This window comes from Dendrobium catenatum, unplaced genomic scaffold (genome assembly GCF_001605985.2).
Source record: "Dendrobium catenatum unplaced genomic scaffold, ASM160598v2 fragScaff_scaffold_827, whole genome shotgun sequence".
NCBI classification, from domain to species: Eukaryota; Viridiplantae; Streptophyta; class Magnoliopsida; order Asparagales; family Orchidaceae; genus Dendrobium; species Dendrobium catenatum.
The window spans coordinates 457,375-509,268 of NW_021319289.1; the positions used below are offsets into that span (position 1 = coordinate 457,375).

General features: G+C 33.8%; 1 protein-coding gene across 8 annotated transcripts; it reads left to right on the forward strand.

The window, feature by feature from the left end:
- The first annotated feature begins 1,001 nt into the window (after positions 1–1,001).
- Positions 1,002–43,666, forward strand: LOC110095510 (uncharacterized protein YtfP). Of its 8 annotated transcripts, none has more exons than XM_020821086.2 (17): positions 1,002–1,455; positions 2,361–2,486; positions 11,505–11,564; positions 22,225–22,338; positions 22,425–22,512; positions 23,475–23,620; positions 23,695–23,796; positions 28,158–28,229; positions 28,305–28,404; positions 29,040–29,122; positions 37,768–37,845; positions 37,934–38,032; positions 38,167–38,217; positions 38,304–38,360; positions 38,454–38,495; positions 42,949–43,079; positions 43,368–43,666. In XM_020821086.2, the coding sequence occupies exons 1-17, from the start codon at positions 1,321–1,323 to the stop codon at positions 43,405–43,407; spliced, it is 1,524 nt and encodes a 507-aa protein (XP_020676745.1). In that variant the 5' UTR covers positions 1,002–1,320; the 3' UTR covers positions 43,408–43,666. The 8 variants fall into 8 exon arrangements, 6 of the variants coding, with proteins under 6 accessions (XP_020676745.1, XP_020676747.1, XP_028552554.1 ...); XM_028696721.1 differs by lacking the exon at positions 1,002–1,455 and adding an exon at positions 14,124–15,904 and having other exon boundaries at positions 2,405–2,486; XM_020821088.2 differs by lacking the exon at positions 42,949–43,079 and having other exon boundaries at positions 1,003–1,455.
- Positions 43,667–51,894: the final 8,228 nt, after the last annotated feature.

Below are 51,894 nucleotides of genomic sequence, written 5' to 3' on the forward strand. Positions count from 1 at the left end.
GAAAGAAAAATATCGAACATGGTAGCGAGAAGATTGAGAATTTGATGTTTGGGATTTGGAGCGACATTATATATGGTGGCTTGTTGGCTGAGACTAAGAGCGACACTACTGATGACGATTGTAAGTTAAAGAAGAGGTGAGATGGACGAATGCAGGCAGGTGTGAGCAGTTGTTTCTTGCATACTGTTCAAAGACCAACAATCACCAGTGGGAGCAGGTCTTCTTCCTTCAAATAGAAGACATAACTGTGAAAAATTGGACAAAGTAGTGTTGAGGGAAGGAAAATACGTAAAAAGCCTTTAGTATTAATTAATATATCATAATTTTGAGAGTTGGCAATTGCACACCCTGAGTTTGCGGTGGATTTGATAAAGGAAGAAAATCACAGCGATATCATCGATATGTGAAGAGAAGAGGGGGTAAAATAGAGTTTGCTTTTGAAGTGTATTATGAAGTAACCTCATCGAAGAAAAAAAAAAGAAAAAAAGAATTAGGCTTCGTTTGGCTACCCGATGCCTTTTGTAAAAGATGGTTTTAAAAATTTTGTTTGAGAGAATGGATATTTATAACGGAGAAGCTAATGCTAAAAAGTTTCGAAAACAATAGAAAAATGAGTTCTGTAAAAAAACAATTTTATGAAAGTGTTACATGCAAACAATAACCAAAAAATAACTCTGTCATTTCGGAATAGAAAAGACAAAATTAATCCATCTCAAATGAGGCCTTAGTGATGAGTTAATGATTTTTCAAATAAATATTTTAATATTTTTTCAATCAATCAAATATTCAAAATTCAAAATCACTATATTTAAAATATAATACTCAAAATTTTCCAACCAAACCCTTTCATTATTAAGCATTAATTTATTGAGAAAGAGTTCACTCTATCGTGATTTTTGATATTTGGAGAAATTAGTTTCCCAATATAAAAAAATTAAAAAAATCTCAGCCCTATTTTCTAAGGTTTATCCTTCATCAATCAAAAACAAAAACAGCATCATTTATGAAATTAATCGTCTCAATAACCGTAATTGTCTAATTGAGATGAGGCGGGAGCGGGAGCGCCGGACTCCGGAGCATCGTGGCCAACTATTCCCTCCGGCATAGGAAATTTGGGCGGCGACTTCACTACAATAGAGGCAAGGCGACAACATTGAGGAAGCAACCGGCTAGTCGCCAAACCGAGATTTTCTGTTAGGTCGCGGTGAAGTCAAGAACCGCCATTGCGTTCTGAGGTGCGAGGATTTGTTGTGCTCTTGAAGAGAATAGTGGTGCGTTCATTCCACTGCAAGCTCAGAATCTGTTCAACAAAATACGGCAATGAAGGGCGTCCGTCTGCCGTGTTCATCCCTTCTTGGAGTTTCACTAACCGTTCGTCTGGCCAGAACCAGTGGCAGACTGCCTTTCACTTGCTGCGAAAGAAAGTTTTGCTCAACTATTCGGTGTTTGGAAAACGTAAGACCCCTCGTTCTCTATTGCGCTCGGTACTCAGCCTTCCGGCCAATGCAACCTAGGTGTCGTGCTGTCAGTTTTTTTGGTTAGGGATTTTAGTCGATAGGTAGAAATGCTTGGAAATTTGAGATTTTTTTTGTTTTGTTTTGGTTGCACTGATGGCCATGGCTATTTTCACATCCGTAAAATATTTATTGAATAATTTGTTTGTTTACTGAATATGAAGTGCACAATTATTCATCGTTATTGTAAGAGCACTGGCTGTGTTGTTTTGCCTATCTTGGACAACTCATGACACTGCGTTTTTTTTTCCTTAATTTGGAAATAAAATCTACAAGGGAGCTGTGTGGCGATTTGGCAAAATGCTACAGTTTTAGGCTGAGTTTGTCATATTAATATTGAAGAATGAACTTCGACCTTTACTATGTTATGTGAAGAAGACGCTTAGAGAATTTCCCTTACAAGTCTACACAAAGTTGAGATTATAACTAAGATGGCAATAGACTTGCAGGATTACCTTTTTGATGCCTTGATTCATCTACATGAATGCTGAAAATTTTGTGTTTTTTCTTTATCTTTGGGAAAGTTTGTTTTATAAAATGATTTTGAATATCCAATCATCACTTAAAAAGGTCCATCACGCCTTTTTGGTTGTTTATTTTTAAAAAATTTCAAATCATTGTGCATGCAAGTCAGAAGAACAAGACAATTTGAAACTATGTAAATGTGTAAGCTATTTAGATGAAGGATTTCACCTTCAAGTCTTGCTGATAACATTTGCTTGTGGATGGCCAAACTTAATATATTTGTAAGCAAGTTTATTGTTTTGTATGTAACTGTTTCTCGTCATTTATTAGTGTGTTACAATTCTATAAAGCTGTTTGGTATGATTTTCTATATTCTTGTAGGGAAGTAAACCTTTATTGTTGGTGGTGGGTGGCGGTGCAGCTGGAATCTATGCTTCAGTAAGGGCAAAGGAAGTAGCTCCTCATTTAAATGTGTTAGTCATTGAGAAGGGGAAGCCTTTATCTAAGGTTAGTTGCTTTTGTGAAATGCCTTTTCTTATACCAATAAATATCTTTTGAGCGTATCTGCCATGGTTGATGGCTTGACGCTATGAGATATTCTTTAAGCGAAAGAAATGTTTGTTTTTGGTATGTGCTATGCTTGTCAATTATGTCTTAATATTGTACCAAATTAGAATTGAGGTTGCACTCTCTATCATGAAAGCAGAGTTTGTTGCACTCTCTATCATGAAAGCAACATTTAGGGCTTTAATGTTTTCTTATAATTATACATTTGTTCTTCTGGACTTGTCTGGTTGTTTAAATATTTTTGCCTTTAAATTTTCCTAGAATGGGAGAAGTGTAATCTGATGCCCACCAAATATGATGTTTTGGTTAGTCCTCACCCCTTGTTTCAGATTGATGAAATGCTAATAAATATAGCCAAGGTCACCCAAATCTATGTGATTGTGTTTGAATGCCAATAAAATGTAGAGCAAGATTAAAATTAGAAGACAAATGGAACGCACAAATCCACCTATGGCTTATCTCACATGTATTAGATTGAGCAAAAGGTACCCTAGTATGGGTATGCAAGTTTTACATTTTGACCTTAGTCCATACTTAATACAAAGGAGGTTTGTATGCATCAAGTCTAAAGTACAAACAGTGGCATGAGCTTTACATTTTGCATTTAAAAATTATAAATTAAGTAGGTGGGTTAGCATGAGCAAAGAAGATTAAGTTTAGAAGGAAATCTTAAATCATAAAGGTCACTTAGTTATCATGCCAACCAAAAGTAGAGATTAACATCTGATTTCTTATGCACTACATTACATTAGGTACACTCATAAGAACATCCTAAGTTAATTGGTACTAAACATTGTCAAGGATTGTAAAGAAGTTTCAACACATAATTCACATGATAAAGTCATAGGTGATGTTCTTATTCAAGATTCAAACTTTTCAAAATCATATGAATAAATTTATCAAGAAAATTTCTTTAGATCATATAATTTTAACAATTCATTTAAGTACAAAAGTTATTTGATCCAAGAAGCTCTGCTAGTATTAAAGAAGTAGATGTTATAAAGTCTATTAAGTCGTTGTGATTGTCCATTGTCCTTTGATGTCTATGTTGACAAATAAAGCATAGAAATATACCAAAGTTAGAAAGTGGCAGAGTAGATTTTGTTGTTATCAATTTTGTTACTAGAAATAAAAATTGTCAAATGATAAGAATGAAATAGATATGGTGAAGGTGGAGTGCTAAGGAAGTTGAAGGTGTTAAAATTATAGTTGATATAACATTGACTAGTCTTAGTAGAAATAGTTGTTGAATAATGCGGAAAAGCTCAAAATAGTTCCTTGAATATCGATAAATGTCTAATTTAGTGCCAGAGTTTCACATTGCTCCAATTCAATCTCTCCACTATTAAAAGTTTAGCCAATTTTATCCCAAAGCCGAAAATAAGAGTTAAAGTTAACTTTAAAGTTAAATATGAAGGATATTTTAGGTATTACAAGTGAATATAAGATTACATTGATTATATTGCTCAAATTTACCATTTAATAAATTATAATATATATTTAATCTACTACATAATAAGGGTGAATAAATAGTGAAAAAAATTTCAATTTCATATAATTTAAATATAATAAAAATTATCACAACTCAATTTCATATAAGTTAGTTCATTAACAAATCAAATTTAATATGTGTTTTAATTTTAATTTATATTAACAAATCCCAATAGTCGGGGGATTATTTCAAGCTTTTACTCTTGAATAACCAAAAAGTTTTCAATCACTGTAGGATTACGTAAATATCTACATTAAGTCTATATATTTTTTAGGCTATCCATGGAGATGCTTATAAAGGATGTTCAAATTGAGTTGCATTGGGCATATTTAATGTATATGACATGATTCTAATTGGAATAAGTTGAAAATGGGAACTATAAAGAAAGTGTTTAGCATTGTATTTCTGTCGTTAAGGCGGATAACTGAATCAAGAATTCTCTTTCTTCATCATCAATCGAATCACTGTTCGCGACCCAGAATTCTATCTTCTCATCAATCCAATCACCGTTCACGTTTTTTTCTTTTTCTTATCAATGAATAGATCTCTTTACTTGTATGACTTAGATGTCTCGTATTTCTCGAAAAAATGTTTCGATTGATGGGATTTGGTATGATACTTACAAGATCGATGAGATTGATCTTCCAATATTTATTCTTAGAACGTATTGATTTGACCCCATAAGCGGGACCACCACTCAATAGCATGTCGCCATTAGAAGCAGATCCCCGTATTTCTTCCAGATAATCTCCTAATTGTTCCAGAACAACTAGAAAGAGATTCTTTAACCAGAAAGGATCCAATTCAGATGTAGGATACCTATCCAGAAGTTTTCGAAAAATAATGATTGAGTTTTTTTATAAGTTTTATCAGTGTAGTATTAATATTTATTATTAATATTACTAATGTGATTCCTATGTATTATAGGGAATTGTGAGTATAGATGAGGAGATAATTTTCCCAATCAAGATTTTTGGTATTATGCGATAAGTGAATATCATGGTTAAGCCATGTATATGGGAGGAACTTTTCAGAAGGGCTTTCAGTTCTTTGCAACCAGCTTGGTGTGGCCCAAGGAGATATTGCTCTAATTTTTCTTGTGTGCGCGTGTCCAGGGCTAGTACTTGTGTTCAAACACAAGGTGGTTTGACCAAGTATTTTCCTATTTCCATTGGATTACATCAAGGATCAGCCTTAATTCCATATCTTTTTGCTTTAGTCATGGATGTTCTCACTAGACATTTGCAAGAGGATGTAACTTGGTGTATGCTTTTTATTGATGACATTCTTCTTGCTGATAAGACTGGAGAGGGAGTTGAAGGTAAACTTGAATTATGGAGGTCAATCTTAGAGTCTAAAGGTTTTCGCTTGAGTAGATCTAAAATTGAATATATTGAGTGTAATTTTAGTAGCAATAGACGTAGTGAGGGGATTGTGACTTTGGGTGATCAAGTCATTAATAAGAGTACACGTTTTAGATATCTTGGATCTATTGTTCAGAGTGATGGTGAAATAGATGGGGATATTATTAGTAGAATTCAAGTTGGATGGTTGAAGTGGATGAATGCATCGGTGATCGGGCTTGTTGTGCGATACAAGTCCCCCTCAAACTTAAGGGAAAATTCTATAAGATGGTGGTGAGACCTGCAATGTTTTATGGTGTCGAATGTTGACCATTAAAAGAGAAGCATAATACTAAGTTAAGTGTTGCCGAGATGAAGATGCTTTTGGTGGATGAGTGGCTTTACCCTTAGAGATAGGATACAAAATGAGCATATACGTCATAAGGTTGGAGTAGCTCCAGCGGAAGATAAAATTAGAGGGAGTCGCCTTAGATGGGTTGGTCACATTAAAAAGAGGCATTCCGATGACTCGATTAGAAAAGTTGAGGTATTATATTTGACTTATGTTAAAAAAGGTAGAGGTAGACATAAACCTAACACAGCTTTGGTCGTTACATGCCCTGTCTGCACAATGACATATTGATCATATCCATTATTATTTAAGGCGGGAAGATACTAACTCACCTTTAGCCAATACATCTCCTATTAGCACAACTGGAGGTCATACTTATACTAGTATTTGAGGTGTAAGGTAAAAATCATCAATACACAGGTACGTTAATGTCCCTAACTTGACCATAAGAGGGTGATTCTATCTTTCAACATGCACATTTAATCATTCATATATATATCATTTCATTTGCCTTCTTTTTAGCATACAATATCAATCTATAAGTAACTATTGTTTAATACAATATACATAGTTGTATCATAGTGGAGACTTGTACTTCATATATGTCAACGTGAAAAATCATTTTTGCATTGAGATAGATGAATTACTGTAAATTATTTTAAGTTATGATCTTGATAACAATATATTATTTAATGTATATAGATGAACAATAATCTTAACTGTATCAATTAAATGCAACATGTATGGATGAAAGAAAATATGTTTAGAAGAAAAGGAAACATTTGAATACTCTAATTAAGAAATGTAACCACCTTCCTTAATATGTGTAAGTACTATTCATCAACCTTATCCTCATCTTCTTGAGTTTCAATCTGTATAAATAATCTCAATTCCAAGTATTCTTTTATCCTATATATATTTTAATATTCCCTTTATTACTTCATATCTTATTTACTATTAACCTTACATCTATGCATATGCAATTATTTACAACCTATTTGATTCTTTTCTTCTATTGTAATACTAAAATTATTTTCTATACAAATAAATCATTATCTTGAATTGCTTCCATTGCTTTGATTATTTTTATAAATAATAATAAGTAAATAGTCTTTTTTAAGAAAGGTAAACTTTCTTTATTCAAGTTGTCATTAACATAGAATTTTTTTATATATAATTATTTCACGAGAATTTTTTATATATACAAATTATACCTATCCTTCACAAGAGCCATAACCTTTTGCTAATTTTAGATCTCATAATTATAAAACTTAATATTATTAATAATAACCCATTAATTATATCTTTAATTATTTAAAACCTAAACAACTAGTTATGAATCATTTAATAAGGCAATATATGATTTGAATAATTACTAACTATATACTTATTTTATAAGATGCTTTCACTCATTAATTTTATATCCTAACTCAATCTTACATTATGATTCTATTAAGTAACACCATTTTAATTTTTTAACAAGTAAATACTAATCCAAACCTCACAAAATGGAATCCCTAATAGATCCTTGTGAGTTAACATACATTGATCCAAGTGAAGGAATGCCTAAAGGTGAATGCCAACTTCTAGTCATTTCATATCAATCATAAGTTAGGGAAACTTAGGGTTGGGGTTTACCTCATCAAGAGCGAAGAAGAAGAAACTTCATCCTTTCGGTTCCAAGCCCTAGCAACGAGGACCAAGCTCTCTGCTATGGCTCATGCTCAGAGTATTTGTGCACGCAATTCATCCATCTTCGGCAACTTGCTTGCTTGGCCTCACACTTTATGTCTCGCTCCCCTTCTGTCGATGATGCTCTCCCTCTCTGTTTCTTAGTCTCTCCGTGCTCCGCTTGTCTTGCTCGCGCTTTTTCTATCTTGCTCAGTCTCTCATTCCTCTCATGCTCACTTCTCTCTATCTACCTCTTTAGACATGGGGTCGGCTATTGCCAATTCAGATGAACCAACAATGGCTGGTTCATATTTTTTCTTAAAATAAAAAGGGCTTTACATAGGGAGTATTGGCTGACAACGACAAACCAGTAACAATGAGAAGGGAGGTAATGTTGAATGGTGGCGGCATGAATTTGTGCAGAGAGGAACAACATTTTTGATTGCATTGCCACTGGCTGAGGCGGTGGAATTCTAAGTGAAGGCAACAGTTGAAGCTGTTAAGGAGGTGACTATGTAACAAATTAATGTTAAGTTTGGTGAAAATGACTGACATAGACATGCGATAATGGCATCATTAAGTGTTTTTTCTTTCTCTTGTTATGAAAGTCCTCTAACGGTTGTGGCAAACAATCAGAGCCAATGAATTAAGATTTGTTTGAAGCAAAACTTTATTTTATGCACCATGGCTAGAAGAGTAGAAAGTAATGGTTATATCTTGAAGTCACTCCAGGTGAAGATGGCAAACGGAGAAGATTATATGAATGAAAATTAAAGAAGGTAATGTATTGAATCAGCCCATGTGTTCCCTAGTTCCTTCAAGCGTCACATTTGTCAGAAGAGGGCTTTACATCCGTGGAGAAAATTTTCATTTTACTTATCATTCTCTCATTGGTACTTCTATGATGCCCTAGGATTTTAGGAAATAATTGTACTTAATCCTAATTGTCTCATCTTCAATTTATAACATATCAGAACCAACTAAATATCTAAAATGCCAGGGAAAAATAGAAACATCCGTTCACATTTCAATCTAAAAAAATCATATATAATAATTCAGTGCAGATCTTCTATTCATTGAAACATAAACGACTGGATTATCAAAAATACATTTATATTGAACTTTCCCCAGTTAGATTTTGACCTTATCGATCTCTAATCTATGCTGCCTATGCTTTACTTTTTCCTGAAATAGCGCATGAATATATTGATAAGCAACTAATTGCTTACTAGGCATTCCAGAACCTTACTAAAATTCAATATTCTTTATTTAAAATAAATAACATAAGTGCGAATAATAAGTTTTACAATATAATTAAGGCAACATAATAGTTATACAGGATTCCATTTATAATAAGGTTCGATTGCATCTTTGATTATTAACAAAGATAACATGTCAATATATCATATTCTTTAACTTATGAGTAGGAACACATGAACTTATAAGTGGTATTGACTTGATTTGCCATCGAACTTGCGTGTATTAGTTACATAAACTATCATTCAACTCATACTTTACTTTAATGGAACTTACATGTATCAATATTATGAACTTTCATTCAACTTGTACTTGACTTTAGGATGGAACACTGACTTGTGTGCAATTTATTCAAAACATGATTTATACACATTTCTTCATGTCTGCTTATAACTCCACTTTAATTAATAAATTCACTTGATCATTCTCACATATGTTCAAGTTAGATGGAGACTTGCTCTATTCTCTTTATATAGCTCCACATCTTCTTATATCTCCACTTGATTATCTTGCATTTGTTCAATACAAAGGAATGCATGAACATAAACATGTAATGGGGCCTTGTAACTTGACTTGTAATTGAACATCTCCCACATTCATGACATTTGTTATATGAACATGCATTACATCATATGTTGATGTGAAACAAATCCGGAGTTACTTAGGAAATTAAAGATAGCAAATTAACAAAGTGTTTCCACAATAAATTTATTACTTATAACAATGATTGACCCTTAGAATTCTTAGTTTTTAACTTGCTTAGGCAAAGAAGAGCGAAGTCGGTTAACCAAACAATTTAAGTAAATGCAAAGATCAATTGTAAAACTACGACAATAAACAAGAATCCGCGATTTAATAATGAGAACTTTCACCTTTGGAGCCCATACGCTCAACTAGTCTAGACTTTAGCGGAAGAAGAGTCTCCACATTAGAACCGAGGTCACTCCGAGGAAGAAGGAGCCTAAGATCGTCGTTCTTGGATAGGGGGCCGGAGTGGTGGAGGATGGCGGTCGTTCAAGGATGATCCAACGTCCCTTTGATCTTTGCTCGTCGATCACATCCACTAAGGTGTAATGGATACGATCGATGTAGTCTTCAATGATGTCGTCGAAATCAAAGCCCACATCAAAGAACGGTGATTGGAAGATGTCAACTTGATCTCGCTCGTCATGTACGAATCCAAAATTCCATTCGGGTTCCGCCATGCATCCTTGTCGGGCGGGAAGATGCACAAAAGAAGTGGGAAAAGAGAGGAAGAAGATGGCGGGTTGGTGGAGGAAGGTGGGATTGGCTTGGGCCCTTGAGAAGTTTGAGTGGAGAAAGGCTCCAAAGGAAAATAAAACTGAAAAATTTGAAGTAATTTCAGTTTTGGTAGTGGTGGGAGGGAATAAATTTGAGGAATTCAAGGGGCCGGCGGATGGGGGGTCCTGCGGCGGCCGGCGGGTGGCTGGGTGGGTGACTAGCCGGCGGGTAGAGCTATGCAGGCTGGCGGCCTGGATGGCTCCAAGGGGTCGGCGGCACTAGGGTGAGGGGAGGGGGAAGAAGTGAAAATCTGAGATTTTCGTTGCTTTGATTCCACTCACCTCGTATCTCTTCAATACTCTACCTCCACACAATAATTTTTGGACTAAATCTAGAACTCACGAAGAGATCTAGTTTTCCCGTTGAACTCACTAAGAGATCAAAGGGAAGTGCACTCACAAAGAGAACAAAGGAAAATATTTTTCATTCATAAAAAAACTGAAATTACAATGCATGAGGCCTCATATAAATAGGCCAAAATGAAATAACAAGAAATGACACAAGTGCCCTTCCAGGCTACATAAGCGACTCAATGCCCATAAGGGCAAAAGCGGAAAAACATCAAAATAAAATAAACTACTACATAAAATGACAAAATACAACTCATGCTCGTGGCCGTCGATCTCCGGCGTCTCATAAAGGTACATGTGTCGAAAATGCTGACGATGTCCTCATCATATGTACATGAAATTATGAAAATATTGACATATTTAATATTTATAAATGACATTTTACATAATGTATGAATCCATTAAAGTTACATATGTATGATAATTTTAGTAATATATGTGGGGTAGAGCTTGTACACATATTCAGTAAGTAACATTTCAAAAAATCATTCACATAGAACATTTATAACATCATTTTGATGCATTTATTGTTCTGTAGCATTTTCTATTAAAATTAGCAAAAGTAGTAAAACACATAAAAATTCATATATTTAAAATAAATAGGTGAAAATTTTGAGTTTTACTTGTTACTTGCCATTCCTCTAGAAAACTTGACTACATACTCATTTGGACTTGGTTAAATGTAGGTTAACTTAAAATTTCTTAAATATTTAACATATACAAGGGCAAGCACAAAATTCTTACTGGTTTTGATTCAGGTCATTTTAGGTGGACTCATTTCTATAGTAGTAGTTATTACAATTTATAAACCTATTATAAATCTGTAAGTCATGAAAACGCTGAGCATATAAATATATATTATTTATTAAAATTGAGTATAATTTAGTTTTGTGTAGATTGCTTGAATATTATTTTGCAAAATGCATATTGATTAGGTAGACCTTTACCACTAAGGCAATCCTGGTAGCATTTTCTTGTGATTTTCAGTTCAGATAGCATAGTTCTTTACCTGGCAATTCAAAATCACATGGGAACGTAAATTTGATTTGACACTTCTCATTTACATTGTCTTTGTTGAAAATGTAATTGACAAGATTCTTCTTATTAATGTACTATTTAACTACTAATTTCAATTCTTTTTCAGAATCTCTTGATTGACTGCTTAATTCATTAACATTTTATGATCTTAAGGTGAGGATTTCTGGCGGGGGTAGGTGCAATGTAACAAATGGAAATTTCCTTGAAAATAAGGTGAGACATTTGTAATTTCTAGACACGTTCAAATCATATAGAAGATTCCATCTTCCTTTTGCAGGATGATTTCAGAATTCATAGTTGCAAAACCCCTCTTATATTGTATCGTGATATTTCTTTTTGTTTGCCGAAGCTCTAAATGGAATCAATACAAAAAAAAAAGTTCTTTTTCTTAAAAGATTTTAAAATAACTTGAGTATGTTTTCCAATTTAAGTGTGATGCTAATGACTTTTTTTTTTTAAAAGAGAAAACATCTTTTTTTTAATATTTATGGCTTTGCCATTTCTTCTTAGTACTTAAAAAAACCGTGTTATGATATTCATTCAAGTTACTACCACCTAATTTTTGATGAGTTTCTTGAAGTTATTCAATGCAGCTTTTGTCCCCTTTTTCATTTGAAGCTTTTGGCATTCAACGAAGATATTATCTGTATATTTTTTTAATGTAAATATTTTAAGTTTTTCTTAAAATTCTCTACTAGAAGTTGTTTGAAATATGATTATTGATGTTGGAATCCTTATTTTCTATTTGTCCTTGCCAAGCATTGTATGAGTTGTTATACTTATATTGTATAAATTTTTTTTCACAACTATGACGATCTTTGATCCATCCCTTGTTCTTACTCATCCTTTGACAGTAAGTTTTTTGTACCTATTTTATTTATGTATATTTTGCCCTTTGTTGTACATGCTTAAACCAATTAAATTTATCTTTCACAATCTTAATTTTAATAGATGATACTCACGGCATCTTTCTAAGATAGCATTTTATTTATTTATTTTTTCTAATTTTGCTATACACCAACCATAATATTATCATTTTGCACCCTTAAATCGCCTTCACTGACTTCTTTACTATCAAACACATAGATCTGGACAATATAGTTTTCTTAGGGTCCGTTTGTGACAGTTGCAACTACTTATAAAGGCCGTTGGAGAATTATTTCTAGGAAAGTAAATATTTTGAGATATGTTATGAGTCTTATACATTTTTTTCTTTTGAAAAAGTAGAACATCAAAACTGTTTCTCACCACATAAACTCTTATGGATCAAATGACTCTTAATAAGCCTTCAAAAATTATGTCCTTGTTTGGTAAATAATGGCTTTGCATGTTTTATCTTTTCCAATCATTAGTCACTATTTTAAAATCCTCATAATTAGGATTTTAATTGGAAACATTTTATAAATTTGGTAGAGTTCCTAGTGTGGTTCTATGCATTCCCAAATTATTTTGGGATTTTTGAAATTAATTTGATGTATTTAAAAGGTGTGATCTTCACTTCTTTTTTGAATTATTAAATTGATTTAAATAACTAAAAAAATATCCTATTAGAATTTGGTGGTGTCTCTTAGTAGCATAGATATCTTTCTGAATTTTCTTATTATTTCATTTGATAATTTGCATGTCATTTGTATTTTTCAAATGAAAATAGCCTTTTGGGCAAAGTATCAATTTACCCTTGGGTGGGGCCCATAATAATGACAAGCTTTCCACAATCTTATATTACCATTTAAGATATCCTTGAATTTTCTTAGAATTATTTGAGTTATTTTTTTTAATTATGTTATGATTGAAATATCATTTATTTCAATTATTTAATATAAGAAATATCATAAATATTCATGAAAGAAATTGTGATTGCCTAAATATGTGTTTTAAACCTTTTGAGTACATCTTATATTTTGCTGAGATAGTTTGGTCCAAATGCACAATTTCAAATACAAAACTCTTATTTTTGAATTTTTAAAGAATAGGATACAACAACAACATCAAGACTTTGTCGGTTTGTCCCACTATGTGGAGTTGGCTACATTACATGATTCCTTTTTGTCTCTTGTGTCTTATTAAGAGTCCAAATTAAAAAAAATTAAATACATGCATTTTTGACTCAACTAATGCATGATAGCACGTATCAGCATTATTTGAAGCATTGAGAAAACTTTCCCAAGTTATAAGATTTTTTTTTTAATTATTTGATAATGTTACTAATTTTTGCAATTTAGTAACACAATGTTCTAGATAGAAATTTTAATGAGCAAAACCCAAATCAATTCTGCAATATTTTGAAATCAACATTTTTTTAAATTAAAATTATAAAAAATGGGAGGGAAAAATTGTAATTTGAAGTACACATAGTTGCCCTCTATGTGACGATTTTGTTTGCCATGTGGTGGAAATCGTTATCCAGTTGCGACTTGATTGCCACAGGGCTTTTTTTCTTTGAAACTTTGGAGTAGCTGTTGGCTATCGATTAGGGCTATTTAAGCCTCCATTCTCTCCTATTTGTTCCTTTCCTCTCATTATTCTCATTTTCCTTCAAAATTTTTTGCTTTTGTGATTTTAAATGATGAAATTACTATTTCTCTTGAGCCGTTAACGACGATCTTCTTCTCTGACGATGGAAATGTTGTTTCACCCTTGGCGTTAGCAATGATTTTCTTTTCTGGCTACAAAAATTGGTTATTTTTTTAAAATAAATTTAAATGGTAGTTTTATATTTTAGTTCAGCTAGTTTTATATTGAATTGGAATTTCTCTTTGGGTTTATCTAAAGCCTTGAAGATTATTGTGGAAGATTTCTGCAAGTGGACGGGCCAAAGGGTTAATATCAATAAGTCTCAGATTTTTTTTGGGAAGGCGGTTAGGTATCCTATGAAGAAGAGAATTGCTAGACTGTTTGGTTATAAAGTGGTTAAGGAGATAACCTATCTAGGGATTAAGATGTCTCTCAATAGACTAAAGATTGTTGATTTCCAAGATGTTTTGAGCAATGTCATGGATAGACTAAATGCTTGGGGAAAGAAGTCTCTCTCATTGGGTGGTAAGATCACTCTTATCACTAGTTCTTTGTTATCTATGCCAAACTTTCTTATTACACACTCTTTGGTTCCTAAAAAAGTGTTGTATGAGGTTGAAAAACTTTGTAGAGGTTTTATTTGGCACAAAACTGATGGTAATCGGAGTATGCATTATGTGGCTTGGGAAGAATTGTGTAAACCTAGAAGAATGGGGGGTATGGGTCTTCAGTCTCCATTGATGAGAATTGGTTCTTTGAGATCGAAGCTGGCATGGAATTTCATGCAAAAACCTGATACTCTTTTTCACAGGACTATCATAAGTAAATATGGGGAGGAAATTATGAAAGATACATGCAAGAGAGCAACTTCCAATACCTGGAAAATTTTATGCGAAGGAGGTAGACGGCTGCAAAACATAGTAAGATGGAGGATTGGTAAAGGGGATAAAATCAGTGTGTTGAATGAGATTTGGTTACTAGACAAATGTATCAAATGGTGGCCAACTTTTGTGGATAGTGCTTCTCTGGAAGGAATGAATGTGCATCAATTGTTGTTGAGGAATGGCCAATGGAATTATGGCCTGCTTCAGGAATTTTTTCATCAGGAATTGGTTGTGTTAATCAGCCAAATTCATACTGATGTCAGTAATGAAGACCGAGTTTAGCTGCTGTATAATTACTCGGGTAAGACTGTTTCAGCTATAGCCCATGAAAATTTTATGAGAATCAAGGTTAACATGGTTAACATTGATTATTATGAGTGGTTATATAAAATTAAGCTTAACAAGAAGGTTGAAGTTTTTTGGTGGAGACTTGGGAAAGGCGCCATCCCTACAAACCAATTCCTGAAGCACCGTAGGATTGCTGTGAATGACCACTGTGCTAGAGGCTGCAATGTTGTTGAAAGTTTTGAACACATCATGGTACAGTGCAAGTATATGATTGATGTCATTATCCAGATGCGTAGATGGGGTATTTCAATCCCTGTTTTTCAAACGCTAGAGGGGTGTTTACAGGGTTTAAAGAGTTTATCTTCTCGGGATAATGGAATTGTGAAGATCTACTGTACAATTGTGTACCTGTCATGGAAAAATCGGAATGATTTTAAACATGGAAATTCTGTTCTGCCTTGCTATATGATAGCTGTGAATGCTTTGTCTTTGGCTGCTACTAAGTTCTCTCTACATCTTTCCAACTGGGGTACTAGTCTCCTTAGGGAGTCTCGTGAATCTTGGTGCCCTCCACCGAAAGATTGGATGAAGATCAATGTTGATGCTTCATTGCTTAGGTCTAACTGCTCTGGAATCGGTGGCATTTTCAGAGATTACAAGGGAAGATTCATAATTGCTTTTGGGGAGAACAAAATTCATTGGGACATTGCTCAGCTTGAGTTGGAAGCTGTTTTCTCGGTAAGGGAGTATATTAAGAGTTGGATGCTTGAATACAAAGGGGTAATAATTGAGAGCGACAACCTCGATATTATTACTTTCATCCAAGATTCTTTGAAGAAGAATAATTGGCTCTTTGATAGGTGGCCGGTAAAGGATTTGCTTTTTCTTAATGATTTCCATAAGGTTGTTTTTCAACATGTCCATAGGTATTGTAATAAAGTAGCCAATTTGTGTGCTACTATGGCTCTAGATAGTAGTTTCTTTTTTGATAGCCGTTCTTTTAATAACATTCCTTCCTTGTTATTCAATTCAATCAAGGAGGAATGTGATTCCATTAGTAATTGTAATTAGCTTCTTTTGGTTTTTAATGCAATTTGGATGCATTTCTTCAAAAAAAAAAAAAGAATTGGAATTTCCTCGTACTTTAACAGAGCTTAACAAATTATTAATTCACAATGAACTCAAGCAATGATTTCATCATGCAAGAGGATAATCAAGTTCAAGCAATCAATCACAAGCTAATAGAAGGACCAATAGATAATCAAATAAATTAATATCATGCTCACGTGATGTTTTAGAAGCAATTCTTAAATTAACAAATAGATTAGTCACTACAAAGACCCATTCACACAACGCACTTGGTTGGGGTTTAAGAGGAGAAGCTTTCACAATAAAATGATGCCACGATTGATGAAGGATCAAAAGGTGCAAGGGAGGGGGCAGAGTTTACCCGCAAGGAAGAAGATACTAAGCCACAATGAAGTCATTTGGCTGCCTATGAGGGGAGAACAACAATACGAATCCCTCTCACACTTTTGGATAACATTCTAACATCTTCTGGAAATCTGGACAACAATCTAACATCTTCTGGAAATCTGGACAGCAATCTAGCATCTTCTGGAAATCTGGATAGCAACCATGTGGGGTTCAAATCCTAGAATAGCTGATATTAGGCTTGGAAAACTGGGCAGTTGGCTATGGAAGCATAGGGGCAACAGTTAGCCAAAATCTGAGAATACTATTCACATCCAGTTGGCTTGCTGAATTATATTAGTGGTCAATTAGGAGGGGCGGCGCCTGGAATTGAATTTGATGGGCTGGGGAATTAATTGGGGTGGACACATAAGGAAGGGCGGAGAGGGGAAGGGGCGACCAACACTAATTGATGGGAGCTGATTTAGGGCTTTAGTGGAGTTGCCAATTAAAGCATATTCGCTAAGGATTTAATTCAGATTTCCGATCAATGCTTAAATTTGCATATAGGGATATCCTCCCAAACATAGCCCAATAATTTAGGAACCGAATTCAAAACTTTTAGGAGAATTCAAATTTTAATTCAGATTTCCTAAAATTAAGCTAGGCTAATTTAGGAAGGAGACTTAATGAGGATTCTTCATTTAAATTCAGATTTATGGATGGGGATATCTTTCCAAAAAATAATCCAACAATTTAGGAAGGGAAGTCAAGATTCAAAGAGAATTCAAATTTGAATTCAGATTTCCTAAAATTAAGCTTAGGCTAATTCAGGAAGGAAATTTAATGAGGGTTCTTCATTTAAATTCATATTTATGGATGGGGATACCTTTCCAAAAATATTCCAACAATTTAGGAAAGGAATTTAAGGCTCAAGGAGAATTCAAATTTGAATTTAGATTTCCAAGATTAGCTTAGGAAATGTTGGAGGATCAATGTGGAGAAAGAAAGTGGGGAGAAGAGGTCACGAAAGTTTCAGCCATGAGCAGAGGGGAGGCGGCGTTTAGGAGGAAGAGAGGAATGGGTTGTGGTGGATCGGCCAAGGAGAGTTATGGGTGATGATGGCTTGACTAGGCTGGGATGTGCCGAGTTGATGGGGAATGGAGGCGCCGATTAACTGTGAGCTCAGATGCTTCCTGCAGCTGATGGGTCTTGCTTTGCCCTCACCTAGGGACTTCACATGCGCTCTCACAAAAACTCTCAAACGCACCAAAACATAAAGTGCATAAATTTTCATTCATCATCATCATCGTCCTGCCCAAGGGGGAGGGTGAGGACTATAAATAGACAAAATATAATAAAACATCAAATGACAAAAGTGCCCCTTGGGGTCACATAAACTTACTCCCTCAAGTGAAGGTAAAAAAGAAAAATTACACATAATAAATCAAATACAAATAACTGCTCAGAAATAGAGCAATCCGATCCTAGCCATAGATCTCCGGTCCTTCCTCTGACAAACTTTTCACGGCCGGATGTCCACATCATATGTATTTTAAATTAAGTGGAATAATCAATCTTAAGAATGGGATTAGGCTACGTGTGTCTTTGCCAAACAAAATCAAATGATATATGTTAGCCTAAAGGGCAAGAGTAGATCAACAAAATTGTCTAATCCGAAGAGCAGGATCAGACTGGGAAAGGACCTGACCGAGAGAGCTTGACCTATCTAGATAAAGTATAGTCTATTTTTAAGTGCAAGACTAGACCTGGAAGTCGTAGTCTAATTCCAATGGTGGGATTAGACAAAGTATGACTCAATTTAAGAGAGCATAACTGAGTCAATAAGATAGAAATGCAATTTAACTTTAAGGGCGGAACTAGAAAAAGAAATGAGCTGACCAAGCGGAGGCGTGACCAAGTTTGATAAAGGATAGTCTAATCTTAAGAGCAAGATTATACTTAGAAGACAACATAATTCTAATAGTTGGATCAAGCTAAGAATGACTTTGTTAGAAAGAAGTAATTAAGTTAAATAGAGTAATATAATCAAAGAATATGATTACACTAGGGATATTAATATGATCAAGAGGGTATGTTTATGTGGAGAGGATGACTTAGTTAAAAGAGTATGATTAAGACAAAGAGATAATTGAGTAAGAAAAAGCATTACTAGTCTAAGATTATTGCAGTCATAGGAGCTTAATCATACTAAAGAGGAGCAACTTAGCTAAAAGAGTAGCTAAGTCAGGAATAGTCTAGTCAAAAGAGTATAATCCAGCCTAGTGAATATATCATATTTCCAAATTATAGTAATATAACATAATTTTGAAACAATACGCATGCTTGCTTTTAAACATGAAATAAAATAATATTATTTGATAGTAATTCTATTTAAAGATGATTTTGTAAGTGGCTTTGAATTATATATAATGTGTAAGTAATATCATGTCTTATTTTTTCCTATAAAAAAATACGAGTCAGATGAGTGACTATCTAAATAATACCAATTAAGATATTTCCTTTTCCAATCATTTTTTTTTTCAATGTTTTTTCCAATTTATACATGTAGGTGCATTGCGTCCCCATCCTTTACTATAAGAGGATGAACTCTATTAGTCAAATATGTACATGCAAGCATTCCTATATAAGTCATTTCATTTATATTTTTCTTAACATTAATATTTTCCTATAACTAACATTGTTTGACATTAAATAAAACTACCTTGATCATAAAAAAATTTATAATTTATTTTAATATGATCAATCTTTTCTACAGTAGAGTTGAATCATAAATAAATGTGCAAAAACAGTTGTATAGATAAATATAAATAGCATTATTATGCAATTGGTTTAAGAAAAGCAGTAATATTGTAATAATTTAAAAATATGAATACTCTTCTTAGTTCAGAAAAATTAGATTTCCAACTTCTAACTTAGTCCTTAATCTGTCTTTGTTACTTTGACACCTATAATAATATTAAATATTTATATTAGTTAATTATATATATCATGTTAAGTAATCTTAATTAGTCATTAGTTATTCTTTTAAAGTATATAATCATAATTAATATTCTATGTTGCACCGATACGGATACTGCGACACGGATACGACACGATACAGATATGGGACACGTCAATTCTTAAAAATACATGATACGGGTATGGCGCGGATACGACATTATAATTTATAAATCATACCTAAAAATTAAGAAAACAATCAAAGCATAATATTTGAAATTACAAAAACAATAAAAGTAACATCATTTGTAGCCTTGTAGCTTATAATATCAAAATAAAAGTAAGCATTAAATGTCTAGTACAACAACAAAAGCATAAACATAAATTGTCTAGCACATGAAGTTTCAACTATTCAATAGAAGGAATGATTTGAGTAGCTTCTTTAGTTGTTTGTCTTTGAACTTCTATATCATCTTCAATAAATATCATAGCTTCTAATTCAGACTCATTAAGTGAAAGATTAGCAATTTCTAATATTCTCATATCATCAAGAGACTCAAATCCATCTCGGAAATGAGAGAACCTCGCTCGCAGCCACAAAAGTAAATATGATGGATATTTTTTTTTCATATTTTTTTGTTTTTCAAGGGACGAGTATATTCGATACGCGTGTCCTTTTGAAATTAAATTGTATTTTAATTGGATATGGCAAAGCCGTATCCGACATGTATCGGTGCAGTATCGGAGGTGTATCCGTGTATCGGTGTATCAGATATAACACGCCTTCATAAATAGGTGTATCGGTGCAACATAGTTAATATTCATGAATAATTAGCGTATCATTTTAGTTAGCTTATTATATGCATGCAACTTTGATAATAATCATAATAAATTCTCTTTTTTAAAATACAAATCATCACTAATGCGTAAATTTTATATTTTCTTAATTTAATTATTTCTTTTAAATATATTTTATTTAGTCCCGTAATAATAAATTTATTTGCTAATTATATAATTAAAATATCCTATAATTAGAAAATTTGCTCTCTCTCTCTTTCTCTATTTATAATTAAACTTATTAACCATCATTATCTATATATATATATATATATATATATATATATATATTTTCGGATATTACTTCAACTAATCACTCTGCGATGTCAACCATTTTTAGGCCAAAAGTCCTAAGGGTATCCTAAAGTTTAGAATATTCTCTTTGCTAATTGCTACAATTAGCGGATGATATTGACCTTCAACTTCAAGAGAAGATTTTTTCTTTATCGGAATTCATGCTTTGGGAGTTCGGCTTCTCCTAGTAAACGGTAAACCTTGCTTCTATTTCTTGCATGATGTTGATCTAATCGGTGAGCTGTCATTGGTTTAAGAGAAGGATAAGAAGTTACAGTTTTCCCTTCAAGAGAAAATTGAGAGAATGAAGAAAAATTTCCTTCAACCAAGAAAAATTAAGATTTTTTTTTTCAACGGAAAATTGAGAGAGCTTAGGAAAAGAATAAACTTCATAATTTTTTTTTGCTGCTTCTCCCTTCTTTTTCTTTTCTTATCTGGATATGAATTTATTGCCGAATCATATTTAAGCAGATGACCAAGCTAGAAATGTCAAGGGGTTAAGGTGGTATATAAGGACAAGAATGAGGGAATTAGGTGGCATGTGAAGATACGCGAAGAGCAGTTAGATATGGTAAAGTTTAATAGTTGTAGAATTTGGTTAGAATAATGATAAAGTTATAAACTAAATTATTATTTTTTTCTTAATTAATGTGAATTTAAGTGCATCAATTCAAATTTTGAAGTAACTCGTAAGTTCATGCAGAATTAGTGATTTGTAGAGATGAAATTAGCCATAATGGATAGCATGAGATCCGCAGAGAATTTTTTTACCTTTCAAAGAAGGCTAAGATCATAAAGTTTCGATAAGAAGCAAGTGAGTTCTCATCCAAATATTGACAAATGGTTGGGATTCCAAATATGGCTTTTACTCTATTATTATCGCAAGAACTGCGAGTTATCTTCTCAAAATTAGGCAAAATGAATAATATTGAAGTTTTATAGAGTTTTAATAGCTTTCTAATAATGCTGAAATCCCCCAAGAAGAAACTAGCAAGTTCTCAAAATAGCAACAAGAGGTAGGGATTCCAAATTTGAGATTTACCCCATGATTATTGCAAGAGTTGCAATTTATCTTATTAAAATTAACCCCCCCCCCAAAAAAAAATAGAGTTCTAGAAAATTTTGTTGGTTTTTCGACGAGGTTAAAATCATAAAATTCTGACTAAAAATGAGAAAGCTATGCCCAAAATAATGAGATGTGTCAATTTAAAATAATATGGCACTCTAGGTCTCATTAAGCTATCGATTAAATAGTTAATGTCCATAACTATCTAAATTGTAGTATGATGAATATACGAAGCACGTCTAGATAAAGTTTGGTTTGTCAAGAATCCCTTTTAATGTAAGTTCATGAAGTTTAATATATTTAAGATTTACTTGAAATAGGCAAACTTATACACTTATAAATTGCACAGTAGAATATCACAGTGTCATTCAAAAAACTTCTAATAATTGAAACTTTCTTTCTTTTGGAACTATTTATGCAGCGCATTGGTGAAACTATTCTTAGTCATATATGCTTCTTGAAACAAGTTTATCCCATTCCATCCTCCAGCCCTTATGATGTGTACTCATCATTCCAATAAATTTTGATCTGTCATTTGAAATAATTAACATCTATATTTTTATTTACATTTTAAATTAATATTAGAGTTCTGATTTTTTTTTCACCCTCAATGCAGGGTTTAGCGGGAAATTATCCTAGAGGTAATAAAGAACTTAAAGGAGCTTATTTCAGTACTCATGGGCCACAAGATACCATGAGCTGGTTCTCCAGTCATGGTGTTGATCTTAAGGTCGTTATGAAAGAAAAATGTAATTCTGTTTTTTGTCTCCTTTGATTCTTAGGAAACCTCTGTAAAAGAACCTAGCTTTCCCCCAGATAGAAGAAGATGGAAGAGTTTTTCCAGTCAGCAACACTTCAGCCTCTATTGTGGATTGCCTTCTAGGTGAAGCAAAAGAGAGAGGAGGTATAGTTTCAGTTTTTGTGACATAATCTGAGAGCCGCTAGGCTCAGAAATCACCCCCTGAACTTGGATGATGCTCTGTCATGCTTTTAAAAGTTAATTTAATAAGCTTCTCGTGGTGTTTTGGCTTTGAACTAGTTGTAATAGGTGCTAAAGCAATTCTAATTGATTATTCTTCCTTTCTATTCGCTGTGTTGTCTTTTTCCCTCTTCTCTCTTTGGTGCAGAAAATTCTAATGGAAAGTTTTACCCAGCCATTTTCATAATTTCAACTGTTGTAATTAATGAGTTGATGGGATCTAAGAAATTTTGGTGGTATGTTCAAACATTTGATGGCTGGGGATGTTCTTGAATTTGCCATTTTTTTCCTATTTGGGTGCAACAATGGGCATAGAATAGCATGATGATAAGGAGTAATTAGATACTGCTACTCGCAAGGTGCTTTGTTCTGCATCAGATCTGTTAAAAAAGAATATCTAAATACTGAATGCTTCTTTTAGCTTGGTTTTGGGTTTTAATTTAGTAACATAAAAGATAACGTACTTCCAACTAAATGAGGTTCATTCCTTTTTCATGCCCGTATATTGACTTCACGTGATAAGTGGCAAATTAATGCGTCTATATTTAGTTTTATGTAGCACTAAAAACATTGCTTCCCATTGCTGTCGCCAGTCCTCTCTAACCCAAAGAGCTTTCTCCTTTCTGCTCTATCCACTATATTTTTTATTAGTAACGGTAAAAAAATTTTGGTGTTCTAATCTCATATCCTACTCCCCTCTCTTATTGTTTCTGCTGCTTCTATCTTTTCTCTTCAGTTCAGTTACATGCGCAAGAACAAAGCATCATGTTCTCTTTTAAAGTATTTTTTTGTGTTTTAAGATTCCCTTCTGACATGTCATTTCACCTCAGTCAAAGTTGATATACAAATTATTGCTCTACTCACTGGAACACAATATTTTGTTGTAGTTCAACTGCATACAGGCAAAGTTATTTCAAGTGCATCTATCACCTGTAAAGGAAAATTCAATCTGAAAATGGAGAAACGAACCATTGATTATGTGGAGGATATTGAGGTTGACTTCTTGTTGATTGCCACTGGGAACAACCAGCAGGTTGGAAGGACTTTCTTTGTGTTTCTGGAATCAACACTCTTGATTTAAAATGACCATTATACTTTTGGTCTCAGGGTTACCAGCTAGCTGTCCAACTTGGACATTCTATTGTACAACCAATGCCCAGCATTTTTACATTCAAGATAGAGGACACCAAACTGCAGTCTTTGTCTGGGGTAATGCTTCCTGAATTTTATGTTGTATCTCTACATTTTCAGCAGAATCTTGAAGAACTCCATAGTGCTGAATTGGCCTTGTTTCTGTTCTATGATAGTGAATTCATATAATTTGTTTTTAATTGTTTAAGGCCTATTTGTGGTACAGAAGATTAGTTTTGTGGTAGGATTTGGTAGATTTTGTAAGATTGTATATTGTTTAAGGCCATCTTGATCTAGTTGTACCCGGACGAACCATCCATAATGGAGAAGATCTTATGGGAGGAAGCTATGTCTACCATGAGTTCTGGTACAGGCAACGGAAATTCATCCTTAGGGCATGCTTTGCATATGCGGATTTTACCGTTCTTCTTTTTGACATGAACCATTCTGGCTAACCAAGAAGGATATTTCTATTCTCGGATGAATCCGGCTTCAATCAGCTACACTTGTGGCAATTTGACTCATTGACGGGATAAGGATTATTGGCTAGCCTACTTTGGAGATTAAATTTATCTAATTACCTATTTTTCAGACGTGGATATTTGCTGGCATGTATTGTGAACATGCATAATTGGACACTTGCAAATGCATGTGTATATGTATGTATGCTGTATATGCACATGCTAATGTGTGTAGATATGTACATGTGCATGTAGATCTAGTTTTACTTTATACGGCCTGTATTGACTTGTGCCAGTTTACGGCTGGCAGATTCCATTGCTATTCTATATTGTATCTCCACATGATGAGCAATACTTTTTTGTCTAGTGAAATTTTTTGTCTTTTCTATTCTTAAATATGTTTTAATGCTTTTGTGTATTTATGCTATGTTTGGTATATTAATGGTGAAAGAGACCAAAAAAAAAAAACGGTGAAAGAGACAGAGAAGGTTGAATTGTAGAACTTGGATTTCTTGGTTTTCTTTTTATGATAGGAGATCTAATGTGTTATTCCTTTATAAGTTATATAGAAAGATTTAGAAACTTTGTACATACCGAGAACTATACTTTAGCCTTCAGACAGCTTGTGTGCTTAAGTTAATCTATTTATTGAAGGCTGCTGGTTAGCTAAGAAATGAGAGGCATGCACGTAGAACAATATTCATGGTTCTGTAATATTGCACATCAATGCCTACTTATTTTAATTGTAGTGAAATATAGGCTTATATCCTGTTTCAACCATAAGAAGTAACCTAAGGTAAGTTCCAAATGAATGGGTCTGTCCGGTTGAACTGGGTTCTTATCGGGTAAGTTTACAGATAATTAGTTAACAGATATGGAGGTCAGTTGTGAGTAGTGGGTGACTTTCTCTCCTCTACTCTGTCATTTCCCATTTAATCATAAGCAATTAGGACAATATTTAACTAAAATAGCCGTGTAACTAGTTCTTGTTTGATATTTGGTTTTAGGATAAATTACAACTAGGTCTCTAAGATTAAGAGGTCGCTTCATGTTGTTTAATGTCTTAAAAAATTCTATAATTGGTCTGTGAATTTTATTATATGCTTTAATGGGTCCTTCTATGACCGATTCATTTGAATTTCTAAAATGCCCTTCACTTATAAGACAAGCTGAAGAACCTAGTTTAGATGAGCTATCAGAGATCATTATTAGAACTCCACTTTTGCACTTCGTAACTCATTGTCTTCAACAAAGACGTGAGCAGTTCTAGCCCCTTGTTGTAGGGAAAAATGAAGGGGAAAGTTTATGACAAAGGACAGGCCGATAGATGTTGATGCATTTTTATTGTGAAGTCGGTTTTTTTTTTGGCTCTCATATCTTTTTTATTGACAATTCTTTGGTGTGTATCATAATCTACCTTTCTACTCAATTTTTTCTTATTAAACATTGAATTTAAGGTTTTTCACATATGTTTTTCTTTTTAAATTTTTTTAGGAACAATTCCATGATCTAGATGCATTGTACCTAATTTTTCCCTCTATTTTCCCCAAATTTATTGATTTTTCTAGAGCTTACGTTTGTGCGAAATGCTTGTCTTACTGAACATAATCTATATTAGTTTATGATTATGTTGCAAATTTATGTATGGTTGTGTCTGGAATCATGAGTATGCGTCATTTCACTTTCATTCTTAGGGGGTCGTAGAAAAAAATAGAGGATGTAGACGTGGATAGCTACTCTATCGTAGATTTTGAAGATGAAATTTTATTGGTGGCTAAGAAATTGAATAACAATTTCAAGGCCGACATCAATATTGTTGTGCGATGCTTATATCCCAATGGGTTAGTGGAATTGCTTGATGATACTAATATATTGAATTTTCTTACTGAACATAGTACATTGGGATGGAATGATCTATATTTGTACATTGAGGATAGAGATGCCTGTTGGGATGGAATGATATCAATTTGAACGTGTAGAGCTCGAAGGGCATAATGTATTTGAACAAAGAGTGCAAGAGGGTCTGTGGAAAGTTTGCAGAGTCCTAGTAAGCCTCCATTATTACGTGTTTATAGGAACACGCCATTTGTTCTTGGTAGTAATTTGTGGATAAGGATGTGTCTATGGAATCATATGTGGAGTTTGAAGGGAATGTCAGTGGATTAAAAGCCAATTAGTGGCTTAGATGGTGGTGGTAGGCTCTGAAAATGAAGACACCACTCCATACTCGGATGAGTATATCAATTAAGAGATAGGTAGGTTTGGGGATGATAGTTTTTAGATTTTGGACTAGATATGGGTTGATAATAGGAGAAGTAAGGTAAAAGTTGGTAGATAGCTTTGAATGGGGTTTCCTTTTAGAACATTGATGATAACACGGTTTTGTCTATGGTTGGTCAATTCGTTGAAGATGGGCATCATATAAGAGATGCCTTAGGAATATATTTTATGCAGAAGGGAATTGAACTGCATAAGATACAATACAAAGATTGACTCTAAAATATGTCTCGCAAGAATCTGGCTGGAGGATCCATGCATTCATTTTGAAGGATGGCATTAATCTCAAAAGTAAGAAGCTACATGAGACACATTGTTGCATAAGGTCCTAAACTAATATGGTTACCACATACAAATAATTTCTTGAGACATAAATTTTAAAATATATAATTATTTAATTCAATGACATAATTATAATGGGGATAAAATAGAGTTGAAGAAGACTGAGTGGGATTATAAGGATTCATTAATTTATTGTCAAAATATCTAAAGTTCTTCTTAGAATTCGCACCAAGGATTTAGGTACTAGTTGCACATGATGCCGGCCGCCCGAATGAAATAATGAAAATTTAGTTTTTTTTTTTTTTAAACTTTTTCATCGGGAGGATTTTTGATAGGATGTTGGCTATTGTTGTTTATTGACGGATGCCATTTAAAGTGGCAGCATGGAGAATGGTTACTTATTGCAATTAAAATTACAATTATAAAGCTTCCTATAATGCATGTGATGTGGAAAAAATATGATTTGGTATTGTAAATAAAAAAAAAAAGGACCGAATTGGTCCCCGAACTTTCTTTTTAATGTCCAAAATAATCTTCAATTATATAAAAATATTAATTTGATCTCTTAATTCTTTAAATATGGACTAATTTAGAGGTCCCTATTTAAAAAGTTAAGGGACTAAAGTGAGACTGGCAGATAGTTGTGGATCATTTTAGTCCTTCGTAAAGAATCAGGTGACAAATTTGATCTTTATCTATAAATTTTCTTGCATCAGTACTTCATTCATTCACAACATGTTCAAGTCTGAAGTTATATCTTCTATGGTTTTTCCTCAAATGCTCATCTATAATTTCAGTTTTCCTAGATTATTGGCACTTATGTGTTATTTGACGTGTTCTTTGCAAGTAGAGATTGTATTGGGAACATCAGAAGTTAAGTTGACGCCACACCACTGGAAGAATACATAGACATTGCTAGCACATGTAAAATAAAACTCATCTTCTATTTGCACAACATTCTTTGGTTGCACTTGCAAAACTTACCCTAAAGCTAAAGGAGAGGAGATGCTTCATGTGCTACTTTGGCCCTATTTGTGTTAATAATGGATTTATGGAATTAGTGAAATATTAAAGGTTTTCCTGTTGGAATGAATGATCAACCGGAAGAAGCATCAATTTTGTAGATCAAGAGAGCATTTTTTCAGAACTAGACATATGAGACCTTCAGTTTAAGGTCACATGACCCTACTTAATTGATTTATGATGGTACTGTTAATACTGCTTCAATCATTCAATCAAATTTATTGTTATATGAACTTTCTGCTATGTGAAAGGGAGCTAGTTCAAGATTGCATGGGCTATATCATGAACTCGGTGATACTTGAATTCCATCTACTGTGGGTTCCATTGGCGTGGAACTTCTACTTGAGTTTTAAATTCATTTAGTTGAACACTGCTTCTTTTCTTCATGATGAACAGATCACATTACCAAAAGTTAAAGCCAGACTAAAGCTAGAAAATATTTACAAGAATCAACCTGAATATACACAGGTATGCATTAAAATGCTATACTAGGTTTTTTTTGTTAACAAACTTTCTTTACAATGCAAAATATTTTTTTCGTAGGTTGGCCCTATGCTAGTTACCCATTGGGGCCTTAGTGGTCCTGTGATTCTTCGGTTGTCTGCGTGGGGAGCACGTGATCTATTCCTTACTGAATACAAAGGTAGGTAGATTCTTAATTAACTCTTCTTTGAGGAATTACTTCAATTTCATTCTCTTTAGATTGTTCCTGTGGTTTCTCGTGACGTGCTAAATCAACATCAATTTAAGAGTATGCTAGACTGATTTACAGGAAATGAAGGATGCTGTCAATCATGAACGGTTTCTGTTGCTCCAGGGAGAAATTTTTGTTGTTGTTTGCACACAGATATACGAGAAATTATTCTGTGCGGTCACCAGACCGTTTGGAGACAAATCTGAGGGCACCACGCCACCCAGTACATAGTGGTACACAACAGCGCAAAAAGTGACGTGACACGCTCTGATTTGCCTCCGTACGTCGTTAGGTGACTGCATAGAATAATTTTTCTAGATATACACCCTTAGAAGAGGGGTATCTTCCTCTGCGTGGAGAGAATTGATCCTTGTGTCTTATTATTTAATTTATTTTCCTATAACGTCTAAATGTGCGATCAAGGGCACCCATCCTGTTTTAATCTTGAAATGGTGGAATTTATAGTTCCCGTGTTTCTTGATAATTGAAATGCATTGTCGAGCATCTTTTTCCTCTTGCATTTAACATCATGTTATACTAATTTATCACCTATTTAACCTTTAATTTTCTGAACATTTATGCAGGATTTCTTTACATAGATTTTATACCTGATATACACGTAGAAGATTTAAAAGTCATTCTTTCTCAACATAGAGATCATATGGCAGTGAGTTTCCTTCATCTGAACACTTTTCAGTAATTATAGAGCTGCATCATTAAAAAAAATAAATAAAATAAGAGCTGCATCATTCTTGATGAATTATATATTGTGAGATGCCTCAATACCGTAACAGCATGGAGTGCTCTAAATGAGGTTTTGTCCTTGGTTGTAATTAGGATTGGTTTGAATATGATATCAAGGTAGAATATAGGTTTAGTATTCATTGAAGTTATTAAGATGCGTGCAAGCAGCTAAACAAATGTGAATTTAATTTTATTTAAGCAGAATCATAGATAAAAAATCACAAATTTAGAATGATATGAGCCTAGTTAATTAGTTGTAGTATACTTTTTCATAAGTAAAATTAGTGTTGATTATAATTTGTAATTGTTCGAATCTGCAAACCGAGAAGCAAAATGCTTGATCAGCCAGCTAAGCATGGTGCAAACTTTGAGGTATGGAAATATTAAATGTCGAAAGGCGGAAGAGATTTAAATATTAACCAAAAATACAATTTAGTTTGATTTGTTTAATTTAAAGTTTTTAAATAATAAAATTGAAGAGTTGAACTGATCTCTCTCTCTCTCTCTCTCAAAACTTCAATAATCCTTTTGATCCGAGGCCACGGACATGCCCTGTGCATTCAAATTAATTGCATGATCTAACAACCTTGTAAGTTTTGCTACATGCTAACTTATGGTGTCTTCTCATAAATTATGTGGCTGGTCTTACCCTTTTGTTATGCAGTTAGAATCGAGCTAAATCTTCTAAAAGATAATAGAGGTGCTTTGAGTTTAGATATTCAATGTAATCTTACCTCGTAGCTTATTGCAACAATCCTGAACCTTTTGGAGTGACTAGTGGGCTGTTGTTAGGATGTATGGAGTTTAATTTTCTCAACCAGGATCACTGTAAATTTGTTAACGGTCTGTTTGGGATCACCTTTATTTTTTTATTTTAAAATATGTTTGTTTAGTGTATTTTAATTATTTTCATTTTTTTATTTTTAAAGATAAATCACTTTGTTTTTTTAAGAACACTCAAAACAACTTTGAGGTGGTTTGAGAGTTTTAAAAAGAAACATGTTAGCCCCAGCCATCAGTGACCATTGCCTCGCTGGCTGCAGTTGCTGCTTGTCGGAGACCTCCAATGCTTGCTGGCAATGTTGGAGCCACGATGGGTGCACTGGGGGCATGTGCTCTCCTCTGGCCTGATATATGTATTTTTAGATCTGATAGATTTTACTGGAATAAAAAAATCTAACACATCGATTCAGTTATCTTGCCCGAGTCCTGTGATAGGAAGTGGATGCAATTTCCTCCAAATTAGTGAACGACTATAAAAAATTAGAAAGAAAAACACACCAAAACTATTTTTGTTACAAGATATATGAAAGAAAATAATAAGATATAGTTGGATCAATTGGAGAGGAAGATCCAGCTCTCCCAAATCCCTAGCTGTCGGCTAGAGTCCAAATAACCTACGAATAAATTAAATTTAGCAAACTCCCAAAACATAATCTAAAATCACCCTATTGTTAGCCTTAAATAGGCTCTCATAATTCCCCCCAAATCAACCCCCTTTCCCCAAATAATTCCCTTTTAGATTTGAATTCAAATTAGATTTATTTCCCTAATTAATTCCCTCCCAATTGTAATTAAAAGTTTTCTAAACAATCCTCCCTTAATTCCTCCTCTTTTTCCCTAAATAATTCCCTCTTAAATTTTAAATTCAAATTAGATCTCTTGCTTAAATAATTCCATCCCAATTGTAATTTAAACATTCCTAAATAATTTCTCTTTGATTAAGAACCTTCCTAAACAGCTCACTCTTGATTAGAAAACTTCCTGATTCTCTTTCAATCAAATCGGTCAGTTCATCATCCTGTGCTCTTCGGACTCCTTACCTTCTTGAGGATTGATCGGATCTCACTCGTCGACGGTGAGTCCTCAATCATCGGGAGGCGTATAATACCCAAAATTTTCACCTATGTAAGCATGCATTTTTCCTCAAAATTTACTCCATTTTATCATACCTTCATAAAACATAAAAATTATTTTCATTAAATTTTATTTTTTAATTTAGAGCATTTTAATATCTACAAGTGAATATAAATTACAAGCCTATAATATAATTAAGTGGTTTAATAAATCAGAGCATTAGAAAAATTAATGTCTTTAATTAGCCCTAATCTATTGTAACAGATTATTAATTAAATGTAATTATTGTAGCAGTTTCCACTATAGTCGTTCCACTTATTTCACTTAAAATGCATGCAGCGGCTGATATTTTATCCCACGGCTGACATTAGGGGAATGTTTTAGTTGATGTGTTAATAATATTATATTATATATATAGATGAGCACTATAGCATTTCTCCAATCCTTCCAACAGCCCGATCCTCTGAAGTCTGAAGCAGCTTTCTGCGAGGAGACCACGAGTTGGGAGATGTCAGGGCTATGGGCTGCTGCTTGCTGGGGAAAAGTCAGGAAATCAATAAGGTAAGAAGAGGGGAATAGTTGGGAGAGGGAAAGAAAATGATTGATGCTGTTCTTTGCTGAAAATAACAGCTGAGATGCTGCTGTTTGCCGGAAATAACAGCTGAAATCAGAAATATGTATTGGAAATCTATAAGGAACTTCAATTGTTGAATTGCTGAATTCAGGGGCTGTTTGGCAACAAGTGGGATTTAATAAATCCTGTAAATCCGGATTTAGTAAATCCGAAATGTGTTAAATTTTGAAAACTGTTTGGTATATCAAATATTAAATCCTGAGAAACTGTTTGGTAACATATATCAGGATTTATGGCGGTTAGGATTTTAAATTTAAAGGAGATATTTATGAAGTCAAATTCATTGCATAAAACATAATAAAAACAATTTTAGTTCATATAAATTGAGCGAAAATTCAATAAAAAGCAAATTACAAACTAACATTAACCAAAGTGACAGATGAAGTATTAAATAAGCTAATTATATTAATATTTAATTACTAATTATATCATTAATTAGTCAATTAAGTTAAGTTAAATAATTAATTTATGCACTAATTATAATATTAATTAATTAATTTAATTATTAATTGTTTAAATTATATTAATTAAGTTAAGCAATAATAACTTTGAGGCGTCTAGGGTTGGTTTGCCTTCATCTTTCCTTTTCATCGTTGCTGTTCGGCTACGTTGCTTCGCAAGAGGTGTAGAGTTTGCGCGTGTTGCTACTTCGGCTCCTTCGTGGTTGTTCGACTTTGCTCCTTCGACGACTTTCCCTTCCTGTCGGGTCGGAAGTTATGACATTTTGATCGGAAGCAACAAGGGGAGCTTGCTGGCTTTGAAGGTTCTCCCTTTCGCACGCTTCTTCGGCGACTATTGAGCTTCGGCGACACGGGCGCCGCGGGTAAGTCTTCCGTCACTCTTTAAATCTCGTTAAATCCACTGAACCGAGGGATTTAGTAAATCCGGGATTGATTGAATCCCGTGATTTAACGCCCGCTGTAAAACCGTTTGGCTGGATTTAGCGTAAATCCGACTTAAATCCTACGATAAATCCAATACCAAACAACCCCTTAGGTTGCAGAAATCTGGTGTTGTTTTTTAAATCAATAAGTAAAGTAGGAGGAAAAGCTGAATGCAGGTAAGGGTATTGTTGTTTGCTGAAAGTAGGTAATAGTTGTTGTTGCGATTTCCTAAAATAAAGGGGTTGCTGAAATCGATTTGGTATATAAGTTGGCGTTCTTAGCTAAAATGGAGGTTTTAAGTCAAGATGTACATGCATTATAGAATGTTTCAGTTATATTAGAATTTTCAAATATATTTTCTAAAGAATACATGGGTTACCACCTGAAAGGGAAGTTGAATTTGATATATAATTGCAACCAGGGACATTAGTTATATATAAATCTCCTTATAGGATGGATCCAAAGGAATTTCAAGATGATAGCGTGCTTGTGGTCCTGGGTTGTTGGTAATCCTCTAGGCTGCTGAAAAATCTTAGGAAACTACTATAGAAGCTGATGTACACCCTCCAAGACCTTATCTACCTTTGACTCTCGAATCCTTTCCAAACTCTGCGGCTCTACCAAGTAGCCCAGCATTGCTCCTTGTATCGCCTTGACCATGATTTCGAGTGACATCATAGTTCTGCATAGGCCGACATCCCCTTGCAGCACCACCTTCTTCTCCTCCACCTGAATCTCCATGGTCTTGGACTTCCAATCCCATTGGTCTCCTCGATCATCTGTAACCATTTCATCCCTAGGATCACATAAGTGCTTCCCAAATCTATGGAAAGAAAATCATCCACTATCTGTATGTCCTGGAGTGCCAACACCAACCTCATGCAAATCCCCCTACTCTTCTCTACCTTTCCCGTTCCCATCATGACTCCAAAGCTCCCTGTATCCACCAACTTCAATCCTAACTGGTCCATGACCCGGTTGGAGATGAAGTTTTGAGTAGCCCCACTATCCACAAAAACCACTATTGGCTACTCCCTGATTTGCCCCCTCACTTTTAGGGTATGATTTGGAGTAAATCCTATTGCAGAATTTATGGACACTTCGATGTAGGTGCTCTCTCCCTTCTCTTTCCTCCACTAGGCCCTCACTATCAGTATCTTCCTTCTCACAAACCAGAAGGACCTGGAGTGTGCGGTCCTTGCACCGATTTCCTGGTTCATACTTCTCATCACTGCGAAAGCTCAGATCTTTCGCTTTCTTGTCATGTACCTTTGCCTCTGTGAGGTGCTTGAAGTTGGCCCTCGGGTGAACTCCCCCACTCTTCTTCCTTGGTGCTCCCCATTGAGATGATACCATTTGGGTCCTCGGTGCCAATGAAATTGAGGTACTTATGTAAGAGCCTCCCGCAACTCCGCTCTTACTGCTTCTCTCCATGTGCCTCCGATCGTCCACTATCTGTGGTAGCTCCATCGTCTCCTTCAACCCCTCGAGTCTTAGCAATCAAAGGTCCGCTCGTATGTCGAGCTTGAGGCCTTTCATTAAATTTCTCTCCAGGATCGCCTCTGAAATTGCCCTTAGTCATCCCGACAATAACTTGAATTTCTCCTTGTATTCCATGATAGTCCCCTCCTGAGTTAAGGCCAGGAATTGCTCATGTAGGTCTCCTTCTCGAATGGTTTGAAAATTCTCTAACAAGAAATCCTTAAACTCCTCCTACGAGTGGATCAGGTATCTAAACTCTCTCCACTAGAACCACACAAGAGCTTTCCTCTCTAGACATACCCTTGTGGCGGTCAGTTTCTCCTCCTTTCTCAATTCGTTCACCGCTAAATACCTTTCCATTTGCATCCACCTTCTTTGCTGTCATCTCTCTAAAACTTCACTCTGATACCAATTTTATGCGTCATGGAAGTGGAAACAACAAAATATAGAGAAGAATAGCGTAGGAACACAAGACAATGGATGTTTTTTTGGATTTATTTTACAAAAACAAGCAAAATACAATTGATATGCTATTTGAGAGGTAGATCGGCTATGCCAACTCTATTAGAAGCTGCTAGGAAGACCTAAAAGAAAAAGAAAATTAGATCAGAAATCAATTCACACACATAATCCTAGAATCAACCCTAAATAAGCTTTCTTAATTTCCCCCAAAACAACCCTCTTTCCTTGCTTAATTCCCTCCCTATTTTGAATTCAAATCTCTCTCATTAATTCCTTCCTTAATCCTTTTTTTACATATATAATGATAGGTTTAATGGGCCCCATTGTGTAAAGTAAATGCCCGACATTGAACTCTATAGGAGAGAAGGAAGGGGAGAGAGCAGTTCACCATAATGTTGATTCAAATGAAGAACCCCTTAGTGATGACAGTGCTAATGACTTATGAGTTCTTATGTGATATGTCATTGCTATTTATTTTTGGAAATTGGAATTATAAGTTAATTAAAAGAATACTGGGATTTGGAAAAAATAGAATTTTGAGTTGAACTATATTTCTTGTTGAGATATTTTGATTTCACTTCATATCTTATGTTTTTTTTATGTTTTATATTATTCACTAATTTGTATATAAAAAATTTATCATTTTATGTTTACGCAATCTTTTGATTTTGAGGCTTACGCCTCAAAACGCCTTGAGGCTTACGCCTCGCCTCACGAACGAAAAACGCCTCAATACCCGAATACGCAATTTTAAACATTGGTTTTGTAGATACAAACATATTTCATTTTTTGTCAAAATATAAGCAAAATAAAATAAAAATAAAAAATTAAAAAACAAGGCCCCTGTGTTAATATTCTCATCATTTTGAAATGGGTTGTGCTGTATTTTTTAGTTGGGATTTATAATGAGATCTTGATAAATCATGCATTTTGTATGTGGTGTTTGAGTTTCTTTAATTGGTCCGTCACCCCCTATAAGTAGATTTGTGGAAATGGATTTTAAAAATAAAGAGATAAATAAATATATATAGAAAAGAAGGACTTGATTGTATTTCTTGTGTCAATGGTGGAGCCAAAATACTCTATTTACAGGCAAGCAGAGTGACCTACGGGGACTTGTTAAGGGACTAGCAAATAGAAAAATTAATTTCAAAATAATATATATAATCAATCTTCTTCTGATAGAATTAAATAATAAGAAAAATATAAAATATGGTAGAAAATGAGACCATATGGGACATAATTTGAGTGGCAATTCCAATAGCCAAATTTAGGAGAAAAGTGCCCCATATGTTGCCAAAACAGTTAGATTTAATTGTTAAAATGTTGAGCCTGATTTATGTAATTGATTGGTGATTGATTGTGATAGATTTCCTTTGTTGAATAGTCCCTTAATTCCTACATCATCAAACAATTTTCCATCTAGGCAAGGAATAATTATTAGGTCTGGTATTGCTAGGTATTGGTCTTGACAGAGTGGTGTTCCTCGTTATTGCCAAGCAATACCGAACAATACCTAGCAATACCCGAACATAGCAAGACCGGGTTCCGGTCCGAGTCGGGTCGTCGGGCCGCGCGGTAAAGAGTAAGAGCACGTGGCGACATGTTATTGGCGTCCGGACGTAGAGCTACGTCAGGCGTCTGAACCTTATAATTATTCCCAGGCAAGAGGGCGGTAAATGACAAATAATAATTCCACAATGGGCTTGTGGAGATACCATGGCAGGAGCAGTACAAACCAAAAGTTGTACAGTGCTCCTATAGTAATGGAAGATCTGGTTTGCAGGGCTCGATTTTGATTAAGAGGAGAAGCCAAGCAGGATTGCTTTATCATCTATGTTTTTTTAGTCTGTTTCCTTACAACTTGCCTTTTTATTCTATCAATTCGATCTTGATTATTATTAGGGGCATATGAATTTTTCTCTGACAAATGATATCAAAGGGTTGCTTAAGAAAGCTTTCAAATTCGAGCATGAAGGATATGAGGTTTAAAATCAACAAATTTGATAGTCGAAACTTTTTGAAAGATGCAAATAAGAAACTAGCCCTATCCTAAAAAGCTTCATCAACTGTTGAAAGGAATTTATAATGGTGCATGATAGAAATATCATATGATTGGACACTTGAAAAGGGGTTGTCCATAGAGTAAGGGTAGATGGTTCAAATAGATGGAGGTGTCTATGAATACTGCTTGTGAAGAGATTTATGATGCATTTATCCTTAATGCAGATAGTTTGATGGAGTCCTCAATTTTGGATTCAGGTTCGCCATTTCACTTTGTTCTTCAGAAATAGTTTATGATGAATTATTCCGTTGTTTCTGTAGCAGATTATGGGTATTAATCTTCTTAATGGTCTACTCTTGTGCTTCCTTATTTTGGTTCTTTAACATTTATATTTATAACCCTTGGCCCCAGACCTAAGGAGATCATGGTAGGAGTAGTGCAAACCAAAAGTTGTAGGGCTGGCTATCAAAGGAAGATTGGATGTGTGGGGCTTGATGTCTGTGACTGGCAGGAGAAGCTAATCAAGCTTCCTTCTTGTACCACTAGGGGCGGGATTTCCTGCTCTTGTTTACCATAATCCTCTGTTTTTAGAAGCTAGAGACGTAGCTCGCTCAAGATTTTCATCATTAAATGTCACACATAGGCCAATTACGTTAAGTCCCATTAATTGCATAACTGAGGTTTCCAAAGCCCACTAATAAAAGGAAACTAATTTTGCGATACATGAAATCATCCACTAGATGATGTTGATCAGGAAATCACACCTTATGTTAATGGAGATCTGAATACCTTCTGCATCAAATCTAAAGAGCTCACTGCCGACTTCTACCCTAAGGAATCCTCTTACGCCCTTACGCTGGCTGAAGGATCAAGTACTTATAAAATCTTATGCAATGTTGGCTTGAATAACAATTTTATCTTAGTAAAAGACCCCACTTAGTGGGATAAAAGCTTGTTGTTGTTGTAGTAAGTAAAATTGCTAAATTTTTTAGTTTTATACTTTTATTTTTCCCTTGCTAGAATGAAACCTCTATTTAGATAACTGTTTTGCATGGGAATTCATAGTTCATATTATGCGTTTATTACAATTATTTTCTTAAGACATCCTTGGGTGATTGTTTATTTTGAGCATGTAAGATTTATCTAATTCAAATTAATGGTAAGGTTTTATCTTCAAAGCACGTTGATCATACTTCTGTTTATATGGTACAACATATGTTAATGGATTTTCCGGACCATTGCAGAAGCAGCAGCTGTCCAATTCATTTCCGTCTGAGTTTGGCTTAGCAAAAAGATTTTGGGGATATTTGCTAGACCGTGAGGTCATAATCTGATGAGGCATAGTTATCAATCTTTACTCCAACGTTTAACAATTATGTATAAATTGACTGCGTTTATATAACTTCTCAGGGCTTAGATGGTGACCAGCTTTGGGCTTCCATAGCGAATAAAAGTTTAAATTCAATAGCACTTCTGCTAAAGCAATGTTCATTCAAAGTGATTGGAAAGGTTAGACTCTTCTAAGTTGTTTTTTATATAATTTAATATTAATACATGAACGTCTACTGTAGATTTAAAGAAGAATTTGTTACTGCACTTACTAGTAACATGAGAAATGACATTCTTTTTAACTCTATATGAAGGGTCAATTTAAAGAAGAATTTGTTACTTCGGGCGGTGTTCCGCTCTCAGAGGTTGGGATCTTTATGTCTTTCTTTTAGCAAAATAAATTTGATTTTTTCTGTGTTTGACAGAGTATTTTTCGCTTGTTTTGATGAAGATCACTCTTAGCAATATGCAGAGTAGGATACGGAGAAACCTATTTTTTGCAGGAGAGGTGATTATTTGATAATTAAGAGACCTTTTAGAAAAGCTTTACCTAAATGTCTTTTTGAAATTATTCATAGAAAATGATGCAAATTAATTGCAGGTTTTAAATGTTGATGGAGTTACTGGTGGTTTCAATTTTCAGGTAGTGATCACTATGAATTCCTGACATCGCAATTTATATTAAAATGATTGGAAGCTTAAAAAACAATTGCTATATCCGCATTTTTCTGCATTAATAAACCTTGTAACTGGTTTTAGCTATTAGAGGAAGTAGTTGAAGTATTGGGTAGATGAATAATGCACAGGGTCATTTTAATTATGAAGCATTTGAAATTTACTCGATAATGCTCCACCATAGTCCATGTAGTACTATGTTTCAAGCTGCACTATATGCAATTTAAACTTTATATTTATGCTTTTAACTCCTAATCCTAAGGATTAACCTGTAGTTATCTGCTGTTTAGAATTTCCATCTTCATTCTAGTCTGTTGAAGAAATAATGGTATGTCACCATTGTTCTTCGGCTAAGAACCCCTCTAAAATGACATTGTCTAATGGAAACTTATTGGCCTTGAAGGCGAAACAAAACTTAGTGTCTCCATTCTGATTGAAGTTATAAAGAGGTGCCTTTATTATTACTTATCAGAACTTCAAGTTTTTGGAACCCTAAAAGATGGTGCCCTTGAACAAGGAATCTATAATTTTTATATTACTATTACCTCCGCCTCAGGGTTGTTATGTCAAGATGTTATATACTTTTTATATATTATTAATAAATATGCTTTTTTAATAGAATGAAGATATAATTACGACATAATCAGATAAGCACTGTTTGCTAGTTATGTTATACTTTAATTGGAAATTAAAATTTGGAGAGAGAATAAAAGAACTAGAAAAAAATTTCATTTGATATGGAGTTTAAGATTAGTAAAAAGAAAGTAGAGTGCATGTTTCTTCTATAAAATGGATTTGGTTTGTCCCCCCAAATGAATGAAAATAACAGAGAGGATTTGGTTCGAGTAAATTTTTTTAATATCCAAAGTACGCCTATTTTAATAAAAGAACATAAGTTTATTACCTTTCAATCCTCTCTCATCCATCTTTCTTCTTATTGGTTAATTAGAGTTTGAATATGTTGGATACAAATTAATTAAATTATTTATTAATTAAGTTTGTAATTAATTAGTTGAATAATGATTATGAAATTCAATTAAGACAATGTTAACTCATTAAGATTTTTTTTTTTGGGGTAAAACCCGTACAAGGGCCTACGCGTTCCATAAAAAAAGGAATTACAAGTCCTTAAGCAATCAAAAACTCTTTAAAAGAACAACATTTGAAGTAAAACCTATTGATCCTAAGATCCTATCTATTACAATAAGAAAAATAAAGCTAAGAAACAAACAAAACGGCAAGACGATCAACATTAGGCTTCAGCAACACCATCAAGATGAACATGCAACCAACCGAAAGGCTCCAAAGCTAAGAAGAAACAACCTGCAACAAAATTGGGAAACCACCCACAACAAAATCATAAGAGAAGAAAAGACTCAAAACACAAAACACAAAACACAAAAGAAACAAAGAATCCAAACAAACACCAAAGCAGCCATGATAACGCCAACAAAACCACCCAACAAAAGAAACAACTCCAGTCCAACACAATGACAAAAAGGCACCCCAACCAAACAAGAAATAACAAATCACCTTCACCCACAGCACAACAGACACAACACCAGCATCATGAACCCACACACACAAACAACCAAAAATCAGAGGGCCTAAAGGAAACAACCAATCCTACCAAAGGTACCACCAAAAAATAAAAATTACTTCTTTTTTAGTTTTTTTTTTTTTAAATTTTCTTCCTACTACGCTCAGGAACACCATTCCTGAAAGCATCATCTTCAATACAAACCATATTCAAGCCAAACAAGGCTTGAAAATTATCACTAGGATCCACCTTATCTTCCACATAACTCTGGTAATCATAGGAACAACACTCATCCTGCCAAATGGACTGATCCAAGCATGACTCCTTCAAATTTAAAAACCAAATGAGCATTCAACACGTCAATAAAAGTCACATTTTTATCCATATTGACAGAATTGGGCGGCACATCTGGATCAGACAAGGGAGAGTCAGCAGGAACCAACACCAATCCACTAGAAGAATCACTCAAATCAATTCTGTTAACATCACAAACTTCCACATCAACACCATCTAAGTTCTAACTACAAAGAGTATTTCTTAGCAATTTTCTCACCAACAACTGGGGAAGCATCACGAGGGTCACAAGCAATAGTTAAAAAAAAATTATTACCATCCACAATATTAAAACCCTCCCTTTGCTCACGATTATGAAATTCTAATAAAGGAGTATCACAAGGAGAATGAGAATAATTAACCACAGGAAACAAAGCATCTCTGTTGTCCTCCACATCAACAAAACCACCAATAGGCACATCAGAAGGGCCCGATTCACAAACCGTAAGGAGCAAGAGGTCAAAAACCCACAATACTCACATTATCTTGCAAAGTTAAGTCAAAATTAAGAGCAGGAGTTAGCAAGGGAGTAATAGTTGTAACATCAATGTTAACCTGTTGAGCCTCAGTATCAACATCCACAGAATTAACAACAAGTTAAGGAGCCCTATCTAAGTGAGGGTGAAGAATAACATTCAATTTTGGAATGCCCCAATGACTTGCATTGATCACAAAATAAAGGAAAATCCTCTATAACAACATTTTGGATGTAACCTAAATTTTTCGGACCAAGCCAAACTGCATCAGGATAACTTTTGGAAATATCAAGTTCAACAAGCACCCTAGCAACAGAGGGGGAAGAAATAATGGCGGTAGCATTATCAGATTTCAACGGACGACCAAAAAGTGAACCCAAGCCGTGAAGAATGCGGGGGAGAATAAATGAGGCCTAAGATTTGGGAACAAAATCCAAATTAGAATGATAAGATATTCTACAATAATATAAAAAAAGCAACCACTTAAACAACTTCATATAACAATTGGAGACGAAGTAAGGACGATGAGAAAATACTCTACTGTAGCCCATATCATTAACCAGCTTAATTAAAACATGCCTTGGATCTAAAACAGTGACAAAGCAATCACCGATCAACTTTAAGTTAAAGAAGAACTTACGAATCGTTACAAGAGGACGACGATTCGGAAATTTACCCACCAATGTATACTCAAAAGGTTGCGCCTAAGCAAGGATTTCCCGCTTCGAAATCCATAGAGACAGAAGCCCCTCGATGTGTTGTAGATTTGAGGTCGGGAAATCCGCTAGAAAGGGAAGCCCCAGACAATGCTTCAAGAAATGAGCGAGTATTTTTTAGTCCCAAAGGAAACCACCATCTGATAAACGATTAATCGCCATCCGATCGAATGACGACCAGAGGTGGCACGATCGCCAAGGAGAAACAAAGTAGGAAACATAGCAAGATAGGGAAAAACACCCTGAGAGGAAATCCCATAGGAGTGAGCCATGAAAGGTGGAGAAACCATAGCAGAGCCATGCGTGTTGTCTATTAAGATTTGATTATGATAAATATGAATTTAGGGTTTAGATAGTGAATATTAATAAATTTATAATTAAAATGATTATTTGGTTTAGCCAACAATTATGTAAGTGTAATATTTTGAAGCTCTTGATCCTAAATGGTATATGTCATATTAATTATAATAGTTTTTTTTTTTCTTTTATTTCTTTTTATGAACTCCCAATTAAAAATAAAATGAATATATATATATATATATATTCTTTTTTGAAACTTTCAGTGGTGTCTACATCTTTTCTTTCTTTGAATATCTCTCCAGTCAATTCCTTTATCTTCTTTCCTCAACTCCCAATCAAAGTTTAATAAATTATTATCTTCTTCATTATCAGGTTTGTTCCCAGCTATATGGGCTCTCTTCATTAATCATACGCCTATCATTCCTTGTGAAAGCAACATGTAGCATCATGTGTAACAGCTAACTAGGAATCTCCCTTTCGAATTTCCTAACTTTTTTAGTTTCAATGTGTACTTTACCTAGCTAGGCTTTTTACATTGATCCTTGCACACTGCCTGACCGGTGCTTCAAGTCTCTATTTTACTTCACAAATAATCTATTTTTCATAGATGCTGCTCTGGTACTTTATATGTTGATAATGCTTTTTATGATTTTAAGTACTTGGTCGTTTGATAGAGTTGAGACGTTTATTTTGGCACCTATAGAACTCTCCAAATTATTAAAAAATCAGTTTTTACTCTACAGTGCAAAATTTGAGAATTTATAGAGCCTATTTTTTACCCTACGAAGAAAAAAAAAAGAATTGATTTTCACCAACTTCTTTTTATAAAGGTATCCAATATTTGCATGTTATTTTGGCAAGTGTATTGTTGAATCTTACTGTATTTTTGGCTGACCTAATTATTTTCTTGTAACGAGGTGCGCCATATTTATGTTGTGTATGAGAAATTAGGGTTATAATTCTTTAAAATTAAAACTCTATTGAAATATGAGGTTTTGGCAATAGGATGCCATCAAGATTGCGAACTTTGCTTATAACTTTGTTTTTTTCTTGTAGATCCACATTTATATTTTTTCGCTCTCTCTGTTTGAAATTGGTTTAGCCTATCATCCAACAAAACTGATTAAGATTTGTCACTCCAACATCTTGAAGTTCCATGTTGATCAAATTATGAAGCACAATATTAGGTTTGGCTATATAATGTAACAAATTATTCTACCAGGGCTTTGTTTGGGACAGCTTTCTTACTGTTTTTTAAAGCAGCTTTTTAGTATAAAAATTTTATTTGTTGTACTAAACAGCTGCTTTAAGAAGCAGTAAAAAAGCAGTCCCAAACGAAGCCTAGGTCATCTGAAACTCTTATCATTCATTTGGCGGATTCATATCTGCTTTTTGTATTAGAAGGGTTCTCTCTGGCTTCCCCTTTTATTTTTTAAACTGTCGTAATGTTCAAAAGTGCATGCATATCCTTTCAGAATGCTTGGACTGGTGGCTACATTGCAGGAACGAGTATAGGTGAACTGGCATCAAGTTATAACCAGCAAGTGGGAGTTGTATAAGACATCACAGGCACAGGCAGGTCGAGTTCTGAGGCTGCAAAGATAACGTTAGCAAATTAGCTCAAGTAGGCATCTCTCCTCCTTTATTCCTATGTAGTTCTGAGGTCTTATTACTTTCTCCAAGGCACTTTCATCATTATAAATTTTGAGATGTAGTCTTTTTGCATTATCATGTACGGAACTTTAATCTGTTTGTTGCTGCTGTATTATCCTTATTTCGGCATGCTGCATATATTTTATTAAATTATGACCGCCAGAGAGGAGTCATTAGAAGTTAGATACATAGACATATGTATGCAAAGAAGATATATTTAAAACTAAGTTTAATAATGTTATTACGTGTTAGAAAATTTTTGACAGTGAAGTGAGAATTTTATGTCCTATTGCACGAAAATCTTGCACACTATGTTAAACAAGAAACTGTAGGAAAAATCAAAATTTTTACTTGGAAAACTCTGAAAGGGCAAAATCTTGGGGCATGACCTAGTTGAAATAACCAACCAATATGCGAGTTATAAAAGTCTGCTCTTCCTGTGCTTGGAGAAGATAGGATTTCATTGTTGGGAGCACTTGGTCCCCTATTTCTTTAGAAGAGATTATTGTAGTAGAGGGTGATGAAAGCGGTCGGATTACTGCATTCTGGTGACAATAATCAGATGATGATGATTAGGCGACACCAATTGAAAGATGGTTATTAGGAGATCACAAGCTAAGTTTTTGGAAGATTATAAAAAGGCTGAATTATGTCATAAATGTTTAGATGGTGGTGAGTTAATAAGGTTTGGATGAAGATAACATGCTAATTTTTAGGAAGATTATAAAGAAGAGTAATAAGTTAAATGGACATGAAATATACATTTTATTTACATTTTGACTATTTCTAGGACATGTATTCTTTAAAACCTCACTCAATTGATAAGAAAAGTTCAACTCTTATTATTTGTTTTCATCAAATTTTTAATAATTTGATTGCAGAATGTACAAATGCATGAGCTTAGTGATTAATTGATATTAGATATATAAATATGTATGATTTCAATTTTTCCCTTTACCAGCTTTAAATTATAATTTCGAGTCCCAGAAGATTTGCAATATATCAATAATATTTTGACATCCACTCAGTATATTTGATCTAATATATTGGTGCAGTGGACAAGTAGTATTAATACAACTCAAACCTGGTGAGACAAAATATTATTTAGTTATGATGATATGAGCTTTGTGCTGTATTTGACAAATATTTATGAGATTTGTTCACCTGGTGGAGATTCGGAGATCTTTTCCTTATGTGGCTTATTCTCATAAAAAAGATTGGATCCTTAGATTGCCTTTTATTTATTTGTACATGAAATCTTTGTCTAAATTTAAGATCTTGAATTGTCTCTACAACTTTGAATGTTTCAATCCACAATAACTTTGTAAACTCTTAGGCAAAATTAAAGGTTAAAACTTCTCTTCAATGGAGAAATAGAAGTCAGAGCGCTCATGTAGTACTTTTCTGTTTTATTTTTCATGTTTAAGCTTCAGTGATATGGTCGTGTTCTTTTGACTGTTGATTATTTGGCATTATTTATTTGTTCTGTCTATATATTTTTTTAAGTTTATTTGTTAATATTAGATATCATTAAGTGCTAGAAGTTTGTGATAGTAGAGAAAGAGATTAACATAGTAGTTTTGTTCGAAATGATTATGGTCGGGCGATAGTGGTCAAAAGATTGTAATCAGATGATTGTGGTTAAAGGATCGTAGTCGAGGGATGTTTTTAGAAGGATCATGGTCGGGAAATGGAGATTGGAGGATAGTAGTTGGATAATGGTGGTCAAAGGACCGTAGCCAGGCACGGTGGTTGGAGGACCATAGTTAGACGATGCCGGGAGGAGGACTATAGTAGGATGACGGTGGTTGGAAGGACTTTCATCAGGTGTCCGTGGTCAGATGGACCGTGGACAGGTGAAAAAGGCCAAAGGACTATAGTATGAAAACTATGTTTAGAAGGACCTTAGTGGGGCACCAACAGTCAGAAGGATTGTGATTAGGTGATGGTGGTTGAAGAACCGAGGTCTTGGGGCTGTAGTTGATGATGATGCTTGGAAGGGCCGTAGTCAAGTGATGGTATGAGGACTATAGTTGGACAACAATGATTGAATGATTGTTTTCAAATGATGGTTGTTGGAAGGTTTGTGGCCAAGCGATTAGTCGAAAGACTAGTTGGACAATAGCAGTTGCAAGGTTGTTCGATCAATGAAGGGATCAATGAAGGTTGAAGGTTTTTATTCAGGTTATGTTAGTTTGATTATGGTGGTTGTATGGTAGTATGTTGGTGTTGGTTGGGCGATGGTCTAACGATAGTGGTCGGGGGATGGCATATTGATGATATTCAGGTTTTGTTTTGACAATGACGATCATATTGTGGTCTAACAAGGACGTTTGAATGGTGGCCTAGCAGTGGTGGTGCTTGAATAGAGCTATGAGATTCTTTAGAGTTCTTAGCTCTCTTAAATCTCAAGCCCAAGTTCAATCTTTTAGGTTTGCCTTTTCATGTATAAAGTAGGGGTGTTTTATATATTTTTAGAGTTGCATGCCCTATAAATATAGAGAAAACTCGATTTTACATGTCTTGATGATGTTGAAATTAAGCAATCTTTCGGAGGCTTCATCTTGTCGAGATATTCGATTTGACTATAAGCATACAAGATTTGAAGATCATTATTATTAATTAATATCATGAAATTTTTAATTATGCTTTACACGTTTGGTTTGGGTTTATTTAGATATGATTTGGACCATTTGTTTTTGTTAGGTTAGTTTCATTGAGACATTCAGTTTGATTATAAATTTGTTAAAATTGAAATTCAAATAATGCTAAATATAATTTCAAAAAGTTTCAATTCAAATAGGTACTAAAATTTATACCTTCTTTAAATTGTTTACAGTATATTCAATACAAAATGTTATATTATTTGAAATTATATTTTATTTCATTTGATGCTAATTTTAATTTACAGTATTTTTATCAATTTATTTGATTTTTATGATATTGGGGAAGTAAGGAAGTTGCCCAAATCCAATAAAATTTAAATGTTCAAATATTTACTAATAAAATATGAAGATAAAATGTAGGATATCCAACATGGGTAGATGAGATATTTTGATAAGCTCTTTAATGAAGATTAATGAAGATTATGATAATATAATTGACTTTAGTGATTGTAGTATCCTAAATGAAAATATATATTTTTATTTTTATTGTTATATTAGTGAAGTTGAAGTTAAATAGGCTTTACAAAAAATGAATTGTGAAAAAATAGTTGGACATGATGATATTCTAATAGAGGTTTGTAAATATGTTGGAGATGAAAGAATTTCTTGGCTTACTAAACTCTTTAATGTTATTTTGAATACTAAAAAGATGTCTAAACAAGTGGAGTATGTTAGTTATTATTTTTAAGAATCAAGGTGATGCACAAGAGTGCATGAATTATAGAGGAATTAAAAATGTGTCATACATTAAAATTATGAGAGAGAGAGAGTAATTGAGCATAGATTATTTGTGATACAAATATTTCTCAATATTAATTTGGATTTGTGTCGGCCTGTCGGGTAGGTATACTATGGAAGCTATACATTTGTTGAGAGGTTTGATAGAGAAGTTTTGAGAGAATAAGGATGATCTACATATGATTATTGATTTAGGAAAATATATGATGAAGTTTTAGGAGAAGTGCTCTTGAGAGTTCTAGAAAAGAAAAGAGTTAATAAGTCATTAAGGATATATATGCATGAGCTGTTACTTTTGTTCAAACATGAGGAGGCTTAACCAAGTATTTTTTTTTATTTCTATTTTCAACTTTAAGTCCATATCTTTTTGATTTAATCATGAATATTCTTACTAGACATTTGCAAGAGGATGCATCTTGGTGTATATATTTTTGTTGATAAGACTAGAGAGGGAATTGAAGGAAAACTTGAATTATGAAGGTCCACTTTAGAGTCTGATGGTTTTCGTCTGAGTAGATCTAAAATTGAATATATAGAGTATAATTTTAGTATTAATAGATTTGGTGGGGAGATTGTGACTTTGGGTGACCAAGCCATTAAAATGCGTTCATGTTTTAGATATATTAGGTTTATTGTTCAGAGTACTGATGAAATAGATGAGGATACTATTAGTAGAATTCAAGTTAGATGGTTGAATTGGAGACTTGCATCGGGCCTGCTATGTGATAGGAAAGTACTTGTCAAACTTAAGGGAAAATTCTATATGGTGGTGGTGAGACCTGTAATACTTTATGGTGCAAAATATTTTTTGTTAATAGGACATAATGGAGAAAAATAATTCATGTTGTTGATTTTATAGTGGAATAAAGGCTTGATGTTATGGTTGGTAACCATATTAGTAATTGTATATTCTTCATAAAAATAAGACTAAATCAAATTCCCTTCCTTTAATATATATTTTTCATCAATAATCTTATATTTTAAGTAATACTAAACAAAACAGTCCCAACTACGAAAAATTTCAACGAACAACATATTCTTATTAAAATTTGGTTGGATAAATTAAAAATTTTTATGAAATAAATATAATAAATGACGTCAATTAATTTATATATTATAATTTTCTCATAATAAATTTATATTTATAAATTTATTCAGATTTCTTTTGCAGGACATAATCATCTAATTATTTTCCCTTTTTATTCTTCGATTGCATTCTACACAGTCAAAGCAAGCAGATTTTTGAATTTTGAATATCATTTTTATGCACTATATGGTAAAATATTTTTAACCATGATAAATTATTATTATTAATTATATTAGTTAATGTAATATGTCTAATCATAATTAATAATCCACCGAGCAAATGAATTAAAAAAAAAATATACAGTTCTTTTCGGATAATGTTGATTTGTAGGTCAACAAGAATTGACGTATCAATTAAATTGGTTAGAACTTGATTGTTTTACCGAATTGGTCTGATTCGGGTTAGGAATCAGGTTATTTGTTGACCCACCTATTGAAATATAACAATTAACACATACAAAAGAAGTACAAGAAATATTTCATTTCAATATCATTTTTCTATGGTGATTTTCCATCAAATCTGTTCAACTACCTCCAATTTAAAAGTTTAGTGATTTGACCGTTAAATTTTGTGTTAATATCACAATTTCATGCAAATCAAATATTTTAATCAAAGACCAGTAAGGTAACAGTATACAATCCCATCGATTCAGTCCATCAGTTTTTTTTTTTTGAAAAATTTGGGCTTTGCCCGTATATATAAAATAGAAAAAAAGGTTACAATGTGAAATCAAAAACAGAACTGCCTTAAACAAAAGAGAGGCAAGCTCAAAAAGAGCTAAAAAATGAAGCTCAATCCCATCCAATCCAACCCAATTTGAATTACAACCAAACTCAAAAAGGAACCCTTCACAAAAAAAACTCATCACTCAAAGGAACTCAATAGAAAACACACTCAAGCACTGTTGTCTGAAGACCACTGGAAGACACCATGCGGTAGGTTGAATCAGAAAGCTCCATTAATTGGAAGGAAGAAACCTGCATAAATAAAAAAGGCAGGCAGACAAAATTGCAGAAATGCTCCCAAACAAACTTAGCTTGGACTTAGGATTAGAACAGCTTCAAAGACATTTCGGAAGAAAATATTCTCCTGGTTGCCGAAGGCCATCCAAAAGGGGTCTGCTACGGGAGCTTCATCATTGTCCAGGCTAACAATAGTAGCAGGCAAAAACCGAGTATTCCAGCACGAAGCGACAGCAAAGCAACATCCAGGAATGATACCATAATCAAAGATCAAAGAAGATCAATGATTTCAGAGCTACTTTTCCACTTGAGGACTTTTGCCAAAACAACTTTTTTAATTCTCATATAAATAGAGGTAGAATAGCTCACAGCATTGCCAAATCTCCTATTGTTCATTTCTTTCCAAATGTAATAAATAGAGCAACTAGTGATGAGATGATATAAAGATTTTATCTGATGTTTCACTTGTAGTTCACCACTAATCCATTCCCCTAGGTGAAGAGTCGTGGGCCTTTGATAGGAGGCATTGGATTCAAAATAACAGCATATGAGAATGAGCATTCAAAAAATATATGAGAAACGCTCTCAGGAAAATTATAACATAAGCTACAAGTTTCAGGAACATGGATGTTTGTAATCAATAAAGCATCTGCTGTTTTTAGACCTCCAATCACAGCAAGCCAAGAGAAACAAGAATAACGCAAGGCATATTTATGATGCCAAATCAAATTGTCCCAAGAGCATTTTTGAAGATTAGAGTAGAATTCATTAACAAAACAACTGAATTTATTGCAATTATGATTATCCCAGACTAAGCAAGAGGTAGAGGATTCCATAATATGGATGGTGAGAATTCTGTCCCGGAGATATGGTGCAACAAAACCTAGAATGGACCAATTTTTATCCTCAATGAAATCCAACAGCTTAGTGTGAGGATTAGTTGCATTCAGCAAAGAGGTCCCATCAGAAGCATTATCTATGGTTTCATTATAAAACCAGTGGTCCCAATGTAAAGAGATAGGAACAGTGAGAGTGATATTAAAGTTAAATTTAGCCCTTGAAGTGACAACCGTTCTGCAAACAGATTTCCAAAAAGTGGAAGAAATGGTGGAGGGTGGACAACAAGGAGAAATATAACTACTTAATAACCAAATGGATAAAGGAGATCTAGCATTATACATCCTGAGAATAAGAGAGCAGTTGAAAGCAAATTGAGCAGCCGACAAAGAGGGCAGCCCCAACCCACCAAATTGCTTGGTAGTGCATACTTTTTCCCAAGAGACCATATGAATTTTCTTTACAACATTCAAGTCACCAAAGAACAAAAACTTAGAACAAGTTTTCTTAAAAAATTTGTGAACAGTTTTAGGTAAGATAGAACCACCAATCCAATAAGCAATAGAATTCAGAATAGTGTATCTCAGGAATTGAAATCGGCCCGCAAATGAGAGAAGACTGGCTTTCCAACCAGAAAGTTTTTTTGAAGCATTATCCATAAGAGGCAAAAAATCATCAATTTTAAGCCGATTAAAGGACAAAGGGATGCCCAGGTAAGCAATTTTTGAACTTATATTATAAATGGAAAGAGCTTGGCAAATAGCATCCGAATTAGAAAAATTTCTAGGAAGCATAATGGAGCTATTTTCTAAGTTGACATGCAGACCCGAAGCTTCAGCAAAGTCCCCAAGAATTTTTGATAAATTGATACAATTTTCATTGGTAGCTTCTCCAAAGATCAATACATCATCCGTATAGAGAAGGTGAGTGAGAGAAAAGTAGAAAACCCTTCAAAATTGATATCTTTGAAAATACCCACATCAAGCAATGATGAAAAGGCATCCATTACTAAACAAAAAAGATAAGGACTAAGAAGACAACCTTGTCTGAGTCCGGTAGTAGTGGAAAAATAGCCCTCAAGAGCCCCATTAATAATCAATCTTATTTTTCAGGGGACAAGTTATATATATAACGGTGTAAAAATAATTTATTTTACACATAATCATTTTTCACAGACTTATTTGTTAGTATTAGAAAAGTTCAATATAATTAGATAAAAATAGTGGGGAGCTAAAAAGGCTTTTCAATTTTTGAGGGGCAAATTATATGGAAAAAAAGGTCGGCTGGGTCAGGCGAGATGAAGTACAAATAATCCTTACTATACTAAAAGTTTTAATTTTTTTTGGGGGCAATTGCTCCTCTCTCACCACTACACGGTTCCGCCCTAGAATTCAACGGTCAAATTTCATCGGATTTTCACAACAATGATTAGTTCCACTACCACGCTAATATGAAACCTATGAAGCAAAGCATATTCCTTAGTACAATCCATCATAAACACTTATCTTAATTGTCTATGTTTAATTAAATATGATTCTTTGCACCATCATAATCTCTGCCATTAAATATCTACCAGTTTATTAGATTCATCCTCTCTCTCTCTCTCTCTCTCTCTCTCTCTCTCTCTCTCTTCATATATATTAATAAATCACAAATTGGCTTCTAATATTCATAGAATGTGAACCTTAATCCAAATTGATGAGTATTATATGGATGAAATTAAGAGTGAAATCTGGCTGTAATCTGTTTGATTAATGACTATAGAAAGATTATATAGCTGGACAGAGAATAGAGATATAAAAGGTCAAAATTGGAATAATTTTTTTTTTTTTTTGAAGTAATATTTTGAAATTTTTGTTTTGCTTTAATTCATTAACCCTAATATTTCATTGATACTAAAAGGGTAATTAACAGAACTTAACAGGTTTCAGTATATTGGCAGAGCCATAAATTTTTTTTTTTTATGGGGTGAATAAACTAAATTTATTATTTATAGAGATGCAAATTAAATTTTTTACTATAAAAAATGTTAAATACATTGGGCTCATTAATATATATT

Coding starts and splice junctions, on each gene's coding strand:
- LOC110095510 (XM_028696721.1), top strand. CDS start 15,086: ATGAGAATCAAGGTTAACATGGTTAACATTGATTATTATGAGTGGTTA. Junction 15,905..22,224: donor GGCTCTTTGATAGGTGGCCG/GTAAAGGATTTG, acceptor CCCTCAATGCAG/GGTTTAGCGGGAAATTATCC. Junction 43,080..43,367: donor ATTATGAAGCACAATATTAG/GTTTGGCTATAT, acceptor ATATCCTTTCAG/AATGCTTGGACTGGTGGCTA.